This window comes from Barbatula barbatula (genome assembly GCF_947034865.1).
Source record: "Barbatula barbatula genome assembly, chromosome: 2".
Lineage (NCBI taxonomy): Eukaryota > Metazoa > Chordata > Actinopteri > Cypriniformes > Nemacheilidae > Barbatula > Barbatula barbatula.
Window position 1 is genome coordinate 32,694,136 of NC_136767.1, and position 68,666 is coordinate 32,762,801.

The 68,666-nt window shown below is 41.2% G+C and overlaps 2 protein-coding genes across 2 annotated transcripts; both read right to left on the bottom strand.

Annotated features, from left to right (window-relative positions):
• Nucleotides 1-415: 415 nt before the first annotated feature.
• Nucleotides 416-6,077, bottom strand: brinp1 (bone morphogenetic protein/retinoic acid inducible neural-specific 1; the record flags this gene model as incomplete). Its single annotated transcript, XM_079472450.1, has 4 exons — nucleotides 416-1,674; nucleotides 3,709-3,931; nucleotides 5,690-5,926; nucleotides 6,032-6,077. The coding sequence occupies 4 exons, from the start codon at nucleotides 6,075-6,077 to the stop codon at nucleotides 534-536; spliced, it is 1,647 nt and encodes a 548-aa protein (XP_079328576.1). The 3' UTR covers nucleotides 416-533.
• Nucleotides 6,078-23,510: 17,433 nt separating this feature from the next.
• Nucleotides 23,511-58,819, bottom strand: LOC306903361 (BMP/retinoic acid-inducible neural-specific protein 1-like; the record flags this gene model as incomplete). The annotated part of the gene is made up of 6 exons (XM_079472463.1): nucleotides 23,511-23,638; nucleotides 24,961-25,066; nucleotides 29,868-30,037; nucleotides 33,432-33,622; nucleotides 35,433-35,513; nucleotides 58,602-58,819. 6 exons carry the CDS (start codon nucleotides 58,817-58,819, stop codon nucleotides 23,511-23,513), a joined length of 894 nt encoding a protein of 297 aa, XP_079328589.1.
• Nucleotides 58,820-68,666: the final 9,847 nt, after the last annotated feature.

Consider the following 68,666-nt stretch of genomic DNA (forward strand, 5'->3'; position numbering starts at 1 on the left):
AACCAAAGACTCAACAACAAACGTCAGCATCAGAGAGACCTGAATGAAAGGACGAGACTGTACAGCAAATGAAGACATTCTTAATCACGCTTTCTGTCTTGTTTTCCAGTGAGGGATTATATCGAGTTTACAAACGTCACGTCATTGTTGTTTTCTAAAAAGGAAAAAGGAAATCTTAAGTCAATTTGGTGGAGAAACAAGACAAAAACTCAGATTAAGAAAAGGATTTCAGATTTTGGTTCTGCCCTTTTGTAATCTTTAAAAATGCGTTAAGCGATAAGTAATGGCAGTTTTAAAACGTACCGTTGTTACCTCAAAAGTAAAATCAAGGCCTCTGTGTCACCGGATGTTTTTTTTTCTTGAAGGAAATGACAGACATGCTTGGACAAATATGATACAGTCGTTCTTTTTTTTTGTCGTTGTTCCGTTTATCGTCTCGTTACTTTCCATCGGACAATTACAAAGTTGTTAATAATAGTAATAATAATAGGTGGAAAAGCCAGGGAACAGAAAAAGGGTCGGGGTTGTGTTCTCTAGCAGAGTTTGGTTGTCAGGTGGTCCGACTGTTTCAAGATTTCCGTGTTGTACATGTCCAGGGCGTGATTCACGCGAATCATCTCGCTGTTGTTCAGCTTGAGCCGGTGCTTCAGCATGCAGGAGAAGAGGTCCAGCTGGGGTTTGCCAGGCGCCACCGGAGGGGCCAGACGGTTGATCCTCTCTCGGATGTCCAGCAGCAGGAGCATGATGGACGAGGACGAGTAGAACTGCGCGCCCTGCGTGTACGACTGGTTCACCTGCTGCACGGCACTGCGCAGCAGGTCAGCGTTGAAGCGCAGGCTGTAGCCGAAGACCTGGATGTCGGAGATCTTGATGTAGATCTGGCGCTTGTTGGGGTCAGACAGGTCCACGGGACCCTGGCCGGTGTCATTGCGAAGGACGGTGGGCACCTTGGCGCGGCTGCGCAGGTAGATGTGCACGGTCTCGAAAAAGGTCTTCCAGCGGTTGCCCAGCAGCAGCGTCCAGTTAAAGCACTGCGAGTTCTGGAGGCGCACCTTCTCCCAACGTGGGTAGCCATGCTCGCCAAACGGCATGCTCCAGCCCTCCGAGTGGCTCCCGCTGAATGGGTTAACGTAGACGAAGAACATGGGGTCCACGCTGCTGTTGCGCATCTGGCAGATCTTCATGGACAGGCCCACCATCATGTGCAGGTAGTCCATGCGGTTCTTGTTGCTCTTGAGCGTCAGCGACATGCGCTTGCGCCACCGCGGGTCGAAGAAGGTCTCCAGGCGCACCTCATTGCTGATGAAGGTGGTGTGGATGTGCAGGCGCGCGTCCATCTTCTGCAGCAGGTACTTCAGCTCCAGGTCCTGGAAGTCCAGGTCTGTCTCGAAGCTGATGAACTGCTCGCTGCGCTCCGAGTCCACGTTCTGCGGCTCGCAGCGTCCGCGGTACAGCTTGTAGCCCTTGTTGCAGGAGCCGCACTGTGAGATGTTGGCCAGGCTACACATGGCGCAGCTGTTGTTGCCGCCGATCACGCACGGGATGGGCCGCTGGCACAAGGTGGCCCCCGTGTGGCACACGCAGCTGCGCTGGCTCTCCAGGAAGGTCCCCCAGAAGCCGTTCTCGTTGCAGTACAGGAACGACTGCACGCGATTCAGCCACTGCAGCACCGACCTGCAAAATGAACACAACGACAATGCAGTCAAACACGGCGGGCTTGTAAAATCTTTTTTATCTAAAACAATATATATGGTAGCAGAAATCTACAATAATGCAGATCATGTAAACATTTCACGATTAGTCAGATGTTAACATTTGCGTCTCAATCGAGCTATATTTCTATTAAAATGTTATTTGATTTGATTCACAGTTCTCTCCATATTGACTTACAGCATAAAAAGTTTTGGATTGTTATCTGAAGGCATATGCAGCCGAATCACTCATGGCATTTGATAATGTATATTTTTGTATTAATTTAAACCAGAGATGCAACGTGACAAACACAACTTCCCGTGATGTATCCTCTAACTGCTTTTCTCAATATGGATTTCAGTGGCTTGCTGCTTTTGTTTTCTCTTGTTATTTGTTTTGTGGTAACAAGTGTCTGACTGGAGTCACCACAGGGAATCGTATGCAGATGATGGCAAACCGATAGTGTTTGTTTTCACATGTTTGTGTTGAGGCGACAGAGCGCTCGCAGACTGCACACCGTTTATCATTCGAGTCTGTTATGCACGTGGCTCATTGAGGAGAGAAGTGACATCGGCTGACAGGGACGCAAGATCAGAACATAGTCAGAGACCAGGGATCTGTTCACCTGGGCCAATGAGCATCCATCCTGAACACCCTAGCGACAGCGTGGCAACACATTAACTGCAGCGCGGCAACTGCAAAGTGACACCCTGGCAAGCACCCAGATCAATTCAAGTGTGAATTGGCCTCAACAGAGCTCCAATTGAGACTTTCGGCCAACCGCACATTCACAGTTACCTGGTCCTGGATCAGAGTCAGGGAGCGCCAACTCTAGAGACCAAATATCCATGTAAAACTTGCGTCAGCTTTTTCCACAGCCAGGAATAAACAGAGCTGACTTTGAAAAGCTTCCCGGAAGTAGAAAGTGCACGATTCGCAAAAGGCAAATAATTGAGCAAAGAGAAGGTTAAAACTGTGACCATCAGAGTACCAGCGCTTCACACACAAACAGAATAATCTCCTGACCACACACCAAACACCAGACTGAGAGTGTTTGTCTGCTTAGACTGCTTATTTATCAAACTACGCTTCCCATCATGCATTGCAGGGGCAGAACCAGAAAATACAGAACATACCATTACACATCGCCATGTCTTCATCAGCAGACACAACTAACACAATTTCATCCAACACATCTACTGTATCTTTTCCAGCTGAAATCTCATCATGACGACACTGTTGACCTGTGAAATATGACGTTTGTAGGAATAATCCAACATGACAAAACTTGAGGGCTGAATGAATAACTGCAGTGTTATGAGGAAGTGGTTTCTCTCAGCTTCACCTCAGGAGTTTTATGGGCTGGATGGAGGCGGTTTGCTTCTAATGAGCAGAGGAAGATGTTTAAGTTTCAGCAGGAAAACCGTCCTGCAGCGGCCATCATCACCACCTTCAGGACAGAGCGAATGGGTCAGCCGAGACAGCACAATCACTATATGACGTTATATACTGTAGAGACGAGCTCACGAAAACTCACGATGATGACAGAAAGGTGCGAAAAGAACCAAATGTTATTGATCTTATGTGTTATTGAGTTGATATTTGTGTTCATCATACTGTGGGGTTCATAGTTTGAACTCTTGGGTTGTCAAAACGTTGATATGATGTGTGTCTTTCAGGAAACATCTGGATGGCAGTGATAACATTATCACGCTTTCCTCAGCATATGGTTATTCACGTAAAAGAGTCGTGGGGTTCTCACGGCTGAAGGTTTCTCATGAACACCCTTGAGAAGTTTACTGCGTGTAACACCAGACATCAAGTCAGAGTGAAATGTAACACTGAACTCCATTTACTTCCATTGTATGAAAACAAACCCACTGAGACATTTCTCAAAATATGTGGTAAATTCATGATGTTCGAGTGCTGACAGTCTCAATATGAAAGAGCCAACAGTCGTACAGTATAGTATGAGTTCTGTCAGTTGACGTACAGAAGTGTTTGGTGTGATCTCACCTCTCTCTGGGCATCTGATGGTTGGGGTTGTGGTGGCAGCGGACGCTCAGACCGAAGAGTTTTCGTGCTGTGCGTTGAATCTTCAGTCTCTGAACCTCAAGAGAGCTCTGAAGGAGCCGATAGCGGTTCTGAAGATCCCAGTCACTGCCCCACAACAGATGAACACTGCTCACCGGCAGAAAATGTGTCGCCGGCAGACGCTTCAGAAAAGACTTGAACTCATCTGACACAAACACAGAGACAAACATTTATAAATGACCGTACATACAACTGATGCACCTTCTACGTCTACATTCAAGATCTCATGACGTCCCACAGCACACCTTATGAAGTGCGACTGTGTGGTTTACATTTACATTTAGGCATTTGGCAGACACTTTTTTCCAAAGCGAGTTACATTGCATTATCCTTTACATTTATACACAGATATCTACAATCCCCTGGGATCAAACACACAACCTTGTGTTGTTAACGCTCTTACCACTGAGATACAGGATATTAAAGGAGATACAGGATATTAAAAACTTTGAAGGGGAAAATCTTGTAATTAGTACATAAAATACAAGTTTGGAAATTAGGAAAGTCATCGTTTCTCCTTCCACTTAAATGAACACAGATGCTCAAAAACACCAGTCACACACACACACACACTTATTTAAACCTCATAAATGTGTAAAATGCTGATTTTAACCAATGTGACAGGTGATATTAACTGATAAATCTGTGATCTCACACCAGACCCCACTGATCATTCATATCCATCATCATTCAGTCACACCTCACAGACACGACGATGATGATGATGATGATGATGATGATGATTGAAGAACTCTATTAACACTTTCTAACAATTATCACCTCTTGACATTTCAGAAGATTCATTCAGCGCTGGAATCTCCTCAGAGCTCTTGTGCTGTCTTCTCTTTTAAATACGCTGCTGTGGTCATAACATAGACATTGAAGAATCACCTTCTCCTGCTTTGTGTCTTTCTGTTCAAGCATATTTGATCGGCAGGTGAAATGCGTCTGTCCACGCGCTAGCTGCATTAAATGCGACCGCTGCACAAGTCTTGATGTTGTTTGGCTCGTGTTTATTATGTTGGCGTCTTTATTATGACATTTAAACAGGAACACAAACACATCCTCTCACACAGTATTTGGCACAACATGACTGATACCAAATAAACCCTCAGTGAGAATATGCCGTGCCATACTTTAATGTAATATAATGTAAGAAATGGGATCAAATGAAAACCTTGTTTACTCACAGATGCCACCGTGACCTCCTGAATCATTCAATATTTACATGAATATCGTCTCAAAGAAATTTGGCATGCAAGAGAAGATGAGTTTCGAGCAGACAGAGGCTCGTGTGAGATGACAACAGACTCAACATTAAAGCTGTTAGATGATTATTAAACGTATTTAACTAGCCAACAAACGAACCAAAATTGGGCAAAAATAACGTTTGTTGGATTGACTTGATTTACACTTTTAACAAGTCAAAGCTGTAATGTGTTTACATGGATTGTATTTGATTGTTTGTATTGTTTTATTGTTTCTGTCTGAAAGCCCATTATAAAACACTATATATTTATAATAAACACTGTGTTGTTCACAAGCTCTTTTCATCACTTTTGATTGAGACAAACATAAAGGGTGACTAATAGTAATAATGTATGAAAAAAACACAAATCATGGAAAATGGACAAATGAAGATTCAGTGTGACAGTGACGACACAGATGTGTGTGCAAACATCTCAACAATGAACTTCAGTCTTATTATAACCAAAAATAACACACACGAGATATGAGATATTTCCTGTAGTTTCAATCCAATGAACTATTCTAACAGTTCTCCTGATGATTTAACACACTTCTGGTGTTGATTCTTATCTGTTCGTGTGGCATTTTCATATCCTGAGACGTCGTGCTAAGGGTCAAAAACATTGATCTTGAGATTCTGAACCGCTTGAGTTACCTGAGTTCTCAAAGTCACTGTAAGACGCCTCCCAGGTCTCGGCCATGCCCACCAGAGTGTTCTCCATGATCTGCAGGTCAGTCGTGGGACAGTTGCATTGTGGGAAGTCGTCAGCGCATTTACAGATGCACCGACTGTTCTGACAGACGTATTCTCCTTCTCCATTACACATGATGTAGCTCAGAGCCGACTGGACAAACTTCTCCTGAAGGTACTCGGGAAAAATGACCTGCAAACCTGCCGACAGGAAGAAGAATCAATGTTAAAGTCATTTTCAACATCCAAAGACGTTATTGATTTCACATCAGACAGCAACAGGTAGAAAGTGCAGCAGAACGTCACGTCGAACGCTGTCTCCGCTGTGACCGATCTGAACGTCATCTCTCATCTACATATACACAACATTTAGTTTGTCATTATTTCAGTCATTATGGCTTAAATCAAAACAAACTGCAGTTTGATCGATATTAATGGAAATGCGCAATAAAAAACATGATTTTCATAAAGAGTTAAAAACTGAGTTATCTCATTTTGGAACCAAACTCTTCATTTACAGTCAAAAAACACACGGACACAAGGACACACACACGCACGGACACACACACACACACGGACACACACACGGACACAAGGACACACACACACACGGACACACACACACACACACGGACACACCGCTGGTGTTTGTGGTTGAAGTTTCACTTGACTTTCATCCGTCCTCTCACGGTCTTTACATAATGAAATAAAACACACAAGAGTGATTGATGTGTTGTGTCCTCATTCACTTCAGCTTATTTACCACAACCTGTCAACACTTCATCTACTCTACTGTGTGTGTGTGTGTGTGTGTGTGCGTGCGTGTGCGAGCGACTGTAATTACTGTTAAATCATTGTGATGTTTGTACAGTGTGTGTTTGTGTAAGCATGTGTGTGTTTCTATGATTGTGATAGTATGTGTGTATATGTTTGTGTGTGTATCTTTATGTTATTTGTGTCTTTATGATTGTGACACTGTGTGTATCTGCATATGACACATACACACTCACACACACACACACATACAGTAATGAACTTTAGAGGAAAGTGGAAGAGTGGATAATTCTCCCCTAACACATCCAGAACCACAGCAACATTCTAAAACCAGCTCAGAACACCTTAGCAACACCTTGACGACCACACAGATAACATCATCAGAATGTTTATGTAGTTTATTGTGACGATGAGAAAAATGTGTTTTTCATTAAGAGGACATGTAGATTCTGAGCTGTTATGACCATCAGAACAATAGACAGAGATCATCTCTCTCTCTCTCTCTCTCTCTCTCTCTCTCTCACGCCAGGCCGTCTGTGAAGCCCTCAGCCAATATTCATTTAGCTTGATGTATTCCTGCTCCTGCAACTTTAATGTGATTTCTGGGAGAATCCAGATGGTGAGTTCACGGATGGGTGCAAATCCATGACAACAGAGGTGCCAACAGCCCTGACTTCACACACACACATGGACACACTTCTACAATACAGATAGACCCCATCACAGGCCGTCTGGGAAATCAGCTCCAGAGCCACTTTTAAATCTTTTGACTTTCTTAATTTATCATAGAAAACATTACAGATGCCCCAATGTCTCTGCAAATTTCTGATCAATATAAAACCAATAGCAGGAGTGTGTAATCATAATAATAATACATTTTATTTGAAAGCGCCTTTCAGAACTCTCAAGGACACCGCACAGTTGAGTTGTAATGAAACGAAAAGCAGCAATACAACAAACAACAATTATTAACTGTCAAGAATGATCAGAAAAAGTTATAAGACGTGATTTAAAAGTGGTCAATCAGTCACTTTCTTGTATAGCGTGAGGAATAGAGTTCCAGAGCTGAATGTGACTAGACGAACAGAAGGTTCCACGAGACGAGAGTAATGTTCTGTTCAATAAGTCAGATGGCTTAAATAACCTCTGAACATTTGCCGTGTTGTCTTATTTGTATTTAGTTTATTGTCCTTATGTAGCTCTTATAATTTCGACCTGTTGAACGTTAAATGGATTCAGTGCATGTTCAATGAAAATGATTTGATGGCACAGTTCAGTTTATCTCAAATCATTCTTCATTTGACACCAACTGTATTTCAATAACAGACGTTCATCCGTAACAGCCAAAAACAGCTAATAAACAATCCAACGTTATTTAGAGCGCACCATGACAAATGCATTGCAAATGCTGAGTTTTAGCACAGACATTGGGTGAGAAAGTTTGTTTATTATCATCATGAAAAGTGTGACACATTTTCTTTAGGTAGAAAATAACATCTTTGTTCTGGACTTGTTTGTGTGTGGAAGCTGATTTCAACATGTCCTCGACAGATTCTGTCTGTCTTCAACGCATCTGATTGTTTCTCACTTCACGCTGTAAATGTCAAAGAGGGTTGATACAGTAATGATGATGTGAGAAAGAGAAGAAACGCTCACGATGGACATCCAACATCATCTCTGTTCTTTTCTTGTACATCTCTGCCAGGGACAACAAACGCTCATTTATGCGTCATTTACACCAATACAATACGCAATAACTTGCTTAATGATGCATTCAATTTTTTAAATCAATTGAAATGATATTCAAATATATTGACATACATGTTTTATGTTCTTTCTTGGAAACAAAAGCATAATTTCAGCTTCAGAAGGTGTACACTGATCTCAATGTTCACGTCAATACGTATGAGACTGAGTTGATACTATGAATGAAACACAAGCAAGAATATACAAGAGAAACCTAAGAGCAATAACATGCAACTGTGAGTGGCTCAGTCAGTGGTCTGTGGGGGTTTCGGGGGTCCGGTTTTGCTTTGGCTCTTGGAGCTGAGATAAGAAATATCTCTTAAGTACCGCTCGATAAATATATTTGGTCTTAAAGCTTTCAGTATTGAGCAGCCGGCGTCTGCGGTGGCCTTTAGGCAGGTAAGAAGAGGGTTATCTAAATGCTAAAGTGTGTCTGTGGGATTTGGCTTGGACCGGGTTATTTTTATGTATCCTGATGGCGTGTTGAGTGGGCCGCGTTCCAGAGTTCAGCGGCTCCTGGCAAGCGTTCGCTCCACCTCATCAGAGAGGGTTTCATCAAACATTCATTCAGCACTGTGTGCCACCAAATTCACAAAATCATCATCCGTTAATGAAGTCAATAATGAAATTAAAATCACCTTGCAAGAAATCACGAGTCTCCCAGCGCTCTGCGTTTGTGCCGTGACGTTTGTAAAGCAAAGGCCGTTCATTGCCGGTCTTAAAATAAAACACATCACATATGCTTTTAGCTCAGAGACGGCACGGGATCAAGAGGCCGATGGAAACCTTGTGCTCACAACTGTGAATCAATAATGCAGAACGGACCGGCAGACCAGCATTTCACCAGCTTCTGAAATAACCATTAGAGCTGTTTACATAGTGAAACTACACAACAACACGCTGAACATATTACTGAAGACAGCTACACAAAACCAGGATTCTACATATGAACATGAGCACTCAATTCATTGCGCTAATGCTTTTCACAGTCATCAGATGTATCAACGGACAATAAAACTGATGAGAAAACTTTCCCTAACCACCCAGAAAACATCATTTTTCATAACTGATGGATGAATTTCTGTGATCTTCAGAGCAAGAACTCAGATTAGTTTTTTAATGATGTTTTGTGTTTTCTGGTTACAGTTGGAGTAAATTGTGACCTACATCTCAAGCTTCAAAAAGCAAACAAATGTTAGAAAAGAACTCGTGTTATCAAACGACTACCAGTCAAATGCTTTTGGACACTTGAGTGAAATGACAAAACTAACATTTTATTTAATAAGAAATGTTTTAGAAAAGGATAGCTTTGACTGAATAATGAAGAAAGACTAGCAATAAGAGCACAGAATAGATGGGAACATTTGGTTTAAAAAGCATCTCAGGGAAAGACCTCAAGAAGCTGCCTGAGAAAATGACAAGGATATTCTAGTCAAAAGGTGAAGATGATCACATATAACACGTTATTATTACACCTTTAATTATTTTGTTTGTTTGTTTGTTTCAACATAATTCTCATAGTTTCCTTGTTTTATTTCAAAATTTTGATGTAAATTCTGATTATGAACGCATTAGTGTCCAAAAACTTTTGACCAGTAGTGTATATTTCAAGTGTCATGAAGGAATACAAACAGGTTTGTTGATGTTTTTCACCTGTACAAGAGTGGAAGACAACTGGTCAAGTCTTGGTCATGGTCAAGAGTGTTTCCATAACAACCAGGACACGTCAATAATAATATAAAATAGCAAGTACTCCCATAACAATCTACATGCCCAAGCACATAGCAAGACCCTAGAAACTGCATAGCAACACCCTGACAACCACCTTTGATAGCCTAGCTTCGATCATTCTAGATGTTTACAATAAACTACAGCACATCATAAGGTATATACAGACTGAAGTGAACCGAACGAATCAAACTCAACATATGTGTGTAAAGACTCAAATGACGGCCAGAGAGAAGAGCACAGATGAACAATATGAAGACTTCTGGCTGAAGGGACTTTAATAATCATAATCATTGAGTTTAATATTCAGTCTGGTGTGTGTGTGTGTATTATAAATGATAAGTGAAACGCTCTGTACCTTCGCATGATTCTTATGACATCAATAAGCATAAAAACAAAAAACAAACAGACAAATGAGGCGAATATCTCATGTGACTTATGCAGTCTAGTGTGATGCTCTGCTCAGTTCACCTGTCATTTTCTGCTGCATTGCATTCTGGGATTGGCATTTTAAGAAAATGTGAAGTCAGCAGAATGTCACTGCGGCTCATGAATCGGACACATGCACACTGTATGATGTGTGTAATGCGGCTGATCGCTGCCCGCTGGATGCTGAAAATCCCTCGTCGGAAAGAATAAATTGAGGGTTTATGATATATCTAGGCCACATTTGAATGTTGGGATGGAGAAAGGATGTCCCACAAAGATGAAAGATCTCATGAGCTCTGATATCAATATTCAGATGTGAGGTCGCGTGTCGCACTCATTGCCGAGGCAAAGTAAAGTCACTGAAACTATGAACTACTTTTCTGCGTCTGGCAGCGTTTCAGAAGCGAATCAATGCACCTTTACGTGGGATTAGAACACACATTTGTACTTAACACTGGTGTTGTGTTGTAAATAAGCAGCGTTGGCGCGAGCAATCGGAAAGGCCACTAATATTCAGCTGTCACGGGCAAAACTAAAAGCAAATCAATATGAAAACAGAACGTCCTGGAATTGCTTTGGAGGATGAGGGCACAGAAAATATATCCAGTGTCTGGAAGAGGAGAGAAACGGCTGATTTATCTGCACCACTCGTCCAAATAGAAACTCACTGCTGATTGACCGGCTCCAATTGAGAGCTGACCTGAGGTCAGTGAGGAAAGATTTCATCAGCCGCCCGACGCCTGCCAAACCAGAGAGGTGAATATAAGGATACTGGCATCAATCTTATAAATGATGCCCCATTACAGAAGAGCTACGAGCTCACACCACCACATTCTCTCGTATTCTGTATGAACCCAACAACAGACCAGCTCGATATCACACACATGACACGAGCAAGGCTAATGGGTTTCTGTCACAAAAAACATCCACTTTTGAGAACAAAACTAAAAAAGTATAAGTTTACTTCTCCAGTATAATATATATTTATTTTCATTTTAGCCTGAAATCAACCCAAAGTGTTCCTGCTCATTGCATGTCAATGTTTACACAGTCTTAAAGGAACAGCAGAAAAAAAAGAACAATACGGATATTTGTATGTTTTTTACATATGTTTATTACTACTGTTGTTTCATTTTGCAAACTGAGAATGAAACCTAAAACTATACCTTAACCTAAGACTAAACTACATCCAATTAAACTAAACTGAACTTGAATCGAAACTTTAAAACAAAAAACGGAACATTGAAAAAATAAAACTAAACTAGATTAACTAAACGTAAACTTAAAAACAAAAGACTACATTTAAACTAAAACTAAGTGCGCAAGACCTTATATAAGATAATCTATTAAACACACATTATGTTTTGTCAGCGTTTTGGAGCACACACACACACACACACAGTCAGTGTCATCTCTTGAATCAAATCATCCTCTTCAGAGCGAGATTTCCATCTGCAATTTATCATTGACAGACTTCATCGCACATATGTCCTAATTGAGTTGTGTTATGTTTGTTTATTTGTTTGCCAAATGTTTGCCAATCTTGTGAAGAGAGAGAGAGAGAGAGAGAGAGAGAGAGAGAGGCTATGAAGATGAGTGTGTGATCCATCACACAGCAGATGAATTGCCTGTGGGGCTATTTCATTTATTTTCTCTCCTCTTCTTTGAAAACTGTTGGCTCAGGCTATTCTAACGTATTCATAAATCTTCTCGGATGGGCTTATAGCTCCTGCAAGAACAGAACGAAAGAGAAAAGCAACACGAGCACAGACACAAAGACACCTTCTTTCTTAGCTGGACTCTTGGTCTCATCCCGGGGTCTGGGGGCAAACGGCTCTTCAGAGCCCCGGGTCTGTCTCACAGAAAATATTGGCTGAATTAAACCCTAAACGCTTGCTTTTAACTGCCACGGCTTTCCAATTCCCTCTTCTTGATTTCAGGTTCTTTATTGGTCCCAAATGAAGCATCTTTATACAAATCAATATCCTGAAGTTACTGATGCTGCCGGCAGAATAATTACAACAAGTAAACAACAATAAATATCACAATCTCCACGTCACATCTCACACATCAAAGCATAAGAACATCCAGCTTAAGTTCACCATTCATACGGTAGTGTGGCTTGGCTCTTTTCTCAGGATAATTAAAAGGGGATTCTATTGGATCCCATCCACTGGATAACATCACACCAACAGAATCATTATATTATTGTAGTTTCCGTTAAAACCAATACCATTCCCTTTATAACCATTAAATCTGTTCTCTAAGAAGTTCTTTTCAGCAACGTTATTTTAAGCACTTTTACATTTGGATGAAGGAAGTGTTTTCCTCTGTTTTTATTTGATTGTTCTTATGTGAATAGCTTTTCATTTATCTGTGTTATTTTATGGCATTGATACATATTTCACCGTCATGGTTCTGTCCCACCTTGTCTTGCTTTTCTTGACCTCATGACAGAACCTGATGATCATGATGATGTCATTCATTTCTTACAACCGTGTGTCTCTGAAGTGATAAATACGTATAGAAGAATGTCAGTTTAAGCCATGATTTATTCATTAATGCTGTTTGAGCAGAAGCGTGCTGTGAAGATGATCCGTTTCTTTTGAAGGGCAGAAGATAAACAGATTCAGTGCCACTTAATCACAATTATCCTAATGAGGATATTTAATTTCCTTCATTCATTTACTTCATATCACACCAGAGGAGTGATATAGAAACATTTGGTCTTGTGTTAGATTTTCAACAGAGATCAGTTCTCATTACCTAAACTTTCTTGAATCATTTCTGTTTTTCAGATGTTCATTAAAGTTGAATATTGATGTCGCTCCAGGCGTTGTTCAAGAGTACAAATAAGTATAAATGTGCTAAATGTGAAAACAGTGTTTGTGGGAAAATGGAAAAAAGAATATTAAAGTATTGAACAAATAAATGGAGAAGAATGTCAGCATGTTACCAATTTAACCACATTGATTTTTCCTGCACACATGAACTATAAAAACAACTCTTCTTATAAAACTAAAACCGCTATTCATTATAAACCGTTGCACTACTTATTACAGAAAGAAAAGTATTTCCTTTCCTACATGTACGTATTAGACCTAACCACCTACTGATGGACATCAGACTTTAGTTTAAATCTCCATAGCAACAAGTGACATGATTCACTGTCTGGATGTAATATCCCTCAGTGTGGTCTTAGAACAGGACCGAGCAGCGACCCGTCTCCAGACCCGCAGACCCCGTCCGATCCGCAGCGAGTTTTTCAGCTGGAGACGCTGGCAAACACATCTACAGGACTAAGGGATGTGAACTACATTACTACTTCCTAAAATAACTTCCTTCCATACTACATACTATATGAAAATCAGTAGGGATGCAATGATTCACTCAGCTCACGATGTGATGCGTTTCACGATTCTCAGCTTACAATGCAATTTTATTCACAATTTTTTGAGTCAAATTAAAAATGAACCACTGCCCTTTTATTATTTCTCTTATGTTGCACATTGTCTATTTGATGTCAAATAACTAAATTGCAGTTAAAAAGAGTAATAATAATAAAGTCTCTTTAACATAAACAAACAAAGACTTTGTGTTTTTCCTAACTTTTTAAGACATATCAGCATATTTACATTTCCATTTATTACTTGCTCAAGGACACTTCAGTCATGACCTGCTGGCACTGAGATTAGAACCTGCAACCTTCTGATCACAAGCCCAACTCTCTAACCATTAGGCTCACAGTGAATCGTTACGCCGCAAGATCTGACAGGCGGGTGACATCAAAGTACCGCGAGAGCAATTCGAAAAAACATAAAATTTTATCTTTCGCATGTACTTTAATGTGACAACGCATCAAGTCAAACAAGCCTATCGTTTCTTCAAATAGAGCTTGTCAATCGACGTTACGGAGCGCTGCATGCTGGGGCGGTGCCACCATCTTCGGAGGTTGTTTACTAGCGATTTATACATGATCCTCGTTGTGATTCCTTCCCATTGTTCACAAGTAGGAAAAAAAAACGTTTTCCATGGTCTAGTTTCTGTCCTAAACGACTATGCGACTTGCTGTTGCAGTTTATAACACAACACAACCGACCCGCCATGTTTATGTCTTCCTAGTCAAACGGAACGACATTGAACTGAACTCACTAGCAGAAAAACCTACAAATATGGCCACGACACCCAGCATGCAACACGGCGTGACGTCAGCTCCACATTCTCTGTAATGAGTGTGAAAACAAACAGATCTGACTGTCTATCTACACATAACTTAAGAAATAAATCCTTCTTGAGCGTTGTAGACAGATTTCTGTCTGTGTTGTGCTGAAATCAGCTTTATCCGAACAGATTATTGTGGCTAAATGAGTAATTCCAGTATAAGAAACGAGTTTAGGGAACGGCTTAGCTCTAGCACATCAACATTTGCTGTTTTTTGTGTGGTTCTATGACCTTTTTATAACATCACAGTACAGTAACTTTCATTACGCAGTCGACTTTTGACCACATATTGTTTGTCAGATGTTCCGTAAGCGGATTCATCATTTATCTTTTAGAAGAAATGTACCTAACAAATGATTTTGTTTGAAATAATAGTTTCCCTTAAAAAGGGAAGGCTGAGTTCCGTTCTGGTACCTCACACAGATTGTACGTTGCTTTGAATAACACAGTCTGCCAAATGCATTCATGTGATAAATAGAATTCATTTCCCAAAAAAGGGAAAAGATCACATAAAGACCTAAAGCACCTTTTCATAAAAATCTTTTAATGATTTTTTCCTAAAATAGATGCAATCACATGGTGATGAATGTGTTTCTGTAATGAGAACGGGAGGGGGGTTCGGAGAATGATACAAACTAGTTTCAGTGTCACGCGTGTGCTTCATGTTGTTATAACGTGTGTGTGAAGCTGAATGTTGCGTGTCTCCGGTGTAAACGTTTGGTCGTCTAATGCTGTGTAGGTTTGTGACACCGGCAGCGACGCGGCGTTCTCTTCAACCTTTACACCGGAAACCTCACACTGCACTAATAAATGACGAGTCCCCGCGAGCGTTTGGTGCTGAAGGTCAGTGTGTTCCGCCTCTGATCCGAGGCCACAATTACAATCCAATCTGACTGAGACGCCGGTCGATTTCATCACACGCTGCTCCACAACATACCAACAATCATTTACAAATCATAACATTAAGGAGAGAGAGACAGGGGCTTATTATCCCACGTCTGTGATGTCAACACTATACTGTAGTTGATTTTATTGCGTTAAGAAATGTAACATGGTGTCATTAACACGCTCCATCTGATAACCCGAGGCAAAGTCACTCGACGGAGTCTCTCGCTGCACCACAACCAGATGAAGAGAAACTACAGCACATAACCAAACACTCCATCTGAACACTTCTTTACATTCACATTACTTTATGATTCAGACAAACACAAATGTCAAATGTCCAGCTCATCCCTTAAATGCTATTGCAGACTATGCTAAGAATGAGCCTTTAATCATTCTCACGATATTCATTATTGATATCAACCATTCAGTTTTTACTAGTGAAAACTATATTTCTTGATATCAAGAATGGAATTTCTACTAGTAACAATTGCTATGTTAGATATTAGTAATTACATTTTTACTTGTGCAAATTTGAATTCTTGATATCAACAATCACACGCAGAATTCATATCCTGAGAATGATTTAAAGCTCATTCGGCTTGCCATAAGCAACACAGACTCGTTCACACATTCAGATGCATTTATAAATGACAGACGCTTTACTTGTCATACGCTTTTGACACACAGGTCTCCACATATTGTGATGAGACAACAGTATACTGTATGTGTGATTTTACAACAAATAAATTCAAAAATCTCTGATAACAAAAGTTATGTTTAGTAGAGGATACTAACACACCACCCCTGCTTTTTCTGCACCTTGTGTACTACTCAATGCACAATGTGCACATATTCCTTCTGCATACATTCTCTGTGCAACATGATTGATTTTCACATGTTCAGTGTGCACAGTCTGTTTTACTCTTTTATCCCAACGCTTAACTTCCTGTTTAAAAAATACAGAAGACCGTATTAAAGCTAAAGTAAACGTCCATTAAAGAGACGGATGAGCAGAGGACGGTGATGTCATGCCTTACATACAATGACAATGCGATTTGGAGGACAAACAGAAAATGCAGAAATGAAAGGAACTGCAAATGTCCTAGAAAATGCCTTCGAATCATTTTCTCCAGCTGCTCTCTCTCTGCTTCATCTCTGCTGGGAGAAACTGAACTAAAAACAAAAACTTCATCGCCTTGCAGTTTCTTCCTGACCTTCTAGAAGTGTTTAGAGCAGGTAATTTATATTTAAAGCACAGTAATAAAACAAATGCTGTGTGTGAAAAGGACAAAACAGTGATGTAAAACAACATACGGACGCTCTCCGACCGTCTGATGATTACTGAACGCACAACCCTGACAAACTGAAAGCTCTAATCTGATTGGCCGAATGCACAGGTTCACATCACGGTTGCACATAGTAAAGTTATGTTTACTCACCATACTTTTTATTATGTTTAAGTTTCCAAATGTATTATGTTTAAGTTGCACAAACATGATTATTATATGTTAATGTTTTTTATATTTTCATAAATGTTTTTAGTTAATGTGGCATTTTCTTTTATCTCTAAAAATATATGAAGTTAAACAAGCTTAATATCAATTCAAATAAAAAAATGGCCGCTCCCTAAGCAAAGGCAACTCTTTTCTAAATAATGGTAAAAACATTTAATTAAGAATATAATTCAAAATGCAGTTTTACTTAAAGCATGCTGGGAAATATAAATCATCTGCCTAGTTGTAATAATTATATGTTAACACAAGACAAATTATTTATGTAGTGCCAACTTTGTCTTTGTGAAACATCAGTGTGTGTTGATCATCGGATGACGTGAGAGATGTTGTGAACATCTTTTCATCAAGTCCATTTTCTCAGAACCATTCAAAAACAACCGGCGCCGCGTGACTTTTATCTGCTGGATAATCCAGATGAATGACCAGCACTCACTGCGTCCGGTGCTCATGATGGGATGCTTTAAGCACCGTAATGACATTCAGCATCAAACACCGTTACCTACAGAGAGCTTTCAGAGAGAATATTAAAAATATCACACGGCCGGATAAAATATGGGTACGCTCCTCACCGCTCGGAACTCTCATGTGTTATAGTGATACGGTACCAAAAGAGTGATGGAAAAAAAGTGACAATAAAACTGAAGAATTAAGGTAGCAAGTAATGTGTGGAGGGGGGCGTGGTGAAACGGAGTCGGCAGCGAAAGGGGTGAGGTAAGCGGGGTGTAAGTAAGTCATTTGCACATTGTGAACACCTGTGTCTCGTTTCAGTAATTGGTGGGGAGACGGTTAAAAGCCACACAAGCAGATGAGGAGGTTGAGAGAGATCGGCTGGGAAGCTTGGGAGAATTCTCCTGCGTGAAGCAGCGTCTAGCAGAGTGCCGAGAGACGACAAATTCTTACACGATTGTTCTGAGTTATTGTGGTTTAAGAGCGCAGTGGCGCCAACCAGTTTATTAATAAATAGAGAAGTGCTTCCCAGCCTACGCTGACCCTGTCTCCTTTCTTCCATAACTTTACGAACTTTGCTACACTGGTGCCGAAACCCGGGAAGAAAGGGGAAGCCGGAGCCAATATGCAGTCCCCGCCAGCATCGCCGTTTGCGGAGGTGATTCAATCTCTCGCGGCGCTTCATCATGAACACCACCAGGCGCTGCTGGGTCTCCGAGAGGACCAGGAGAAACGTTTTCAGGTCCTTGTCCAGGCTCAGCAGGAAGACCGCGAGCAGTTCCGGAGCTGGGTCCGCCGCGAAGGCACCAGCACAGCGTCGGCGGCCGCACCCCTGTCGTCCCACCTACCTCTCCACAAGATGGGACCGCAGGACGATCCGGAGGCGTTCCTGGAACTTTTTGAGAGGTCTGCGGAACTAGCAGGCTGGCCTCAAGATGATTGGTCGGCCCGGCTCATTCCTTTGCTCTCTGGAGAAGCGCAGTTGGCTGCACAACAGCTCCCGGTCCAGAACCTTTTTGTTTATGAGAGCCTGAAAAAAGCCATCTTACAGCGGGTCGGCCTGAGTCCCGAGCAGCACCGCCAGAGGTTTCGCTCTCTGGAGTTCAGGGAGTGCGGTCAGCCGTTCGTCATGGCCCAACAGCTCCGGGACGCCTGCCGCAGATGGCTGCTGGCTGACGACGCGGACGTGGATTCCATCATCGATACGGTGACGCTGGAGCAGTTCGTGGCGCGGCTACCAAGAACAACGGCGGAGTGGGTCCAGTGTCACCGGCCGACGTCGCTCAGCCAGGCCATTCAGCTGGCGGAGGACCAACTGGTTGCGTGCTCCGGGGTCGGCGTACCTCCATCTTCTCTCTCTCCTTCTCCCCCTTATGTTTCCCTTTCTCCACCCAAACCTATCCCTTTTCCCAGGTCTCGCCTGGATCGAGTGCCACGACCGGCACCTAGGGTCCGGATGCCGCCCAGGAGCGGACCCCACGACACCGCAGCCGGTGTCAGTCCATTTCCCACCCCTCGGCCCTCTCCCCACCAATCAAGTGGCTTACTTCCCGCCACTGGGGCGGCGGGGAAGTCTGGGCCGGCCTGTTGGAGATGTGGGGATCCGGGCCATTTTATTGATCGTTGTCCCGTGATGGAGGTCGGTACGGTGGTCCGGATCCCCGATGCTCCACGGGCTGCCCTCGATCAAGCCGGACTGTACCAAATACCTGTGAGTATTAAGGGGGGTACCTATCAGGCTTTGGTGGATTCAGGGTGCAATCAGACCTCGATTCACCAAAGCCTGATTCAGCCCGTGGCGTTGGGTGCGAGCCGCATGGTGAAGGTTCGGTGCGTTCACGGGGATGTGGTGAACTACCCCTTGGTGTTGCTGGCTATACAGTTCAGGGGTCAAAAGCATAGTGTGGAGGTGGCGGTTAGCTCGCACCTCCGACATCCGTTAATTTTGGGGACGAACTGGCCGATGTTTTCGGTTTTATTGGGACATTTGTGCTCGGATGTCTCTTGGCAAAATTCCAGGCAGGGAAGGGGGGCGGTCGTAGGGTTGGGAGAGGCTGAACCGAGACCGCTGAATACTGTCCCAGGCGAGCGGAGCACCGTGGAGAGGCAAAGACTCTCTCAGTGCGATGATTTTCCCCTGGAACAGTCTCAGGACGAGTCACTGAAACATGCGTTCGAGCATGTGCAGACCATTGACGGTCAGCCGATCCACCCGACCCGTCCGCTCACCTACCCATATTTTGCCATTCTAAAAGATAGGTTGTATCGGGTGAGCCAAGACACCCAGACGAAACAAGATACAACCCAGTTAGTAGTACCGAAGAGCCGCCGGGAAAATCTTTTCCAGGCGGCTCATTGTAACCCAATGGCCGGCCACTTAGGGCAGACAGCAACAATAAATCGTCTCACGGCCCGTTTTTTTTGGCCGGGCATTCATGAGAATGTGCGCAGGTGGTGCGCGTCTTGTCCTGAATGCCAGTTGGTAAACCCCCCGGCCACCCCAAAGGCACCGTTGTGTCCCCTCCCTCTTGTTCAGGTCCCCTTCGAGAGAATTGGCATGGACCTGATCGGGCCGTTAGAACGATCCGCACGAGGGCATCGGTTTGCATTAGTCATCGTTGACTATGCAACTCGGTACCCCGAGGCAGTGCCCCTCCGCACTATTTCTGCGACAAGTGTGGCGGATGCACTGTTTCGACTCATCTCCCGTGTGGGGGTCCCCCGCGAGATCCTCACAGACCAAGGCACGGCGTTTATGTCACGGACTATCCGCGAACTTTACGGATTATTGGGCATTAAGGCGGTCCGGACCAGCGTCTATCACCCACAAACTGACGGTCTGGTAGAACGTTTTAATCGCACGTTAAAGACGATGATCCGTAAATTTGTGCACGAAGACGCCAAAAATTGGGATAAATGGCTGGAACCTTTGTTATTTGCGGTACGCGAGGTCCCCCAAGCCTCCACGGGGTTTTCCCCCTTCGAGCTTCTCTATGGACGCCAGCCCCGCCAGCCCCGCGGGTTTTGGACGTCCTGCGAGAGACTTGGGAGGACGGACCTTCTGCGAGTAAAAATCAAATTCAGTACGTCCTGGACCTGAGAGCAAAACTCCACACCTTGGGGCGGCTCTCAATGGAGAATTTGCTCCAGGCCCAGGACCGACAAAGCCGGCAATATGACAAGGGTACCAGACTGCGCAAATTCGCACCGGGAGATAAAGTGCTTGTATTACTTCCCACATCGAGCTCCAAATTACTCGCCAAGTGGCAAGGACCCTTTGAGGTCACACGACGAATGGGAGATCTCAATTATGAGGTGGCTCGGACAGATAGGGGCGGGGCGCCTCAAGTTTACCACCTCAATCTCCTTAAAAGCTGGAAAGAGGTGGACACAGTGATGCTGGCGACGGTGATTAGTAGAGAGGAAGATCTAGGGCCAGAAGCGACTAGTAAAAGTCAACTGAGCGCTCTGGCCCCTCCTGGGGATCACCTCTCACCCTCCCAGATCACGGATGTGGCCAGGTTGCAAGCGGAGTTCGCACAGGTGTTCTCTCCCCTACCCGGCCGTACCAACCTCATCGAGCACCACATCGAGACTCAGCCGGGCGTCGTAGTACGCAGCCGGCCCTATAGGTTGCCTGAACACAAAAAAATTGTGGTTCAGAAGGAATTAAAAGCAATGCTAGATATGGGGGTAATAGAAGAGTCCAACAGTGACTGGACAAGCCCGATAGTTTTGGTCCCTAAAACAGACGGCTCGGTACGGTTCTGTGTGGACTATCGCAGGGTGAATGCTGTGTCGAAATTCGATGCATACCCAATGCCACGAGTTGACGAGTTGCTAGATCGACTAGGTTCGGCTCGCTTTTATTCGACACTGGATTTGACGAAGGGATATTGGCAGATCCCCTTATCTCCCATATCCAAAGAAAAAACAGCCTTCACTACGCCGTTCGGTTTACACCAATTTGTCACCCTTCCTTTTGGTTTATTCGGAGCGCCGGCCACTTTTCAGCGTCTCATGGACCGAATCCTCCGACCCCATACAACTTATGCTGCTGCTTACTTGGATGACATCATAATTTACAGTAATGATTGGCAGCGGCATATTCAACATCTAAGGGCGGTCCTGAGGTCGTTGAGAGCAGCCGGGCTTACGGCTAACCCGAAGAAGTGTGCAATTGGGCGTGTGGAGGTAAGGTATCTGGGCTTCCACTTGGGTCATGGTCAGGTGCGTCCCCAAATTGATAAGACTGCCGCGGTTGCGACCTCACCAAGACCCAAGACCAAAAAGGAGGTGAGGCAGTTCCTGGGGCTGGCGGGATATTATCGAAGGTTTGTACCTAATTATTCAGAACTCACCAGCCCGCTGACTGACCTCACTAAAAAGGAGGCACCGGATACCGTCCAGTGGACGGAGCTGTGCCAGCAGGCTTTCACCCAAGTTAAGGCTGCTCTGTGTGGCGGCCCGCTATTGCATGCGCCGGATTTTTCTCTCCCCTTTCTGTTGCAGACTGACGCATCGGACCGGGGCGTGGGGGCGGTCTTGTCCCAGGAGATCAAGGGTGTGGAGCGGCCGGTGCTGTATATTAGCCGCAAGCTCTCCCGGCGGGAGGTGAGGTACAGCACCATCGAGAAGGAATGTCTGGCCATCAGGTGGGCCGTTCTCACCCTCCGTTATTATCTCCTGGGACGCGAGTTCACGCTCTGTTCGGACCACGCGCCTCTCCAATGGCTCCACCGCATGAAAGATACCAATGCCCGGATCACCCGTTGGTATTTGGCATTGCAACCCTTCAAGTTTCAGGTGGTCCACAGGCCGGGGACACAGATGGTCGTGGCCGACTTCCTCTCCCGAAGGGGGGGGGGAGGGAGCTGCAGGCCGGATGGTTCCCCGACCTGAGTCGGGCGGTGGGGGTATGTGGAGGGGGGCGTGGTGAAACGGAGTCGGCAGCGAAAGGGGTGAGGTAAGCGGGGTGTAAGTAAGTCATTTGCACATTGTGAACACCTGTGTCTCGTTTCAGTAATTGGTGGGGAGACGGTTAAAAGCCACACAAGCAGATGAGGAGGTTGAGAGAGATCGGCTGGGAAGCTTGGGAGAATTCTCCTGCGTGAAGCAGCGTCTAGCAGAGTGCCGAGAGACGACAAATTCTTACACGATTGTTCTGAGTTATTGTGGTTTAAGAGCGCAGTGGCGCCAACCAGTTTATTAATAAATAGAGAAGTGCTTCCCAGCCTACGCTGACCCTGTCTCCTTTCTTCCATAACTTTACGAACTTTGCTACATAATGTTAAGTGATTCTAATCCAACATCGCAATTAAAATTTATGTTTTTACACTATTAATAACATCCAAATAGTCTAATGAGGGATAAAGGCCAATGCACATTGAGCCTGAAATTTGCGCACATTAAAAAATAAATACAACCTCACGTTGTGTCAATCCCATTTACACACTACCTCCAATAATTTCGTCTGTGTTTTCCGCATCCATGAGCATTTCTAGAGGCGTTTTGATGATTCAAAAACACAGACAATTTCAGACAGTTTGCGCAAAGACCTTAAGACACTTGCTCATTTCTCTAAATTCATGAAATATTAAAGAAAATAATAAAATGTTGACTGTCATGCTTGTAGCCATGTATGCACACATTCCATAAAGTCTCTATTTTATCAATAATAATGCAGTCCAGGAAACGCAGGACTTTTGATAACACCTAGAATAACTAAATCCACCAAAGGGGGTCGAGCTTTCTCATACGTAGCACCTAAACTCTGGAATAGCCTTCCTGATATTATTCCAGGATCAGACACACTCGCCCAATTTAAATCTAGATTAAAGACACATCTTTACAGACAAACATTCACTTCATGCTAAATATGATGAATAAACCAGCGGGAGATGCTGACATTAGACATTATTTACCAGAATCATTGAATTTATTATATTAACACCATGTACTGTGCTGTGTTTTGTGTTTTTTCAGTTTTCCTTATTTTCTCCTGTAAAGCTGCTTTGGAAAAACGATGTATTGAGTAATTAATGAAGCGCTTGGTCACACGTAGCACCAGAATCCTTTTTGCTCACGGTTCCGGCAAAACAGACCCGGTTCTGGATAAGAACCAGTTCTCGGTTCCCAACCCGACCTGTAACCATAGCAACAGTGACTGAAGGAAGCATCACCAGCAACTTTAAACAAGTTCATCTGTTAAATCATCATTGGATGACACCTCTAGATCTCTAGAGCATTATCACCACTCTTATTTCACACACAGGTGGTGATGTAAGCGTGGTGACAGAAATGTATTTTCAAGCAGAAGGGAGTCAAACACGTCGCAGCTGTGAGTCTGTTTATCTTTTCTAAAGTGAGTGTCAATACAGCAGATGTGCGACACGAAACCGTCATAAGAAAATGACTGCAGTAATAAAGACGTAATGATGTTTTTCATATGGAAACGATGAAAGAAAACAGAAACTTTTTTTGCGTGATGTGACAGACGCTCGCACAGCTGGATTCATGATCAATTCAGCGGCTGAGTGATACACACCACGTCTCTTTGCTTCATTAGTAGAACAATCATTATTCTCTTTGTGTTTCTGCCTTATTTCAACACTTTTAACAACATGTCCAGGTCAGATTTCACACACAAAAACCCTTCTCTAGCAGTTCAATCTGAATAAAAAAGTACAGTTGAGCTTTGTGTTTGCGGTTATAGATCATTCCCTGCGCTCCAATTCACCTACTTAAACTATAGCTAACAGACAACATTGTGGCCATTAACTGTCACACACATCTTCTTTCCATTCAAGTGTTTATTCATTCATTATATGGCTTATTATGTTTATGTTTACTCGATACTTACATTTGTTAATTAAGTGACGCATCAGTTATATCATTTATTAATGCAGTGGAGCGTCACTAAACTCCGCCTACTTGCAGTGAGTTGTGGGTAATATCAGACGTATCATTCTGTGCTTCCAATTTCTACACTGCAAAAATTACTTTCTTTCTTACTATATTTGTCTTGTTTTCCAGTACAAATGTCAAAAAATTCTCGAATCAAGATGCAAAAAAAGTCTTGTATTTAGACATAAAAATTATGAAATGTCAGTGAATCTGTGCTTAAAACAAGCAATGAAACGCCAATGGGACAAGAGTAATCATATTGAATTAAGGTTTAACGTTTTCTTAGTCACCCAATTCAAGATAATTTTTCTAACCCCATTGGCAGTCTGCTTTGCTTGTTTAAAGCACAAATTCACTGAAATTTCATATTGTTTCTAAAAAAAACAAGCAAGAAAAGGCATCTTGATTGAAGAATCTTGAGCCATATGTACAAAAATTATAAAATAACTTCAAATAAATTTGCAGTGTTACAGAAGTAGATTCGTTGTTTTCAACATACTATGATTTGGGACATCGAATACGATTAGGACGGATAGTATGTGGATTGGAAAGCATTTGTCGTCTGAAGGTGATGTCACGTACCTTGCAGATGAAGTTTACTCTCCGGGCTCTGGAGCAGAACAGAACTGACTGAGTCCAGATTATCATACGTGCTGCAGCCCAGAGGACCGGTCCGGGTCTCCGTCACCTGCACACAGACATACCACATCACATCATCAGTAAAATACACACCGTCCGACAAACAAACGTGTAACACCTTAGAAATATCACAGTTTACCACTTCAAAACAGCATCTGCTTTAGTATTAAACAGCCCTGAAAGAGTCAAGACCTGATGACACTCTCTAGAAAATCATGAGTTACAAGTTTAATCTTTTGGCAGAAGAAGAATAAATCTGAATAAAACATTTGATGAACTTTAATATTGAAGAAATATTTCAGTCACTTTATTCTAAATGTAAGCGTTTTCAGAGAAACACAGGTGCCTCTTTCTCTTTAATATCACACTGGACTTTCCTCAGACGTGCTGTTATATCATCTTAAAGCAGAGATGAAATCGCAGCGGACTCTGACCTACATAAACTGCAGGAGACGCTGGAAACCTGTCCGAGTGGATCACAATAAAAACCCAGCGCACTTTATTTGTCTGAGCCCATTAGAAACACACCGGAGAACTTCTGAGAATAAAAGAAACAAGGCTGTCACGATGAACCAACTTCATGAACATCATCATTGTACACGTAACACTTCTGAGATGATCCCGGTCCAAAACTACACGACAAACACACACAAATGATCAACCGGATTAAAACAGAGATTACCAGAATCCAAATGAAAATCCCAGCGCACATGTCTGATTAAAACAGAGATTTGGGGATTACACACGGATGCTGAAAATCCCAATGACCCGATGTTCATTCCAACACAAACACATCTGCTGGAATGACAGAAACCTGCTGCATGTCTGACACCATTAGAAAACATTCACATGCGTGAATTAATTCCATCACTCGTCATGGGACTGTGTCCGTTTGTCATTACACCTGTCAGCACAACTTCTGTTTTAGCCTCTGATAGACTTCAGACACCTGACACACCTGATTATTGATTCATTTAGGTGAACACATCTGTCTGTCTACGTATATGACTTAATACTGACAGAATGAACAGATAACAAACTTACATTATACGATATATTTAAAAGAAACTTCTATTTAAATGATGTGCATACAAATTCTAAGCTTACGATGATAGAGATGAAATATTGCAGCACCTGAGGACTCACAGTGATACGATTTTCACTTCATGATTATCACGGCCAAAGGACTTCACAATAATAACATTATCACAACAAATGTCATGGAAATTACATTATACCATCAGTCAAAGTGATCTTTAATCAGCTTTTCTGTTTCTTGGTCAATGAATTAAACACAAAACACAAGTGTATGTGCTAAATATTTAACATACATGTTAAACACGTGTAAAAGCATCGGCTAGATTCCAACCAGACACTGAATTATTTACAATATGTGACCCTGGACCACAAAACCAGTTTTAACATTTTAAGTAATCGCCAAAAATGTGGGATGCACGATAAATGATCGGCCCATAAAAGGTCATTTTTAATGTTATCGGTCTCTGCCGATAATAGAATTTATGCCGATATATTATAGGCGATAAATCATAGATGATTTCCTCTGGTTAAAGTTCTTCAGCTGCTCACAGTTATAATCCAGTACAGTTCTGTCTTTCTGTCGTGATGTTTCACTTACTGATATTAGCAAAACATTGTTGATGTAGATACATTATAATAAGAATGTTTACATTATAGGAATAAAAGCATATTGTGTGAATCAGACTGCTGTCTGAATGCTTTCTGTCTGGAGATCTGTTAGACTCGTGGCTTAAGAACACTTCTCTGGGTTTCTAGGGAAGAACATCTATCATTTGTTTATTAAATAAAAAATATACCAGAAAAGTTTAAAGGTTAAAGAATCTTTAACTAGTGTAAAGTAGGGTTGGTACATGAGAGAATGAACGGTGTCAATGTTTACATATAAAAGCAGTCGTCCATTAGTTGTCTTTAGTTTCAGTCTCCGGAAATTCTATATTTACTTGTAGATACTGTATATCAACCAATATATCGGTTATCGGCTTCCAATGATAAAGAATCATAAATTATCGGCCAAAAAGTACATACCGTTGCATCCCTACCAAAAATACATTGTGCGGGTGAAAATTATAGATGCCAAAAATCTTCAGGATATGAAGTGAAGGTCATGTTCCATGATGATGTTTTGTAAATGTCCTACTGAAAATATATCAGAAATGTATTTTTTGTAAGTAATATTCTGTGGTAAGGACTTGAAAGGCAATTTTCTATTTAGATTTAGATTTTCTCACCGTCAGATTCCTGAGTTTTAAATAGTTGTATCTCAGCCAAAAATCTTTCTAACACACCATACATCAATGAACAGCTCATGTATTCAGCTTCCAGCTGATGTATAAATCATATTATCATATGTTTATTATCACGGTTACCTGTTCTGTTCTGAGAGCACACCTGTGACTAACCGGCAGCTGTGATGGGATCCTGGCCAGTCACGACATGTTAAACGGACATCTCTGATAGGTTGGCTGCAGCAGCATCATTCATTTGCATATGGAGGTAAGAAGTGATCCTGATGTTCAACATCACATGCCTTCCTCTCATGGAATCAATCACCCATAACACCCCTGACTGATAAAAATGCTTCTCTTATTAAAGTGCTCGTGTGAGGTCTTGAGTTTCATTCTTAAATGATACCTGACAGAAATAAACCATCTGATTTCAGCTACTACAGCAGCAGTACATGACGCCCAGGATCGCTGACATTCACTGAAACACACACAACTGTCTGTCAAACCGATTCAAACAGAACCACCCACAAAATATTACAAAAAAGCTTAAATGTGATTATAACTTTGTGTTTTCATGCTTTCGATCTCCTTGTGAGGTCTGTGCTGTGTAGAGCTGATAAATCTAATGGATGAATGTTCAAGACCTCTCAGTGTTCATTTGTGACTGCTACATGCTCACAAACACGCAGTGAAGTGTGTAGGGCACGTCCCCCCGGCACAAGACCACTGGCTGACACACGTCACCCACTTCAAACCTACAGAGACTGATGCATGACCTGATGCTGTCACAGTGTGTGTGTGTGTGTGTGTGTGTGTGAGAGAGAGAGAGAGAGAGCTTATTAACACATCTATGTGAGTAGTCTATATAGGACATTATATGAAGCAGTAATTAGCTTGTACGGTCCTCATTTACACACACACACACACACACACACACACAGCTGTTAATTGGGACTAAAAGATGCTTATATAATAAAACCAGACCAATGCTTTCTTGCTTGTGTGTGTGCGTGTGGTCTTGATAAACCCTAAGTTGTGGGGTTAAAACGTAATGTGTAGTGTTTGTGTGTGTGTGCACATGGGCATGTGTGTGTGCCTGCAGTTGTGTGATTGGTGTGTGCGTGTGTGTGTGGTTGTGTGGGTGTGTACACGTGTGCGCCTGCGGGTGTGTGTGTGTACTCGTGGGGGTGTGTACGCCTGTGGGTGTGTGTTTAGTGCGTGCGGGAGTGTGTTTGGTGCACGCATATGCAGGTGTGTGCCTGTGAGGGTGTGTACGTCTGCGTGTGTATGTTTGGCGAGTGCAGGTGTGTGTGCTGGTGTGTGTGTGCTCGTGTGTACACCTGCGTGTGTGTGTTTGGTGTGTGCATGTGTGTGTGTGAGCTCGTGCAGGTGTATACCAAACCCACACTCCTGCGGGAGTGTGCAGGTATGCTCATGCTGGTGTGTGTGTGCTCGTTGGAGTGTGTACACCTGTGTGTGTGTGTTCGGTGCGTTCATGTGTGTGTGCTCGTGCAGGTGTATACGTGTGTGCCTGCTTCTGTGTGTTTGGTGTGTGCATGTGTGTGTGCTTGGTGTGTGCATGTGTGTGTGCTCGTGCAGGTGTATACGTGTGTGTGCCTGCTGGTGTGTGTTTGGTGTGTGCGTGCATGTGCTCGTGCAGGTGTATACACGTGTGTGCGGGAGTGTGTTTGGTGTGTGTGGGAGTGTGTTTGGTGTGTGCGTGCATGTGCTCGTGCAGGTGTATACACGTGTGTGCGGGAGTGTGTTTGGTGTGTCCGGGAGTGTGTTTGGTGTGTGCGGGAGTGTGTTTGGTGTGTGCGGGAGTGTGTTTGGTGTGCGCGGGAGTGTGTTTGGTGTGTGCAGGTGTATACACGTGTGTGCAGGAGTGTGTTTGGTGTGTGCGGGAGTGTGTTTGGTGTGTGCGGGAGTGTGTTTGGTGTGCGCGGGAGTGTGTTTGGTGTGTGCAGGTGTATACACGTGTGTGCAGGAGTGTGTTTGGTGTGTGCGGGAGTGTGTTTGGTGTGTGCGGGAGTGTGTTTTTGGTGTGCGCGGGTATGCTCGTGCAGGTGTGTGTGTGTTTGCTTCAGTTCTTCTGTCTGCTGTGACTCTGACACACACACACACACACTCACTTCATTCCTTTTGTTATATGAAGGTCACATTAAAAACCTTCTTCATCATTTATTTATGCTTTAACGTGTGTGTTTATGTGTGTGTGTGTCCCTGATTTTCTCAGTGTAATCATTCTTTAAACATTTTTAAGACATGAACATCCAACACACTCACAACGCCATGAAGATTACACCGTTAACAACACTGCAGGTAAATCACGCACGCACACAGAGAGAAAGAGAGTTTGTGAGGTCAATCTTGAGTACGTGTGTATTTAAGAGCGCTGCGTCGGCTTCTTCACTGGCTCTGACTAAGCAGCCGCTGTCAATTCCTTTTCATTTTGTCACGCTTGACTTCCAGCTACCCCGAGCACCAGAAAGCCTTCAGACTCCCGTCAACTCCAGTTACAAGAGCTCAAGAGGACAGATGGATGGTGGGAGGATAACGGAGGAGCTCTATGTCTGCGTGTCTTACCTTGATGGCGTTGCTGGAGATCTGAATCTCATGTAGTTTGCGCATGGTGCCATCCCGGTCGATGAAATATGAAGAGGCGAGCTGGTGCAGAGCCTCCACACCTTGGGTGGCGTTGACCATCTTCCGGTCCAGCTTGTTCTTGGCCATGTACATGGTGAGCGCCTCCTCACCTACACACACACACAGAGCAATATGTTCAGACTTCACATCACTTCACACGCCAACACCAAATATATCTCTCTCACAAGGCTGGGATACTTTTAAAAAGAATATACTGTAAATGAAATTTAAGACGTGTAACGATACGCTATGGCACAATATATCACGGTGCTAGAAAAAAAGCCATGTTATCATCAAGATGACGATATTTTTACAATATGACCGATGTGCTATCAGTTGAACACACAGCTCAATGTTGTTCTAGTGTTTAGCTTTCTTAGTGTTCATTTCTATTCAATTTCAGCTACATTTTTATTTACACATATACAATTAAACCTTGAATGTTGTTCATTCTATAACAAAATATCAAATGAATTTTTTTTTAATTTCGGAAGAGTTATTTTTTTAATTATGTGTAAACTATCATGATATTATCGTATCGTGAAGCCAGCGTTGTGTAATGAATGATGCGTTTCTCATTCGACCTCTCTGATTTACTCGCTCTCATGTTGTTCTAAGCCTGTGCAAAAATGTTGCGTAACTTTCTTCTGTGATGTATGATGAACGCTTCAAATACTGCAGAATATTTCATGGCTTCTGAAGTCAGTTGAGAATTTAGCTTATCCTTCACTAAAACTTCTCTTCACAAGCTCTCAAACCTTCATCATGCTCATGTTGAACTGATGTCACTGTTGACAAACATCAGGGGTTAGTGAGTCTTGAAACAAATGAGATTTGAGCGCTAAAGTTAGATTTAGATCTGCTCCTCGCACGATAGAAAGCTTTTATGAAGATGTCACAACAATTCTTCAGCGTTTTCTGCCGGTGGTCCTGTTGTATTTACATTTACATTTATTCATTTGACAGACGCTTTTATCCAAAGCGACTTACAAGTTTTTTACAGTGTCACATTACTGCAGAGCGATCAGGGGTAAGGTGTCTTGCTCAAGGGCCCTTCAGTCATGACCTGCTGGCACTGAGATTCAAACCTTCTGATCAAAAGACCAACACACTAACCATTAGGCCACAGCTGACCCCTAGTTGCCGGAACACTCCTGCAGCCAGCACGTCACTTCTCAACACGCATCTTCAGCGTGTACGAGCTATCATAACATTGACACTGGATCAGTATTGGTGACTCACTTCTCACGCTGTCATAAAGAAAATATTCTGCTTACTGTGTCAAACTGACATGACCCGACTTTCTCTCGTTCGCTCACAGGACTCAACGGTAAAGATTTCTTCTGGGCCGGAGTCGAGTGGGAAAGGCAGACGTGATTGATTTTTGCAAAGCACCGCTGACCTTCTGCTAAATAACTCATTCACTTGAGCACCAGAGGAATATCTGCTCCGACACCAGCGCTTTCTTGACTTTCTAACTTTGCTCTTCATTCACCAACTCAATATTGTTATTCTAGAAGAGACAGTAGCTCTGAAACCCAGCGAGCTGCCTGCAGAGATACTTCAACTTCATCTTCTAGTCAAGAGTTCAGACATTTCAGACATTAAATCCACTTAAATTTTCATAATGGCAAACAGATTTCCGTCAAACATGTCACGTGTGTTCTGAATGGAGAGTTAAAGGATCCGCCATATTGGACAGGGCAAGACTTCCCTTGTATACACACAAGTGAATGGGAACCTTTTCTGATGTTTACATTTCTTCACTGATATCAGGAATGATGAAAACGGCATGCTTGTCCAGCATTGAAATGTACGTAAACATCAACCTCTCCCATCCTTGAGCCGTGTCTATACTGTTCAACCCCAGACAAACAAGATCAAGAAACAATGTTGATATGCCAGGCCGACCCTAATGTGCGTAACCTTTAAGACGGCGATAATAAATCAGATTTCCTCTTAATCAACCTATGAATCAATGAAAGGACGTCTAGATCTAATGAAGAACGATGAACCTTTATTTGACCTTGATTGGTGATCTGTCCTCTGAGTAAAGCGTCTTCTATCCCCGGGGCTGTTATCACAACACATTGAGGGCAATCACAGATACAGTATTATGAAGCGCGCTCACAGTTTCTCAGCCATATGTGATTTATTGAGCTACTCTGGCCTGGATAGGCCCGATTGCTTCTATTGATTTTTTCTTCAGTTTTATGGTGGTGTGGTGTAGGTGACGGAGGGCCGGCGTTTGTAGATTCTCTTTAATGCTGCTCCTGTAATGTAATGAAATTATAGTCACCGGTTCATTTTTCTTTGATTTTATAACGACCAATAAATGCCATAAAGATTATAAAGGCTAACACCGACCCGCATGACACAATGAAGCAGGAATATTCTTCTTAATAAATACTGAACAAGTTTGCCACTTGCATATATGCATAAATACAACTTTTATCCATTTTCACAAAACAAACTGTGTCTAACTCACTTCTAACACAGAACGAAGAACAAACATAACTTCGCTTTGAATAAAAAGGGTTTCATCAGCTCAAAATCATCAATGAGAATTGTTATAGTATTTGAGCATCACTCAACATCACGACACACTGTACAGACCTCACAACTGGGACCCTGAATGCCTGTGAGATCTACTGACTTTTTACAGTTTTGCATTGTTGCATGGGAAGAAGAAATGATAGAAAACAGGAAAACTATAAAACGCATAAAACGTATGAAATTAGAATTCGAGAAATGATTGCACATTTTTCCAAAACAATGTTATTGGGGTTCGATGCTTTTAGAGAGAAAGTTTCACAGCACAACAGGGTTGAACCAAGTACAAGAATAATTTACACAGAATTAAAGATCCCCCAAAGAATTCTATATTTCTCTTTGATTTGTTCAAAATGATGTCAACTCTATAAAGGAAAACCTCCTTTTATCATCGTCAGTTTCATATTTCATCTTCCTATCAGATATCCGCATGCCAAAATTAGCATCACATTCAACCACGAAGCCAGAACACATATAACATTACAACCCCAAATTAAGAGTCTAACAATGGCATATCCGAGCTGACAGCTGGGAAATGTTAAGAAACCGAGCACCTTTAAAGGACAAAAAGGGCAGCAAGCTCCGTTCACTTGAACATTAACATGCAAAATATGATGATGATGAACTTATTTTACAGACAGATTAAGAAAGCTTCCTGTCAATGAACACCGGAAAGTGTATACACACATGGAAGAACAATGCTAAATATGAAAAGTCTTTTTTAGAGTTTTTAAGAGATACGTTTGTTTTCAACTTGAAAAGCTGTGGATCAAAACCTACAGTATTTCACACCCATTTGGTCATTTAGGCAGACGTCAACATGGACGGGTTATGTGACATGTCGTCATCCTCTAAAAACATTAAATGGATATGGACGTGTTTGATTCTCAGGAATAAATATATTGATAAATGATATACTATAGGTAATGTCAAACAAAGAAGGGCGCTCACCTCCCAGTGTGGCTGAGATCAGAATATGTGTGCCGTATTTCTTGATGATGGTGTCGATGAACTGTTGCGTGGACGGCCGGCGGCCCAACATCCTCATGCTGCGCTGAAACTCCGGCATGAGCGGTAGAGGATCCCGGATCAGATCCCGCCGCTCGATGGCTGTATTCCTCACCTTCCAGCGGGCAAACTCCCTACAGGACAAACACAGGACAACATTATATAACACAAGTGTTTTATCAGAACACCCCCAAATCCTCAAAAAATCCCATTCAACTTTGCTTGAAGTTTGTCAGGCACTTCGGACGAATTACTGTTTGAATTTCATTGACGATCATGAAACCACAACAAGAACCGTTTGTTCTGTCCAGCAAGAAATAAGGGAAAATAATCCCAAAACATCTGAACACAATGTTTATCAACACAACAGTCAGAGGACGCTGACGTCTCTCATGATGCTTCTGACAGACAGCCGTCGGACATGATTCAGAATCTCACGATAGTTTCAACGACAACTCATTTGCTCCTGTAATGAAGTGAGAATTGAAAAGCTTTGGCAAAGACTCAAGTGCACTCGCTGCTAAAAAAGTCACTTGGGAATTGATGGAGGAACTCTTGACACTATTTTAACGTCATTGATTATCAACATTCTTGAAAATATCTTCTGTTGTGTTCTGAAGAACAAAAGAAACTCATACAGGTTTGACATGACATGAGGATGAAGAAATGATGAATGTTTGTGTGACCTCAAGAATCCAAAAGAAAACTGATATTCTCTCATACTTTATTGTACCATTTGGCTTAAATATTGAGATCTGTCATGCGGAGAGAAACAAGTATTGACTCTAGTGAATAAATATGACATGACTTCACATAACCTGCTCTCTATTTCACTTTCATATCTTCTTGTCTCATCTTAGAGATGTTCATGTTTAGAAACCCATAAGACAATGATTTAAACACTAATCTTCATTATAAATATAACAGACAGCATTAGCGAAATGGGACGTTTTAGCCTCGGCCCCCACCACAACCGCAACCGTAATACAAATACAAATCCTTATAACACATATGCATTAAGATCGGTGTGCCGTGTGTATGTGCTCTTCAACGGAATAATGGACACATACACACCTACACTAGCAGACATCTAGTGCGGAAAATCCACCGACTTTTATTGAAAATGGTATTTTAAATGTTTTTAGTATCATTTTTGAGGATAGTTTAGGTAATCACAGAGGGCCCTGAGGGCTCACTACTGACAGACAATCATCATTAACCCAGAGCCAGAATAAACCCCTGAAACCTGCTGTGACATCACTGAACATACAGGTCATGTGATTAAGACAACATCAAAACACTTAATAAACGACACCTGTGCACAAGCTTATCTACGAATGTTCTCCTCATGGACACACACTTTCTTTGGTCTTTATCACTTAAGCCTTTGGCAAACGTCTTTTTTTCACGTGTCCGCGAGCGCACAGCCGAACGCACAGCCTTGCTAAGTGTGCTTCCTTCAAATTATACGCGTACGCAAGGATTTTGACGCATGCGCATTACGACATATTGCAATAACTCTCCGGGCCTACAGGGGTCAGGTTTTCTTCTACACCTTGAATGAAGTTGCCACCTGGTGGTTAAACTAATTACTGCAAGAAGGGGAATGCGCATGCGCGACCTAACCAAATTCCGGCTGTGCGCGTACTATTCTGATAACGGAATTTGTGCCACGCGCACTGTACTCTGCTTCGGCCTTAATCAAACAGAAAAAATACTCCTTGAGAGTAGAAATGAAACTGGCGGGTCATCATATCTTAAGAGGTTAGTAAGAAGTTTAGGCCGTAAGATGGTTATTCCTCATCTGGCCATTTTCAGCTAGATAAATCAGGTCGACGCAAACAGTTTGACTGGCGGTTTGGAGGGCTTTAGGGTCGGTCCTGCAATAAAAACATCACCCGCGGGCGCTGGGGGCTCCGGGCAGCCACGTACAATTAAATCTACCTGCGTGAGACGGACCCTCGCTGGGCCGGACTGACATCCTCTGATTCAGACGCATCATGAACTGAGATGAGCACGTTTGTCCTGAGAATAAAACTCAGGTGTAAAACACCGTGATCCTTCAGTTATACAGCTGTGTGAAAGTCAAGTGTCGAAGCGTTTGGAAATCATTCTAAGAGCCCGTAATTACTGCACGTCAAGGGAACGCCAACAAATATATGCAAATTGAATTGTGTCTAGTTGTGCATCAACAAATCTCAAGGTAAAGTAGGCCAGATAATGAGGTGTATTAAAACTCCACATGAAATCACCGAAAGGAGCAAACGCACACATGCTCACATCTCTGAGCTCATGACATCACAATGAGACGAGGAAATGAAAGAACTGCAGAGACCTCAAAACTGATGACACTTTCTTTAATATTCATAAATATTCACGTTATGTAAACATTACCATTCGAATAAAGCTCACTTCATCAAACAATCCACATAGTTCCATCATGTCAGGGGAAATAAACTCGACATTCATCTGCTCTGTTGTATGTGGAAAAGAGTCCTGGATATTCCAGTGTTTTTCTTGTTCACTCCTGAAATCCTGAGTATGATGCAGTGATTTCTCTGCGATGGGCTCCGCGGGCCCTCAAATTGACCTATTACTTACTTCAATTCTCCCGGAGCCCATCAGCACGGCTCCATCTCTCCGCTGTGGAGACTGTTGTTCTGCGGGCCGGCGGGTCAGAACGCTGGTTCTGTCTCACAGAGCTCAAGTCTCTGGACTCCGTCCAATCTCACAGACATTCCTGCTCAATTCATTCAGATCTGATTTATACCTTCAATGAAAGATCTGACGTAAATTTACGGTCTAAATATCATGTTAGCGTGTTGTTTTGATGTGATATTGTACAGGACATCACAACAGAACTGTTCTGAACACAACCGACAGTCACACAGCCTTTGAGTTTATTGTGAAAGTGTCTCCTCTCGGCTTTGGCCGTCACCACAGAGCCATATGGCCGCGCCGTATGCTCAGATTAGCAGAAGTTGTGATGTGATTCACTGCATTATTTCTCAGCTCCACTGCAGATTTAATGACCTCTCTCAACATCTCCTGTGATAACAAATAACCCACATCACCAGCCTGTGTGTGTGTTAATAGTGTTTTTAATATTTGGATAGTTAACAAATAATTCACATGTGCCGATAGTTGGACAGCCAAAATGTAGGAAAAACTAAGAATGAGGATAAATCTCTCTTATGGTTTTTCATAATATAAAATCATATATTATTATGAGATTGTTTTTCATTTTTTGTTGTCACGCCATTGGAACTGCTCAAATGTGACCCTGGATCACAGTTTAAAGCAGTTTTATGTAGCACGGAAAATGTTTTAGTTAAAGGTAAAAATACATTGTTTGGGTCAAAATTATAGATTTTTCTTTTATGGCAAAAATTTGGATATTAAGTAAAGATCATGTTCCATGAAGATATTTTCTACATTTCCTACCGTATATAAACGGCTGTATCTCTGCCAGATGTCCTATCCTAACAAAACAACTAACAAAATGAACTGTTCCGTTTTCAGATTATGTAAAAGTTTCAATTTCGAAAAACTGACCAATTAGACTGGATATGATATGTTGTCTGTATGTGTACATGTGTGTGGACCAAAACCTATTAGATGATCAGATTTTAAATGTTGTAATAAAGCTATGTAAGTTTGAGGCATTATCATTATCAAAAAGAAAAACAATGAAAACAATTATAAACCCATTAAAACAAAAACAAACAAAATAATTCTAATTATAACTACAAAAAATTTTAGTAACCTCAATTACTGTTTTTCTAAACTAAAAACACCTGTATTTCTACAGATCACATGCTTTTTTCTGACAAAAACTGACATTTTAAAGTTTTAAATAAAGTTTGCAGACAGGTCTGTATATAGAGTTTTGTGTCTTTTTATAGGAACTTACACAACAAAAAACCACAAAATTTACAGATTACAGTCAAACGCTGAAGAACACAAAAGCTTGTTTGTTTGTTTGCAGAAATCACAGTGAGAGGGTACGAGCGTCCTGTCACGATTGTCAATTCCCTCGTGTGTTCTTCCAGAGAGAACCGTAGAATATGTCCTGAACATTCGTGCGAAGACACAAATTCACCAAAATATTATTTATAAATTGCAATGTTGTATATTATTTAAGAGGCTATAAACATGTCATCAGTTAAGCATAGCTGTTCTGCGTCTGAAAGCCAGAGAGCGAAAATTTGTGCAGAAGAAGCACAACACCACACGTAGGGTGCGTCTCAATCAGTTCCCTTGTTTAGTAGTCAGGGCACTGACTGGGGAATGGCTAATTTAAGGGTTGCCTTAATTGCATAATCCTTCCAGTGCAATGGAACTTTCATTGCCTAAAAAATCCAGGGAGCACTGATGCTCATGTTCACACCACGTTAAACTGAAATCGCATGAGTCAACACAACAACCTTCATGAAAGGCTATAGAACTTTTGAAAAGACAAACCCTTATTGTAATATATGTATAAACACATGTTGCTCGACAGACAGGGGACATAATCTACCAAAATCGACCAAATTTGTGCAACGATATGTAACAGAATAATTAAAGTGTTTCTCATATGTGTATTTCAACCATTATTCAAAAATATTGATTGAGATGCACCTGTAGTTCCAGAAAATGCTTATGATGTTTTTCATGTCTTCTCGGGTATTTTCATGATAAAAAAGTATATTTATAAAGATGATGTTTTCAAATGCACCTTAATCTCAGCACATCCTACTGATGAAAAAGCAGCGCTTCACGGACAAGCTGCTCATAAACACATCATCCAAACCAATGTGATATTATTGACACAATATTAAGTGGAAAAACCCAATTAATTGTGCGGCCCAATTTAAAATGTCCTTAAATGACCCGAAAGAATAAAAACAAGCACAGCTATGCTAATGCACGCTACACAACCTTGAGATTCTGAAAGAATGATGCTTCATTCTTCAAACAGTGACATGAAGCTCATATCTAAACATTTTATATAGTGAACATCTCATGTTTTGCTGGCCACGCAAGACCTTCAACAAATCAGTAGAAATGGCGCTCAACATCTCTGGTCTCATTGCGGGATACCCGCGGCTGCATTTTGTTTTTATCTTAATAAGGCGTTGTGATTCATGGTTTTACTGCGACAGATATCACGAGAAGCTCGGCAACGGTGCGAACAAATAACATGGAGGATTGAGAAACTTTGATAGCGGCTGTAGGTTAGCCGGGAAAAAGCTACACTTGACCTTTCCACGGATCACAAAGGATGAGTTGTGGAGAGAAATCCTGCAGGCATCTAATCACGATCTGTCGCTGATAAAGTGCACAACACACCTATATATACTCCACCTGAACCGCAAAGCAATTTCACCGCGAAATTCATTTTTCTCTAAAAAATGGGTGACATTAAAGGAGGGCATGTTCAGATAATCCAGCGTGTGGAATGGCTTTTCTCAATGACTTCTCCTGACAGAGCCATGTTTCAGTCCATAAAGGACAAAAAGAAGCAATTTTTCTTCTGTTAACAGCCTCCCGGAACATCATTTATGTCCGTTTCCACTGACGGTTTGGTACAAACGGCCTCAGGAATCCATGCAGATTTCAGACTCATTAGTCGAATATTGTTTAAATGCCAAAAAATGGTGTTCAACCGTTGATGGATCACATTTAAACAAAACATCTCGATTGAAAGCATTCAGGAGATCCAGAGAAGCCAATTATCTTTGAAGGACGTTTCTAACAAGCGGCTTTTAAAAACCTTGAATGTATCCCCATGGATTTTCAATGCTCGATTTAGGAAAAATTACATGCACCTCCTCAGTCCACATTTATTGAAACTAAGCTACAGAAACTTTCAAAACTTTTATAACAACATGAGCTCATCCAACTTCACGACACCTTAAAAACACAAGTCTGCTGCCGGTGGAGGTGCTAATTTAAAACACGTTACTACAGCTCTCCTGTTTTTGCCAAGTGGTTGATGTCCTTAGGGCAACATCATGTTGAGCCTAGGATAGCATTTAAATACACAAGAAGTATCTTAACTTTAATCTTAAAAACAGGATTAGGTGCTTCTAGACCATTGTTTTTCACTTATCATTTCCCTCTGATTATAGTTATGGTTAGGGTCAGGGTTTGGTGTGGGTTTAGGTTTTATTGATTAAAATTAAACACTTGGCAAACTCAAGTCGAGCCGTTAGTACACGTCTCAAATGAAGGACTGGACAAATGACCTCCAGTATATGGTCTTATGGGTTGGAGGAAAATTAAAAATCAAAGCACATCACCACAACAGTCCGTACAGAAAACACAAGAAAAGTAAATGAAGAGTTTGGTTACAAAATGAGTTAATTCCGTTATTTTATTGTGCATTCCGATTATTATAAATGAAACTGCAGCTGGTTTGTTTTGATTTAAGCCATAATAACTAAACACAATAAAATACAAGAAAAACATGATAACATAAAAAATAGGATTTAGTTTACTCATTTTGGAAGCAAACTCTTCACATGTACCGTATATTTCAGCCATTAGTAACAAAGCACCATAAATAAATATCATAATGACTTAGAAAGCGACCAATCACAATGCAGCACATATCGAACCCTTCCTGTTCATTTGACATAATTGAGTGTTAAAGATTGTGCATTCTGAGTCATTGTACATGTTCTGTTGGTCGTATTTTGCTGTAATGTTTTAAAAAACAAACTAAAACTAAAGCATGAGGTTTATACCAGTGTTGCTTTCATGCAAAGGGATTTAAATGTTATAAAACATGTCTAAAAACCTGACGCGCACAGCAATACTTCCCCTGCTTGACTCCATTCAAGGTTCTCCCGTCACTTCTTTCTTCTGGCACTTTTAAAGTTCCTCTGGAAGCACAGATTTAAAGTGCAGCGTTTCATAACCATTGGTCTGGTCAAACTAAAGCCATATATGATAAATCACTCCGGCACAAATACAGGCCTAGCGCACCATCCACGGCCCTTAAACATACAAAACAGCCGCTGTGAAAGCAGGTTTGAAAATCGATGCATTTATTTCTGTGACATGCTTTCTAGCCTCATTTTCATCCTGCTCAAAGCGCTCAAATGCAGCCAAGACCCGGGAAAGTGCTGATTTTTGTATTGTGGTTTAATGGAAAAGAAATGACACAGGCCATTTTTAAATGCCACAGAACCTCCAGAAGAGAGGTGAGTATTTAAATGTGATGGAAAGGAAATGTGTTTCAACTCACGCTAAGGCCCATGTGGGTAAGTCCTACAGAAACCTGAAAAATGGCACCTCTGAGGCAATTTGGGTAGAAAGCCATCATGAAGGCACGTCCGAATCCAATGTTTGTGTAACCACCCGTCTAATAAGATGCTTTCATCTGGATGATTTCTGAAGCCAGAATAAATGTGACATCCAACAATCCTGTGCATGCTGTACTGATGGAACAGTCGAAAGAGGAAAATTCATCTATTTCTCTGGCTCATCTGAAAAAAAACTCACTTTCAATGTCATTTCTGATAGTTTTCATTTGAACATCAATTCAAGGGCTGTGTTAGAGGGCTTGGTAACTCTAAAGTGTACAGTAGTGGATAAAAGTGAAGAACTAGACAATTGATGTTTCCTCCTTTTATTCAGATCTATCAGATTGGTGAAGATATTTTTTCCACAGTATGGAACAGATTCTCAGAAACATGTTTTCTGTTTAATCTTCTGATTTATTTTATTTAACACAACAACGTCATAAAAGTACAACCCTACTACACATCATCGCACAACAGCCAGACACATCACATCATCCACATCAGTGAGTATAAACTATATTAATCTGAGGTCCAACTCTGATTTTAATATGACTCTATATTTTATACTACAGTATAGTTTAGTATGATTGAGAACACACTTGTTTACTTCAGTTTACTACGGCTTACTACAATATATTCAAGTATTTTGTCATGCGGGTGTGCAGCTTTTCTAAGCTTACAAAAACAAATCTCAATACACTTACATTCATGAACTGTTGCATCAACACGCTCATAGAAGATGTTGAAAACTCAAAACCCATAAATAACAGCACAGCAACATGATAAAAACCGCGCTAAACAATGCAACCGCAGAACATCAAAGCAACCGCAATCACTCATGTTTCCAAGGCAACTTACCTCAGTCCTTCATCATTACCCCTCGGTCATTCTTGTTTCTGCGATGTTTTCCACACAGTTGGCACAAGACTGTCTTACTTACACCATGTCGACACGACCAACGACATTAGAAACGCATTAGAACTTATTATTATAATGAAACATTTTGTCCACATTGAATCCGTCCGTCACACCTGTCCCGTCAGGTGTAATGATGCCTTCACATACTCTCAAACCCTTTTTTTCATGTTTCGAGATACTACCTACTAAATGTTTTAATGCAACTAAATCAGTAATAACATTAATGTAATGTAATTTTATGTTACTAAATACTTTTAATGTTACTTCTGCATTTGTGGTGGGAAATATCCCAATTCCGAGGTGTCTTGATCGCAGCTAATGAAAGATGAAAATAAGACAGTAGGTATGTACTATGTATATATTGTTCATAGTATATACCTACTGTCATACTTTCATAGAACATTCCTACTGTAAAGTATATTCATAGTCCATGCCCACAGTATCATATTTTCCTCATATTGTATTCTGTATTTATTCTAACTGTATATCCTGCACTTGCTAACTGCACTTCTGGTTAGACCTAAACTACATTTCCTTACACTGTACTTGTATATGTGCAATGACAATAAAGTTGAATCTAATCTAATGAATGTTTCCTCTCCATCACGCAGCAGGTGCAGGACGCACGTGCGTGGTCAGCGGCTCGTTGGCCATTACGAAAATGTGCCATGGTTTTATTGTAGTAAAAGAATAATAAAAAGTAAAATGCCACGGTGGAACTATGGCTTCTGTGGCGGATAGCTTAATTCCCATGCTGTTTCTCAGAATGACAAGACAAATGCGCCTGACACCTCAGAGGAAACTCTTCGTCTGCTCATCAGCTCCCACTCGGAATGTGATTTGCGTATTCACCAAACACTCCACTGCACTTTCCCACAGTTGTGAGGATTAACGTTACTGTTCTTATGTGTTGATGTATCTATTCACACAGATGTGATGTGTGGTGGTGATGACGTCATTCTGCAGAAAGCACGAGCATTTAACCTGCAACTGAGGAACTTATTCATGAGATAAAGCATTCGTATTTTACCTCATCATAGATTCAAATCTCTGAATGAGCCCGCTGACCCTTTTTTAAAATGGCGTGTCATTCATAAGTTCGGTCGTGAGACTCGCTTTAGATTTCATGGATCATTTCTAATTCAATTATAAGTGTCACTGTTGCATATGAGCATGATTTTGTGCATAACAGTGGTTACTAGTAACTACATTACTTTTATTGAGCATATAAAGGTAAAGTTCAGAACACATCCTGCCCGTCTATTCCACAGCATTTGATCTGTTATAAAGCCAGAGCCGCTCATCTCCTCATCCACACAAACACATCTGCTCATGCACCTCGTCCATTCACAGTTACGTGAAATAATAACCATCAAACTAGCTTGTGCGGAGGCGAGAAGTAAAACAGAAATAACAGCCCTCATCATCAATTTAACTATTCAGATCTGAAAAGGAGTTTCACAGTCAAGATGAATCTTAAAGTCATCACATGAGTAAAGCTGCAATCTGTAAGTTTAGCGTCTGTTTGAAACATAAAACTGCTTTTTTGTCAAAATAATGTTTTATGTAAAGTCGTACAGCTCAATTAATACATTATTATAAGCTTCCCTTGTGAACTTTTAATCTTTTATCGTGCAGTATTTAATAAATGTAAATTAGAGATAAAATCCCACCTTTCCGTGCACATCTGTGATCTCCGCTTGATTTACGGTTCATATTTTTGCAGAGACCGAGCGGGACGTGATATATTTGTACCATTAAGACCTTAAACAAAAATTGAACACAAGTGAACTACTGTTGTGTGAATAATGTTAAAAGGCATTTTTCCTCTCCTAACATCTCCCTACTTTAATTCTAAGAGCCAACCATTCACAGCTCTTCCAGATTCAGTGATTTAAAAACAATGGCTTCTTCCCTTATCAGAGCATCTTTCTTTCCTTTCTCTTTTTTTGCAGAAGTGCTGTGAATAAACTCCCCAGAGACTGCAGTATCAGCCCACTCAGTGGTTTAGGCAGTGCTTAACCCTGACACGTCTTCCAGCTCCATTTCTCCACTAATTGCCAGCTCTTCCTGACGGTAATTAACTAATCCCATCGTGCCGGATGATTATCTGGGGTTCGAGAGCAATGTGACATCATTTGGCTCCCTGAATCAGATGTTGATTTCTCGCTGTGAGACAGCGGTGGGCTGCGGGTTCTGCGTGAAATGAAATATTCACACGAGATCATAAAACTCGATACCGTCAGTATACGTGATAATAATGTGTGCTGCCAAGACAGATAGCCTATTAATTATATAAAGTTTCCTTTTAAGAGTGAATATTTTCAGTAACACTTAACATTAAGGTACCCTTTATGAAGTATTAATGATTAATAAGTCGTTAACAAATGCTTTATAAAGCAGTTATAAATGCATGAATAAAAAGGGGGATTCTAATGAAATACCTGCCAAATAGTGAGCAGGTGTAAGAAAAACAACACAACACCCTTCAGTGTCCAGACAGACTATATTACAAACAACATCAAGATAATAATCAATCAAATAAATGATGAATAAATACATTTATTAAGCATTTATAACACGTGAGTTAAACATGGCTCACTATTTGGCAGGTACTTCACTAGACTGCTTCATAATGCATTTGTAAATGACAAATTTATCATTAATGATCACATTTATAAATGCTTTATAAAGGGTACCTAAATGTAAAGTGTTCAGACAGATTTGGTATGATAACATTAGTTAGAATGACCTAACATTTAACTTCTACAGCATTTATTAATCTTGGTTAATGTTCAACATTCACTTTTTGAAATCAAAAGCTGTGTTTGTTACATTAGTTAATTTGAATTATTATTAACAAATATAATTCAATATATTGATCGTTCATGATAGTTTCTAATCCCTTTACTGTTGCTAATGAATGAAAGGTTATTATAAAGGGTTAACAGTGCTTTTTAAATCCATCTGCTGAAGATCTGATGGCGTGATCACGTGACACGTCATGTGATTTTTCTTAAAAGGAGACCGACTGACTTTCATTCTGTTATTGTGTCTCATGAAAAGGTGAAGAGGCTTAAATGAAGCCTTGTTGATTTTGATGAATGTTTTTATCGTTCTCTGATGATGTTGACCAGATGTGAGAGCGAGGGGGAGTGTTGCACACTGATTAGGGCACTTCTCATGCTCACTGCGTGTTAGACAGACAGAAAGTCTCTCTGATTACATCTCACCTTGACTGTGACCTTTCAGTCTTCCTGTCTAGCCCGTCTCGAGCCGTTCCACGTGAAAGTGTGTCTGTCCATTACACATTCTCCTCACAGCCGCCTCTATCTGCTGCATCTGAATCGAGCACCTCTGCTCCATCTCATTACTGCAGGATCATCCACACACACACACACTCGCACAAAAGATTTGTCTCCGACTTAAAACAAAAGCCTGAGATAGGCCGCGACTCTGAATATATCAGCCCGTCACGTGACGCCATTGTGTCTCAGATCGATATCTGGACGTTTTCATTTAGACTGCAAAATATCGGCTTTGCGCCGCACTCCAAACTGAGTATTGAAAATCTGGGCCAGGATAAAGATTTAAGAGAATAAAATGAACAGCAGTTTGCTATCTGAGTCAGGTAAAAGGTAAATTACAAACGCTGTAGCTTTCAAATACAAGAAGCCTGAAAACTAAAATACTTACATATAATTTATGTCGGATTTTCTTGCTTGAATGATGTAGTATAAGACGTTATTGGGTTGAACACAAACAGGCATCATGTTTTCTTCTTACATTGGAGTCAAAGCTTTCTAAATCACAAACATCCATGATTCAAGTGTATTAAATGTCTTCTGACAAGAAACCATGTTTGTTTTCAATTGATTTTGCATTATATCAATATAGGAACCTAATCAAACCCACACTAAATCATAATAACTTTATATCTCGATTGTCTTGTGACTCACATTTAAAAATGAGATTGTGTTCAACAATCAGTTTATATTTTTAGGTGTACAATAAATGTCTTTAAAGTCTCAGTGAAATAAAATATGACAATGGCTTTTATTCATGAAACCTTGCAGTGTTTAATGTAAATAAATGATCAATGTGAGTCATTCTCTTTTTACAAATCTGTGTGTCCTCATAATCTAAATGTAAAATCAGAAAATGCAGTTGAAGGGGAGGAGTTAACTATTTATATTTCATGAAAAAAGAGGCACTGTTTCACTGGGACTTTAAATACAACAATTTAACCCCACATGACACGATGACCACAGGGTTTACAGTTTCTGCAGTCATTAATCTAGCACAAAAATGAGAAACTCTGTTAGTGTGACAGAAATAGATTTGAGCAAAATAAATGTACACAATAATAAAACAAATGAAATTAAAAAAACTGATTAACTGAAATACAAATAAGGCCTAAGATGCCAAGAGGGAATGGATCAATTAAATCTTTTTTTGTACAGGTTCATTTAAATGAGTGTGTGTATGAACGTGTGAGAGAGAGAGAGAGAGAGAGAGAGAGAGAGGGGAGAGCTTTATAGGTTGATTCTTTTATTCACGCCTGAACACTTGTAAGATGTGAATCTTTACAGAGAAATAATTTATTGTATGTTTTAGTCATCTGGCCTTTAGCTAACTCTGCGAAACATGAATGAATATGTTCAGTAGACACTTAAAGTGCATTGAGACATTGAGCATGAAGAGTTTTAAAAAACGCTGTAAATTGGACTTGGATACCAAAAAATGTGTCTGAGGATCGTAACCGAATCACATCTGAGTGGTGTATGAACATGATCATTATTACACATGTTATTATATGCTGCTTCCATACAGGAAGTCAAGTGACAGTCTGCACCTCTCGCATCAGTTTATTTCTGGAAGCAGTTATTACAGCACAGCATGAGACATCATGAAAGAGGCCTCCGCTCACAGACCTCCTGTTCTCCTCTCACAGACCTCCTGTTCTCCTCTCACAGACCATCTCTTCTCCTCTCACAGACCTCCTGTTCTCCTCTCACAGACCTCCTGTTCTCCTCTCACAGACCATCTCTTCTCCTCTCACAGACCTCCTGTTCTCCTCTCACAGACCTCCTGTTCTCCTCTCACAGACCATCTCTTCTCCTCTCACAGACCTCCTCTTCTCCTCTCACAGACCTCCTCTTCTCCTCTCACAGACCTCCTGTTCTCCTCTCACAGACCATCTCTTCTCCTCTCACAGACCTCCTGTTCTCCTCTCACAGACCTCCTGTTCTCCTCTCACAGACCATCTCTTCTCCTCTCACAGACCTCCTGTTCTCCTCTCACAGACCTCCTCTTCTCCTCTCACAGACCTCCTGTTCTCCTCTCACAGACCTCCTGTTCTCCTCTCACAGACCATCTCTTCTCCTCTCACAGACCTCCTGTTCTCCTCTCACAGACCTCCTGTTCTCCTCTCACAGACCATCTCTTCTCCTCTCACAGACCTCCTGTTCTCCTCTCACAGACCTCCTGTTCTCCTCTCACAGACCATCTCTTCTCCTCTCACAGACCTCCTCTTCTCCTCTCACAGACCTCCTCTTCTCCTCTCACAGACCTCCTGTTCTCCTCTCACAGACCTCCTGTTCTCCTCTCACAGACCTCCTCTTCTCCTCTCACAGACCTCCTGTTCTCCTCTCACAGACCTCCTGTTCTCCTCTCACAGACCATCTCTTCTCCTCTCACAGACCTCCTGTTCTCCTCTCACAGACCATCTCTTCTCCTCTCACAGACCTCCTCTTCTCCTCTCACAGACCTCCTCTTCTCCTCTCACAGACCTCCTGTTCTCCTCTCACAGACCTCCTGTTCTCCTCTCACAGACCTCCTCTTCTCCTCTCACAGACCTCCTGTTCTCCTCTCACAGACCTCCTGTTCTCCTCTCACAGACCATCTCTTCTCCTCTCACAGACCTCCTGTTCTCCTCTCACAGACCTCCTGTTCTCCTCTCACAGACCTCCTCTTCTCCTCTCACAGACCTCCTCTTCTCCTCTCACAGACCTCCTCTTCTCCTCTCACAGACCTCCTGTTCTCCTCTCACAGACCTCCTGTTCTCCTCTCACAGACCTCCTCTTCTCCTCTCACAGACCTCCGCTCACAGACCTCCTCTCACAGACCTCCTGTTCTCCTCTCACAGACCTCCTCTTCTCCTCTCACAGACCTCCTCTCACAGACCTCCTGTTCTCCTCTAACAGACCATCTCTTCTCCTCTCACAGACCTCCGCTCTCAGACCTCCTCTCACAGACCTCCTGTTCTCCTCTCACAGACCTCCTCTCACAGACCTCCTGTTCTCCTCTCACAGACCTCCTCTCACAGACCTCCTGTTCTCCTCTAACAGACCATCTCTTCTCCTCTCACAGACCTCCGCTCTCAGACCTCCTCTCACAGACCTCCTGTTCTCCTCTCACAGACCTCCTCTCACAGACCTCCTGTTCTCCTCTAACAGACCATCTCTTCTCCTCTCACAGACCTCCGCTCTCAGACCTCCTCTCACAGACCTCCTGTTCTCCTCTCACAGACCTCCTCTCACAGACCTCCTGTTCTCCTCTCACAGACCTCCTCTCACAGACCTCCTGTTCTCCTCTAACAGACCATCTCTTCTCCTCTCACAGACCTCCGCTCACAGACCTCCTCTCACAGACCTCCTGTTCTCCTCTCACAGACCTCCTCTTCTCCTCTCACAGACCTCCTCTCACAGACCTCCTGTTCTCCTCTCACAGACCTCCTGTTCTCCTCTCACAGACCTCCTCTTCTCCTCTCACAGACCTCCTCTCACAGACCTCCTGTTCTCCTCTCACAGACCTCCTCTCACAGACCTCCTGTTCTCCTCTAACAGACCATCTCTTCTCCTCTCACAGACCTCCGCTCACAGACCTCCTCTCACAGACCTCCTGTTCTCCTCTCACATACCTCCTCAGCTCCTCTCACAGACCTCCTCTCACAGACCTCCTGTTCTCCTCTCACAGACCTCCTGTTCTCCTCTCACAGACCTCCTCTCCTCCTCTCACAGACCTCCTCTTCTCCTCTCACAGACCTCCTGTTCTCCTCTCACAGACCTCCTGTTCTCCTCTCACAGACCTCCTCTTCTCCTCTCACAGACCTCCTGTTCTCCTCTCACAGACCTCCTCTTCTCCTCTCACAGACCTCCTGTTCTCCTCTCACAGACCTCCTCTCACAGACCTCCTCTTCTCCTCTCACAGACCTCCTGTTCTCCTCTCACAGACTCACTAGCCTTTCCAACACACTCCTGTGCTCACAGAAGTTCTTTCAGAGGTCTCCTCTCAGAGGGCAAATGGGGACATGGGTAATATGAGATCTCTCTCATAAAAACCTATTTCAATTATTTACCAAACTCTAGTTTCCCATTACATTTCATACTGTAGATTGTATGCTATTCATTCTTAGCATGAGATCTAACAGTAACTCCAGTATATGAGGATTGTAACCACATTTCATCTGATTAAAACAGTAATATCATCAAATACTTTTCCTGTGTTCCTGGAGCTCACTTGGCACTCTGAAGCTCTTATAAACGCTTCTCTCATGTGTCTCCAGCACAAACTCTCTTCATACTGTATATTCACACTTGATATTTGTGTCAGTCTAACCTGAGTCTTTCTCACACCTGATCAACGCACAGATTGCCACTCTCATAAATATTTTAATTTAGCATAAAAATGGTCATTTTTGCTTTGATTACATTAGACGCTTGCAGACTTTAAAGTGCATTAATAGACAGATTTGCATTTATATTGGATTTCTCATCCACAGGCTGTAAAGCAGCGATGGAAGAACAATAAGAACTGAAGCGTCGCCGGATGCCCTCCAAACGCCTTTCTAAAGCAACAGGTAATCTGAAGAGCATATACAGTATATAAACATGATGAATCCCACACAAACGGTTTTGCTTTTAGTTCAATCCTAAATCAAAAGATAAAATGATGAACTTATATTTTGCATGAAGGAATTAAACCCTTATACATTTTTCAGGATCATGTTTGAATTGTGACATTGTTTTGATCTCAGCTCAACACATCTGACTGTTTGTAGTTACACTTTCATTGTGTCTGTAGTTTTTTGTTATGCTGTAATAAACAGATGGAAAGTGGAAATGATTTTGTGTGTCATGTAACGGAGCTCAGAGGAGATTGACTTATGTGTAGAGTAATTCCCGCACATGTAGTGTTGAGAGAAATTCCTGGAAGTGAAGAGGATTAAAAGTGACAGAATTTCATTTCACTGATTGAAATCTCAGTTATAACAGCGTCCAGCTGACGGATCCTAAAGCATCCGGTTTCGTCCGGTCGGCTGGTCTGCTTGAGTTTTGTGTGATGTCCGCTGTGCCCTAGACGTCACATCCCTTCACATTCCGGCATGTGACATTTCCGTTCCGCGGAAGTCTTTTATTAGGGCTCGTGTTTTGCGTTTCGTGGTTCTTCCAGCATTGGCCACTGGGGGCAGTTCTGAATTTCGGTAATCTTATTTGTCTGTTATCTCGTGTGTTTTTTAAATGCAAACAGTAAAATTTAAACACTGTGAGCTCAAAACATCGCGGCTGAACCTCCAGCATGTAATGGTTCTCGTGAGGCGAGTTTACCACAAGTGAGCAGTCAACAGTGATGTGTCAAAACAGATTACTGAACTAAAGCCATTTAATTATTCTCTGCTAAGGCGCCTTTGGGCCAGTAATTGTTGATACGCGATTCTTCATCTTTCTCAAAGTGATCGTGACCTTTCTGGCTAAGCTGAACATTTTAACAGCAGCCCCCCGGCTCACAGAATGAGTCGGACCGCTCAGGTCATTAGAGACGTGCAGATTTGCTTGTTGCTGAGCGGGCGGCTATTGTCCGGCATTAAGCTAGCGTTTAATCTCACTCTGTAGAGACGCTCCCGGGGAGACGCTATGATTCTGTACACAACAACACTTCTGGTGTTACAAAGTCCCACTTGCAACCAAAACCTTGGGTTCAGCAACAGCTACACAGAGCTTCAAAGAAGAAGTTCAGCCCAAAAGTAAAAAGTCATTTTCACGCCCTCAGGTTGATTCAGACCCGATGACATTGAACACAAAGAGCAAAAGGTGGGAGACTCCACTTTCATCTTTTGCTTATACATTGAATGTGAATGAGGACAGTCTCTGCTCTGTATCTTCACTCAGAATCAACTTCCGCCGTTTCATTCATATTTCTATAGGATTCATCGCAGTGCCGAATAATCATAAAATATGTCCACATACCGTTGTTTTGCATTTGACGGGACTATATTAAAACCGTAGCCAGTGACACACAGAATTAAGTTTATGCTTAAAACAAGAAAACAATATCAAGTTAAGAAAAATCTGTTTAGTTCAATTAAAAACTGGTTTATTTTTCATAATTAATTGGGAATAAATTAATGCCTAAAACAGGAAAAATATCTAAGTTTTATCATTTTTTATTTGGGTTCATTTCTAATGCCATTTTGCATCTCGAGTAAATCCATCCTGATTTGGGAATTTTGAAGAATTTGCAAGATATGATTTCTGCAGAAAATGAAAGGATCATTTCCCCTCATTCCCCTCATGTGTTTGTAAATCTGTATGTGAGTCTTTCTTCAGTGGAACACAACAGAAGATATTTAGAGAAATGTGTCAGTGGTTTTGTGTTCATACAATGGAAGTCAATGGAGTTCAGTGTTTGTTTGATGATCAACATTCTTCAAAATATCTTCTGTTGTGTTCTGAAGAAGAATAAAACTCATTTTCATTCTTGGCTTAACTTCCTTTTACACATGTAAGATGACTTTCTTCGAAATGATGAGAATTTGACAACTCTGGGCCCTGTTTTAATGATCTGAGCGCATTGTCTGAAGCACACGTGCAGGTTCACTCATGTCCGAATCCACTTCTGCTAGTTTAACGGTGGGAAACCGGTCGGTGCGCCCGAGCACATGATCTAAACGATTGTCTGGATTCTCTTAATGAGTAATGGGTGTTTTATGGGCATAATGTGCAGTAAACCAATCAGAGACTCGTTCCCTTTAAGAACCAGTAGTGCTCCTATTTACATGCTTTAACCTCACGCGCAAGCAGACCATCTACAGGACAAGCTGGATTTGTATCTTTATGTACACAATAATAATATTTTACATTCTAATCGCATTTTCTACCAAGGCCCGATTCACATTTCAGTGCATGTAATCCATATATCCTTTGTTTATACCTCCTCGTCTCAACGGCTATCATGGCTCATGGTTGTTTAGCGATGAAAGACGCCAGAAGAGCGCAAAGTCCAGGCGCTTTGGAGAAAAGGGAGAACCGAGTGCATTTCCGCACGGTTTTAGAGGCGAAATATGAATCGGGCCTTCTGCGCTCTTTAAATAACTTAAAAGGTTTCAGTTGGTCTATGGCGCAGTCTATTTTCAGTTCCTCAAAATAGCAACGTGCCAACAATGCGCCTGAAAAGAGAAAGAGAGAAAGAGAGAGAGGGAATGATGAAAACGTGTAAAAGCTTAAAGCCTTAACAAATGAGCATCAGTGACCATAGATAATTCAAAAAGACAAACATCCCTCTGAGGAATATCACCCGCTGTCAAAATAAAGAAGAACTCACACTCACTCTATAAAAACACATGAATCAACATGAGCGTGGCCACTGCTCTGACAAGTCATATATTCTTCACACGTGACATTTATCTTGACATTCAGCCTACTCTTTTTCATATCACTGATGCTGTTGTCTCCATGGTAACGGTACACTTCATTTAAATCAACTTTATTATCAGCAAATTATTTGGCTGAATGCATGTAAGTTTCTTTCACTTCTTGTTTAGATTATCTTATACCACGGGCCGGTTGAATGCTTCATTCTGATTGGCTGACGACGTTCCACGGGTGTGCATCATGTTTCAGTTAATGAAACATAATTGCTTCCAATGTTTCCTCATCTGTAAGTCGCTTTGGATAAAAGCGTCTGCCAAATGACTAAATGTAAATGTAAATGTAGTTAAACGCACACCTATGAAGTAGTTCCAGATCTGTCCACCGAATTACATTTCAATATCACTGCGCCAAGTTTAACCACCGCTGAATACAGATCTAACAACAGACAGGAGATTTCCATTGTCTGAGAAGAACATGAGCGACAGCGCTGTACAGACTAAAAACTAAAGCATATATCAAAGGTAAAGGCAAACTACATGACACAATCAGCCGGTTAAAGATAAAACACGGAGAAACAGGAAAATAACAAAAACATCAGCTTCAGTTCGTCTGTGGAATGTGTAAACGGGACTTTAAACACTGCAGCGAGCTTTCTGTGCGACTCCGAGAACCACAGCGCAGACATCACGTTTTTTCTCCTTATACTTCTCTTAGATGACATGGGTGTTGAATAAGCAAATACAAGTCGAATATAGATACTTGGCTTTAAACGTGTGTGCGTGTGTGTGTGTGTGTTTTTGTATTTGGCGCTGGTTTGTGTTTCTGATTTGTCAAAACGCCACTCAAAACGTTTGCTACGGATGCAAAAACGCAGAAAATCAAACCCAGTCCGAATGTTTTTATGACGGGCGACATAACGGAGGCAGTGTGTAAACGTGATTGACACAACGCAAGGTCATATTTATTTTTTAACGTGCGGAAATTTTGGACTCAATGTGCAATGGGCTTAACATGAAATGTATTTGCAGAGAAGTTTTAATGTGACCATGTACTGTAGGAAGAAGAAAAAAGCTCATTTGAAGGAAATGAAGCTGTGGGACTTTATAAGGGCTTGTAGTTCAGGAAAGTCTTTAGTCATTCAATACACAAATGGAGCACTATCACATTAAAAGTCAGACGTTTTTAGAAGCCATTAATCGTGCAGATAAATGATCATTCAGCTGTAATTCTTTTCATGTTTCTCCAACACAACTGAACTGATGCCAACAGAGCCAGTGGAGAGTCATTTACAAGTGAGTCTGAATCATTTTCCATTGGTCTCTCGTGTTTGAATTCACAACAGCTTTTAGTTCTTTAAGGGTACAGGACGTTCACATCATGAACGCATGGAGATGTGATGTTAGCGCTTGTACATGTAGGACACATTAACGTGTCATTTACATTGGCTGTGTTGTTGGAAGATTCTTTTGTAGCTTCTTCTGTTTTTATTACACGACTTTGACGGATCGACAACGAAAACAAGTGACTTTATTTGTATAACATTATCAAATGCACCAAGAACACCAACACTTCCTCTGTGGTTACATCAGCTATTTGAACATCTATACATCTTACATTTTGTGAGCCGTCGAGTGTCCCGCACTGAACCAAGAATCATATTGAGAATATCCTGCTGGACACGAGATATTTGTGGTGATATAATGATATCCGATGACGTGATTCAACACACAGAAGAGGATGTGACAGACGGACTAACTCCACACATCATGAACTCCAGCTGTAAACAGACAGAAATGAGTGTTTTCTTCAGATTCCTGACAGGTGATGGATGAGGCTTCCCGGCTCCCGTGACAGCCCTGCAGATGTCAGACAGATGTGACTGCAGATTTTCTGATTAAATTTTTAATGAGAAGTGCACTGAATTCCACTCAGTGTTGATGCGGAATTTAATTGTCTTGTCACAAGTAAGGTGATATCTTGCATTGATGGCTAAATGTGATGCTTCCTTCTGTTGGGGAACACGTGCAGCCGCCACGTCGCCGTGCCAATGTGCCCACGTCTCTGCCCGGCGCTGAACGCATTTCAAGCACTATATCAATGAAGATTCCATTGAAAATATGACACGTGTCATAAACAAATAATTACTTTTTCACTTTGGGAGTATTTTAATATATTTGGGTGAATTATAAATATATACATTCATTTACAGGTGTGAAGATTACGCTACAACGAGCAAATTATGGTATTTTACTGCAGGGACAGTTTGCCCCAAAATGAAACTAATGTCTTTATTTGCTTGTGTCATGTCAAACCTGTATGAGTTTCTTTATTCTTCAGAACACAACAGAAGATATTTTGAAGAATGTTGATCATAAAACCACACTGAACTCCATTGACTTCCATTGTATAAACACACAAAACCACCGAGACATTTCTCAAAATATCTTCTGCTGTGTTCACTGAAGGTGGTAGTGAATGGGCTTCCAAAAAAGTGCATCCATCGATCAAAGAACGGCTTGACAAAGGTCTTCTGAAGCGAATCAATGCGTTTGTTTAAGAGAAATATAACATTAATGTCTAGCTTCCGTTATTCCTATGCTTTAACATACGACTCGCCTGTGTTATTTGCTTCAGAAGACCTTTGTGAAGACCACAGAGCATACTTTGATCAATGCACTTTTTGGAGCTTCAAAAAGTCAACGCCCATTCACTCCCATTCTACCGCTTGGAAGTAAAAGGAAACGTGGTATTATAACTCCGAATGCATTATTCTTCAAGAAGAAAGTCATGTTCACTAAGCATACCTTGAGGATGAGTAAATCATGGAGAATTTTTGCCTGTGAAATATCCCTTTAAGTATGAGACAGACAGCAGTGGGATTACAGATCTACATCACACAGCGCAGGAGAAACAATAAACTACTAGTCTGTAGAGACAAAAGGATAAAAGACTGGAGAAGTCAAACACCGAGCAGGACGGACGGAGAGGAAAGAGACAAAAGAAAACAAACATAGACGACAGCAAACGCATCTAAACAAAACACAAGCAAGAGAGTGTTCAGATGAAACCCAGATGAAGTCTGTCTGTCGCTCACTCGCTCGCTCGCTCGGGCTGAACATCTGAGTCAAGCTGCGGGTTTGTGTGTCTGTCAAATCTGAGGAGATTTACTATGCAAAGAGACTTGAGGATATAGAGACTAATATAGAGAACGATGTTCAGACACGTCACACATTTCCTCCAGGACACACTTACACACACACATGCGTGGTCTCGACTCTTCAGACACTTTAAAGCCGTCGCTTGACAACAGTGTCAGAAACGCCGGCACATTCACCGATGATCACAGTAAATGTGAAGACGAGAGCGGGTCTGGAGAACAGACGCTCATTCTCACCGCCGGATCTGTTGAAAGTAGACGACGCGAGAGAGAATGCTGTGTAAGCGCTCGACGGCACCCGATAAAAAGCAGACATCAGATTTTCTTCCAAACCTCAGCAAGTGTTGAGCGGTACAGATGGTTTTCTCAGCAGGACTTTCCCTCATCAAGAATGTTTTCCATGCATACAAACACGCACAGAATGCTTTGCTTTGCTTCCACATTTCTCTGGTGATATGCTGATCTCGTTTCATTGGTGTCTATGGTCGTGTGTGTTTGTTGTGTACTGGATGATGGAAATCAGACGATGGTTTTGCAGATTCAGCGTCTGAACTCAAATGAATGTCATACGGGTCTGATTCTGAACGCTCAGCACATCACTCCAGCGTCTGAATTATTCAATCTATATACATTTCACATGCATCCTACATTTTTCCACTTCACTTGTGGCAATGCATTCTGGGATTGCCTTATATAATAATAATACATAATGTAGTATTCTAGAGTATCTACTGCAGTGCACGGTTACAACAATTCTTAACCCTGTAGTGTATTTGAGCTGTAATGTGGTAGAAATATAAATGTACAACAGGGTTTTTCTTCTTCTTTTATCACTTATTTGTGTTATCCATGTTCAAATAATGCACCAGAGCCGTTGAAAAACGACGACGAGTTACGACGCTCGATCTCGCAAAAATCATGTTTTATTGTGTTAGTTTTCTGTATTTCTTTTATTGGCTCACATCGAAACAAACAAGAGTCTTTACTACAGTTGATCAATATACTATAGGTAATATACTACGTACACCAGTACATCTCTGGAGTATAATCATTATAAAATATGATATTATATACACGTTAAAGTGCACTGCAGTATTTTTCACGTAGGAGGATTTGTCTGTTCTTTTGGATGAATGCAGGTATATGTTATCCAGCAGCTTCTGCAGAGAGCACATGATGATTTAGAAGGCTGTCTGCTGCGGGTCGGCAGCTCACTGCGTTTAGAGCATGCCTCAGTGAATCACATTTACAAAACCTTTTATTTTAAAAGCTTTTTTTCTCTTCTTTCCTTAATTATTAAAAAGCATTTACACCAAAAAACATTTACACATACACATATACAATTAGTTATCATAAAATACTCCCGAATAATATACATATATATTTTATACAGTATATATAGATTTTTTTTTTTCCATGAATGCCAACTACCAATTAAAAATCAGTCCTTCATCATCATCCACTATAACCAGTGCTTCCTTAACACACCATCTCCAATTAAAGAAGAGGAGATTATTAATGTGGTTATAATACGTGTATTTCACAACCACACCAAAGACTTAAACAAAGCCACAACACAAAGATCTCTTCCTGCTTTTTTCTCCTGATGAGATTTCATAATTGCAGAGAGAGAGAGAGAGAGAGAGAGAGAGAGAGAGAGAGAGAGAGAGATGGTTGAGTGTCTGGGCAATGATGGTGTGAGCACTTGGTCAGAGAAAACTGAACGGTCAGTGTTTGGGCTGTAAAGCTGAAATTGCTGTAATTATGCTCATAAACGTGTCTGTAAATGAAGATGTGATGATTATGTTTCTCATCCTTCATGTTTGAATAGCAGAACTCTCATCACATTCAGAAACCGCTGAAGGTCAGAGACACATTATAGTGGTGATGATCAACACCTGATCTAAAGCCATGTGTTCTGCGTACTGAAGCTCGTGATGTTAAATCCACTGCTCTGACATACAGTCAGCTTAACATATACACATCACACACAAACAACCGGTCAAATGTTTAATTTGATGAATCTGTGTAGCGCTTTTCAAAATGATTGTAATAAACTGATCTGCCCTATTGCATTGTGGGATTGATGTCTCACATCACAAGGACACGTGGGGTAATTGTGATGCTTAGTGCATCTGCAAAGGAAATGTAATGTTTTGAAAGTTATTTTTCACATAGAAACACACGCTAGCTGCTGATTTTATGATAAGAGAGAGAGCGCAGGAGGTGATTTATGTCACTGTCTGTGATGCTGACAGGTAATGAAAGATATTCTATCAGGAAAGAATATATTCTAAAATATATCACAGACTTCACATGTGTTGCATTTAAATGTGTTTTCTACGTCTCTCTCTCTACCTTCAGTGTGTTTCAAGAGAGTTCTCATTGCTCTAGTATAAATACATCACACCTTTAAAACATGCTAATGTCATGTTTAATCAAATAGGAACACAATTGAATTGTTCAGCATCTGTAATAATGAATGGCGTGTTTGATATGTCTGATGTTTTACTAATATCTTATTCAGAATCTAACCTGAAGCCACACATCGGTGACCTCGCACAAGGTTAAAGCAGAACTCTGTGTGCGCTTCATTGAAGATGTTCGGAGCATTAGAGCGAGCGGTCACACGTCTCTTTAATGCATCGTGCATATAAAGAACTATTGTAAGTGTCCTCTATACTCCGGCTTTTATCCTGTAAGAGCATTTTAAAGACACCCTACACCACAGATGCAGAATCTCGTCTGAAGAGCTCTATTCTCCAACATCACTCACTTACATTCTATTACTTACATCCAGAAACTTCCTCACATGTCGTATGTCTTCTGTGACGCATGATTTGTACGATGAAGTAAAAGAAAGAAAGCTTTGATCAGACCTCTTCACAGACACACACGACCGTCAGGTTTGTGTAAGACTATAAAGCACCCTCAACATACAGAGAACTTTAAAATAAGAGATGAATCCACACGGATCCGATCTTTTGCAAACACTTCAACTCTCTTTCTATTTGTGATGTCTTTCAGTGTTCGGTGACGGTTTCCCGCCCAGCCAGCGCAGCATCGCATGAGGAAAGTTGACTCGACTCACCTGTAGATTTTATATCGGGTGGTGAATCCTTGGCGAAATCTCTCCATGAAGGACAGGTAGCCCTTGGAGTGATGGAAGGGGCCGCGGTCTGAGATAAGCCAGTCAAACTGTCGACTAACATGCTGCTCATTGGCCGATGGCTCCTGACGGTTGGACTGAACTGTTATATGTTCCCATATAAACAGGCAGTAAGTGACTACAATGAGTCTGCAGTTCATGCTTCACGGTCGGCCGCTCGCTGCTCATTCTCGCTCCATTCTGTGGAGACCTGCGGGATGAGAGAGAGAGAGAAAACACCCAGAATTAAAGATCCGTTTACAGACGCTAACACGACCCGCTGCCCTTTTCACACCGTCACTTTATTCAGGCTAATTGGTAGCGTGATAAGTTCAGACAGGGCCGTGCGTCGGCTTTATGACGTGTTGTGACATGCGGTGGGCCGCTGGAGCTGCCAGATCATTAACACGAAGCGTGCGTTCGCTCACAGATCCATTACATCTGCATATGGAGAAACGTGCTCATATCTGCAGAGATACACACTGATTCATGATTGATTTAGTTCACACTTATGACTGGAAACACTGTAGTGTGCACGTCACACGTGTAGTTGTGATGTGACTTTGTAAGGAAGCGCACTATGCAGTACACATACCGTGTTGTATGCTTTCTTCTGCAGAGAGGTGAATTATGAACGATCAAGATTGAGAAAAATATTTTTTCTTGATGGATTCGGTTAAATATAAACTCAAACACAAGTACACGATGTCACAATCTACACAGTTTACACATGTGCTTTTTCAAAGCTGTTTTTCAAAGTTTGCATTTTATGTGTTGAGCCATTAAAGTGGCCATAACTCAGACAGTTTCTGCATTTTTGCATTTCACATGTTATTCTTGAGTACTGACAGAATAGTATTGCACACTTCAAATATCCGTAGATTTTTTCATATAAAAGACAGATACAGCTGTACGATTTTTTCCAAAAACATACGACGCCAACAAATGGGGGGCCAACCAAACACAGACACATGACTCAGTTTGACTCATGTCCATCATCTATCAGTTTCAAACTGTCTCCTAATCCAGCGTTATATCCACCGTTTATATAACATCCATCACTGAGATCCTGGAACAAACAGACACACCTCAACTTTTCTCACTATTGCAAGAGTAACAAGCTGCAGCTGCAGGCCCACGGCGCAGCCAATCTTGACGGTAGGCAGGTCTTCCTATCACTCGTCGGTTGATGTGTGGGTCTAACAATTAGGGACTAAGAAAATTTGTTACGAATGTTCAATCAAAAATTTCAGAAATGGAGTGTATTGAGCACAGAAATACTACATCATACTTGACGGTGTCAAGCATGAGAAGAGAGCACGTTTGTAAATTGTACATTGTAAAGAAGTCAGAATGCATGAAACGCCATTACACATCCCATTTAAAAGAATAAAAATGTCATCTCTACATGAGTCATTTCTATATGATTTGAGATTTGAGTTCTTCAGGACTTTCTCTCCAGCTGAGCTCGCTCTGATAAGAACCATTTTCAGCTGTAATTATGTTAAAGCACTCCAGAGCCAAACGCCGGCCTATTAAATTAACACAACCATGACAAAATACAACCCCCCCACCCAGCGTGAGAATCATGACGCTGACATTGAACACACAAGCCTAATGTAAAGTTCCAGTAAAGCATCCCTACTGTTCATGTCTGCACTGAAGATGACCTCAGTCGAGCACATGTAGAGTAAAGCGAGAGACATTTGATCTTCTTAACAACACACGCAGACGTACACTTCATGATGGTGTATTTGTGTTTAGGAAATGTAAATCTGACCTTATCTGGCTTTCATTAAAACAAATGCTATGAATGATTTATGAAAGTTAGCGTGTGCTGTATAATTTCATCATTAACATCCTGCAGACACACAAATAATGAGTGGTGTCTGTTAAAGGAAACATCAGTTTATAGTCAACAAACCCTTTAGTCATCATTATACATCATGATGTGAGATGAGTGCTGAACAACGTCACCAAACTAACTGTGTTCACGTGACTTCATCCTTAGCACAAATTAATAAATGCAATGCCATCATACCAGACTCACAAATAACATGTTTTTGTGCTTTTTACGGTATCATGTGATGAAAGATCCGTGATAGAATGCGATCTCACCAACGTCCATTTGAAAGACAAAATGAACAGACACACGTGAGACTTCATGTAAACGACCGGTGAGATGTGACAGATGTTCTTCTGACAGAATACCGTGTGATCGATTCTTCTCAATTCGTTTAAACCCTCGGCTGAAGAAAACATGTGACATTCTTCACATTAAAGTCCCAGTGAACCGAACTTTGCGATTGTTTTTACTTCCGTATTTTGATGCATTTCCGAGTGAAATGGAATTTCTAATGAAGAAAATAGTGGGCGTGGCTTTCGTCCTTCTCTGCAATTTGATTGGATGTATAAAAACAGCCGTTGCATTTTGAAATGGAACTGGCAGTAGACTGACGGTCGAAGGGGAGGAGTTAACAGATGCTCCGCCCAAGCCGTCTAACATACGTCATATAAGATGGATAGTCACTACAGTGCATTTTCAGATTTCACTGGGACTTTAAGCTACAGCGACAAACATATAGATATACAACACACTAGAGTTTGTGTGTTCAGCAGTCAGCAGTGAGCAGTTCTCAATCATGTCGAGTTGTCTTTTTATTGCTCATTTCGATTGCAGATTATTAATACATTTGTTGTATTCTGTGTATTATATATTCAGAAGATTGTTTTGCTTTTAGCAGAAGCCACACACACACACACATCAGACAAGAATCGATGGGAGCATCTTAAAAGTGACCCTGCCGTCTAATATTGATATTTCTTGTGGCAGCAGAGACTCTCTGAAGGCACGGAGCCAAATCCTGCATCACTACAAACATGTAAGAGTTCATCTGGGCACATTTATACAGCAGCGTGTGCAATACAGCCACTTCAAGGGACATCACGAGCCTGGGGAACCGTATAGACGTCCAACAACGTAATGTCATTTACAGCCTGATTTATGTTTATTCTTCTATATGAGCACATAAAGAGACACACTGTCTGCTAGGCCGGCACACTCATCATTTATTCATCCTCTCACTTGAACTAATGGAACTATTCCCGTCTCATCTGGAGAATTGGGCATTACGGAAAACATTGTGGATGCAGGTCAATGGAACAGCTCGTGATTTATTCAGATTTTCAAAATGTGCAAAATTAAATTCTTGGTTTCTGATCACGTGGTACTTGATTGGTTGATGGCACTACAAGAATGATGATCAGATCTCGTGACGTCACTCGCAGGTTGAATGTGAAGTGATGAAGAGCGTCTTTAACCGAACGTTTGTTCGTGTTTATGGGTTTAAATCAATAAATACTGAGTATCCAGATGGAGTGAGTGCAGTAGATTTCATCTGTAGCTCTGAACACCAGAGGAGGGTCTCACAGCTGAATATCCCCCCGCTGATACACCGCTTCATATTAAACACTCATCCCATTATCCTCAGTGGTTCTTTTGTCATCTGGCTCTCAGACAGACACACGCTGTCTCGTTTGTTTCTCTCCATTGCCTCAAGGACACAAATATTGTCAATATGGATTCATATATTGAGATCACACAAATACACTCACGACAAAACAGCTCAATGTTTTTCCTGAAACCATAGACGAGCGGAGCTCCGGGATGAAGAAAGTAGAAAATGTTTCATTTGCACAAATATAGACTTTATCTTGATATATCCACTGGCATTTCGAAAATGACATTTTTAAAGGTTCAGTGTATGAAGAAAACAACCAATATTACAAATATATAAATGGTGTTTTTTGGAAGTCGACAGTCTAGGATTTAATGCAAATATAATCATTGCTCAGAATATTTGAGAGAGTAAAAGAATCTCATAAAATGAGCTGATCATTAAAGTGATTTCCAGAACATTGAGTGATGACATGTATGCCAGCGCAGCATTTCTCTCTCTCTCTGTCACGTCGTCTCTTTAAAACATGTATTCATAATCTGATGTATATACATTATTCTACACATTTATAATGATAAAAAATGTAAAAGTTTGCATGTAATGTTGCCTATAAGTGTCCCATTTCATTCAAATGACAATCTCTCCATGTGTTCTTCTAACAAGCGAACGAGCGTGATGAGCATTCTTTTTTAGATTCAACTTTATTGTCATTATATCACATATACAAGTACAGTGTAACGAAATTCCTGCAACTCGTTGAATAAAAGATTGAACGATTCTAATAAAGCGTCGGTATCGGTTGTCGTGCTTGTGGTTAATTCTGTTGATTTGATGTTGTAAATGGATTCATTCAGACCGGGAGCTTCCTGTCCTCGCTGCTTTATTCAGAAATCTCATTCTTAATGCCAGTCTCGTGTGGACTCAATCAATCCCTGATTCTGCTCGTAGCTTTCTTCCTGACACTTCACAAGCACTGACGCCTGTCCCCTGTTTGTGTTCCAGGTCCCCGGAGCCGGCGGATTGAACCGTGAGAGCTTTTGCTTTGTGAGGACGTATCGAACAGTTTCCGCCTACAAACTCCACTGAGAGGAAGTCGGAGCGCCGGGTTTGTTCTGAAATCCTCATCCACTCAAAGACGACCACATACGGTCCCTCATCTCCGTACCTACACTGATGTGTGTGTGTTCTTCAGAACCCAGCGGCTGGACCTCTTCACCTCACTACAGTCACTCACATCGAACTAAACAATTAATCATAACGACGTGATGCCACAACAATGAAACATAATAATGTCTAATAGTTAAAGCGCTAGTGCTCCAGCTCAAACAAAAGCATGTGCAATGCATTCATATGATTGTATTTACATTATTGGGTTTATTAGACATCAACATTACAGTGAGATTTCATTAGGGAATGCATTGACTAACAATAAACAATACTTCTACGGCATTGATTCATCTCAGCTCATGTTCATTTTAGCACAGTGTGCAATATATGCTGAAAACTGTTGATGAGTCGATGTAAGCTAATGCACAATGTGATTGTAAAGTCTAACCGACATCAATAACCGATCATATTTTCCAGATGTTTTGATAAAGATAAACTTCTTTATAGATAAACTACACTCTTAAAAACAAAGGTGCTTCATGATGCCATAGAAGAAGCATTTTTGTCTGACTGGTTCCATAAAGAACCTTTAACATCCACAGAACATTTTGGTTTCACTAAATGTTTTTAATAGTGGAAGAAGATTATACAGACATGAAAACACCAAAAATGGTTCCTCTATTGCATCGCTGTGAAGGACCCTTCAAGAACCGTTATATTTAAGAGTGTATTCTTTATGGTGAGTTAATATTAACTCTTGCATCAACCCAAGTTACATAACTAAAGAATGAATATTCATAGTATAGCGGTGGGTGTAAGTACCAGAGAACACGCATGCTGATCATATGTACTGTACATGTGCGTTTAGATGTATATTATAAACATATACCTGATGTGTTTATTTCTTACATTTCAGATAGGATGTTATTCAGTTTCTTTAGACTGTCCATCAGTACAGAAACAGTCATCTGAAAGGGATGTTTTGTTTTTCATTTCTGCACGAACAGCTTAAGTGCATAGAAAATGTCTTTGAGTCAGCAGTAAACGGATAAGAAACAAAATAAGTCAAAGATTTTTAACCGAGGAAAAACTATCACTATATACACAGTAAATAAAACACAAGCAAAATGGAATGAAATATACAGTGTAAACGACTAACTGATACATCACGTTTCAACACACATCTATAATATTTATTTGATGTCATTTTTTATATTGCTGGCTCAGAGACGATGACACGTGATGATAATAAACATAAAAACGTCTGATGTATATGACAGAATGAAACCTTATCATCAAATGAAACTGTCACAAACATGCGATTGGTGTGTTATAATCTGTGTTAGTCACTCTGAAAAGTAATTCATTACTAGTTACTCTCATCACATATTCAATAGTGTCATCAGATTACTGTACAAAAGTATTTCATTACTTATTACTAATTACTTTCTTCATCAACCTTGATTAGTGAAGTGATTCAACGATCGGCCTCTTAATTCATTCACATAAATAATATAAAACTACATAAAAAGTATAAATAACTGACGAAAGTATTACAAATGTGAGAACGATTAAAGCACAGATTTATTTTCACGTCAATTCCACTATTGCGCACATTTATACCACACGCAGAATTACATCAGAAGTAACTGTAATTAAATATCAAAAAAGATTAGAGTAAACCCTTTCTTTACTTTTTCGAGGGATATGTAATTAAATGACAGTAACTAATTACTTCGTAACTACCGGTTATAATACACTATGTGACTCATCTCGTATGAATCTGTATTTCTTTATGGCTCATTGTTTGTTTCATCAGACTTGAGGTCATGTGGCGCAGAATGTGGTTCTCCCGAGGCTCACCGTGATCTTGTGTTTGTGTTATATTTGCATTGACGTCGAGCGCTGCACTACAGGCCAGATCTGATCCGAGAGGAGGGAGGGAGGGATGTGGTGCAGATGCTGTAGTGCAATTTGTCCTGTAAAGATTAAGAGGACTCACAATTAGGAACACGCTCCGGGCTCGGCACACCTCCACCCTAACGCTCGGCCAATTACCAGCCGGCGTGCAAACAGCCTAACTGACTTTGCAGTGGATTTCATTTGCGGCGCTTTACACGGCAGCTCTCAGCGGCTGACCTTCAGAAATCTGAGCTCAGCAAGTCTCTTCTGGATAATTAAATGGCCGCTCCTGCCTCAACCCAATCAGCAGAGCCCCAGATCAATGCACCGTTCTCAAAACAAACTAATTCACTAATGGTCTGACTTATTGTTCCAATTTACCTGGCCGGAGAATTACGCTCCCGGAGAAAGAAAGCGCCGCAGAGGATCGATGAAGAAGTGAGGTAGAGACGGAGCTCTCCCGAGCGGAACATGGCCGACGGACGGAGCGTTCTGTGGAGCGCGACTGGCGCTGTCGTGATGCCAAGTAATTAACGCGGCTCGAGCGATGGCTCAGACCGACAGCTCGCATGTTCAAGGTGTCCGGGAGTCTGTTCCAGATAAATTAGCCATGCTAGTCTCGCAGCGAATTCAATTAAACAAAAGATCATTTGTCCTTAATCACCCTTTATATCCACTCCATTCTTCTCACAAACTCTTTGTTTACCACTTGTGTATCGTTTTAAATCAACCGGACTAGATTTAATAAATTGTTTATATTCACTAACCTGACCGCAACAAACTGCAAAAACCTCGTTTTAAAAAAAATTTCAAATATCTTAATTCTTTCTTTTTTGTGCATTCGAAATAATATCTATCAAACTGAAATTGGGTGGTTTTGATTAAGTAAGAATCATTTGTCAAATAAAATACAGCAACTAAGAAAAAAAACATGATTTTTGTGATCTGTTTTTGCAAAAAATCTATTTTCTGAGCGTCATTGGTTGTGCAGCACAGAATCACAGTGTTTACAGAAACAAACAGCTCGGTCTCTGCACATAAAATCATCTTATTCCTTAATGACTTTATTAGATTTGACTGGATTTCAATGTTTTCCCCTTCACACTAAAGCTAAACTCTCTGTTAAATGATGTTTTCTTTATGGATGGTTGAGTCCGTGTCTCTATTGTTGTTTTGTTTAGGAAGTTTGTGAAGAATAAAATGCTTGACAGGAGGAGGAGGATGAGAATGCAGATCTCTTGTGTTAGATTTGATCATTGTTGGGTTCCTGCAGTCATTCGTGAACTCAAACTTAAACCAAACGCTTCAATTGCACCCACTCAACATACAGAGACGATCCGTCTTTACTGCACTAAACCGCATGTGATGCTCAAGACTGAAAATGATTACATATTATCATGAATGTTAGATGTGTAACGTGTGGTTTTAGAAAAAATGGTGTGAATCCCATGTGGTCTCATATTAAAAACTTGATCTTTTCTTGAAAATGTATTTAGTTTTCATTGTAATATCAGCTGGTGGTATAATTTTAACCACCAGCTGCGCTTTTACTGATTCAAATCTGTTAAAAGCTTCACACACAGTTAGACAAGAAATGCAATAGGGTAAGAAAAATAATCTTGTTTAGTAAGAGTATTTAACAAAGGTCAGAATAAATCTGATGTGTTTCACAATCACAGAATTCTCACCCAAACACACACAAACACAACCAAAACACACATAGTATTAAAACCACTGATGTAATGTGCAGCCTGAGGTGATATAATGAAATCCCCTATGTGTGAAATGATACGCTACACCCTAAAACAACATGTCTATAGGATACAAGCAACATTTTAAAGATACTCATGAAATATCTGATGGGATGTTGCGTGTGTTTCTGGTGTGATCATGTGACACTCGTGATGGATCATGAGTCTCAGACTGAAGCAGGAGGACTCGGTTTATCACAGCAAATATTGGCTGGAAATTGCTGTGCTTATCTGAGTGTAAGATGGATGAGACGTTTACCGCTGGCCTATAAAACTGCAGACTGAGGCGCGCTGTCATTTCCGCTTGCACTGTAAGACGCAGGAGCTTCACGACATGACATTTGTTTTGTGGAGAGCGGCGCATGCGACTTTGCCTTGCATCGCAGCGGTGGCCTAAAAATACTACAGAAAATGTTTGTCTTTTACTTCGAGACTTTCTTACGCTTTGTTCAACCTTTCACACTGAAGCTCTCGGTGTCGCGAGAGTTTGTCAATAGCAGGCGGTGAACACACAACAGATGCCTGTGTCTCGCAGGACGAGACCTCTGGAGTTTCCAGCCCATCTGTGCTGCTACTGTATTATTTTCAGCATGGGCTTTGACTTCAAGTGATTTTCATATGGCACGCTGTTTATCCATCTATTTGCATTTTAGCCCTCGAGCAGAAACGTGTCGACCACACCGAACGCAGATCTGTAAAACATGCTCAGCGTTCTTATTTAAGCCTGGTTTTGTGAAATAGGAACAGAACGGTGGGCTTCATAAATCAGAGATCCTCCGGGACGTCCAGCAGATGGCGGATTAAACTTCTGCTCTGAGACGGCTGGCGATAGATCTGCACCTTCGGCTGAAATATGCCACACTTAACTCACTGACACATCATGAATATACATGAATCAAGCCTGAAAGTATTTCAATCCAATCTGCATACGAGACGGAAAACATGTGCTGTCTTAACTCAACTTACACACACAGAACGCTTGTTTTCAAATACATTTCTCACTCAGATATTTGTACCGGAAAACACAACCAAATTACTAATCTTCTTAAAGACACATTTATTTGACTTAAAATATTCACCATATTCATAAAACTACAAAAGGCTTTGATTCTTACGTGTTATACGTGTTGTTTTCTTAAAAAACGTTACCAACTGACATTTTCTGGCAACATCATTGACTACAGAAGTAGGAAAAATTTTAATTGTTCGTCAAATGTGACCTGGAGCTGTTTGCTTTCCTACATTCTTCAAAAGATCTCATTTTGTGTTTTGTTTCTTTACAAAGGTTTGGAACAACTTGAGAGTGCGCAAATGCTGACAGAACTTTCTTTTTTGTGTGAACTATCTCTTTAAATTTAGTCATTTAGCGGATGCTTTTATCCAAAGCGACTTAAAGATGAAGTAAACATTGGTAGCAACAATCTAAGCTATTTAATCTTATATTTGATATCTTTTTATTGTATTTTTTTACTATTGAGTTTTATTATTTGGCAGATGCTTGCGACTTACATTGCATTATCCTACAATTTTGTTTCTAAGTATGTGCAATCCCCTGAGATCCAACCCACGACCTTGGCTTTGTTAGCACCGCTCTTACCACCGAGCTACATGAAAGCTGAACAGTTTCGTTTTGCTTCTCAAGTAAATGTGTCTTAATTTAATCAAAAATGTACATATTTATAGAGAAAATAAAGAGTAGGAAATGCATTTTTCCAGTGCATCTACCCTATTTTTTTTTTCTGAAATGTTGTGTCTGTGGTTTGGAGACGCAGTGATGGATGTGTAAAGAG